The sequence below is a fragment of the Anopheles stephensi genome, chromosome 2, assembly GCF_013141755.1.
Source record: "Anopheles stephensi strain Indian chromosome 2, UCI_ANSTEP_V1.0, whole genome shotgun sequence".
Lineage (NCBI taxonomy): Eukaryota > Metazoa > Arthropoda > Insecta > Diptera > Culicidae > Anopheles > Anopheles stephensi.
Genome location: NC_050202.1, coordinates 24,797,152 through 24,868,703, shown reverse-complemented (window position 1 = coordinate 24,868,703; position 71,552 = coordinate 24,797,152). Strand labels below are relative to the sequence as shown.

Here is a 71,552-nt window from a genome sequence, read left to right as displayed (position 1 = left end):
ACAAAAAACACAGCATGGAACAATTAGCATGATGTTACCGTTTTTTACAACCTGCCCGGGCGTACGTAACCCTGGCCTTGGACCCGTCCGATCGATATGGTGAAAGTTTTGTGCGAAAATTTGCAAACTTGGGAAACCGGTATCGTAAAAAAAGGAAAAGATTCGTCGCTACGCCCTTACGTAAAGTGAGCAAAAGTCAGCGAGACAATGGGTAACCCACCTAGCACGGCATGCATGATCCTTCCGGATCACCTTGGACGTGTGTAGCGTGGAATCTGTGCTCTGATTGTTTTATGATGCAGCAGCTTTGGGATGATCGCCAAACGCCCGATACTGCTGCCGATGGACGTTCGCTCTGTAACATAATTTATGTAGAATTGTCGAGCTTGTTCAGCCCGAACGGGAGTGTAGTAAAAAAATATACAATTTCTCATGCAGTTTTATGGAATAAATCGTCCCAGACTTGGGCTTGAGCATAGACAGCCTGTGAAGCAAATTGATTTTTTATGACGTGTCAACCTGAAGCAGGCTGGCTGTGTCTGGTTTCGGTGGAACGTGCTGGAGGATGCTGGAACTGTTGGACATATTCTAATAATTTCGAGTAACGCATGTGAAGATTAGGTTTAGCTTGATAAAAACATTTGTAATTGCTTTGCTAAGACGATATAAATAGGAATATTTTAGTAGAACGTGAGAGCTAGGTGCGATTTGTGTCTGAGAGCTTACTGTTGTCGCCTTTAAGGCATTTCCTGACAATTGACGGCCAACATCAATGACTGAGCCCTTAGATTCGAGCAAAAATTCATCACAATATCTCACAAACAACTGGTGCTAGTAATAAACATAGAAGTCTCAGTCTATTATATTTACTAGAACAAGGACATTCTCGAAAGACTCGAAAGGAACTGACCGATTGTTATGGACTTAAATAAAGTAAATATGATTCTTCCTTTAAAATGTTTCTTTCCAGGCAAAGGATAAGGACCCGGGATAAGGTGCTATTTCACGGTTTGGAGAGGAAAATGTCTCCCATAAATATGGAAATATGGAAGGCATCATCGTTCCAGCCAACTTTTGAGCTGTTTACATGACACATTAACACATTAGTTGCATACCAATAGTAGACAAATATTTGCACTTCATTTTGAATTGTCAGCGCATTGATATTTATTATTTAATGAGCGACAATGAGATAAATTTCTTGAAGTTCAATAGAAAACCTTCAAATATTCCTGTTAAATTGATAACAAAATTAAATTACAAACCTCTTAGGGCAAGTCGGCCATCTAATGGCTTGCTAGACTTATTAATACCACGTAGTTGGATAGCCAGTCCAGGGGCTGGCGTCGTGTAAAGACCAGCGCCTCTGTCGTCTCCAACACAGGTTCCATCCTTGGTGGATTAAGGCCAGTAAGATACCAATACCTGCAAGATAACAGTGGTATCCTTTAACTACTTATTATTAACTCGAGATCGATTTTGTTTGTCTTGATCCAGCAACTCGAGAAGGTTTGAGCGTCTTATGAAAGCGTCGTGTACTGCATAGGTTAACGACGTTAGTCTTCTGGAACGATTCCCCATAGTATGAGGACTGGCTATCCAACTATGCGGTATCAATAAGTCTAGTAATCCAGAAATGACAGGTATGACCAAAGAGGCCTTTTGGCCAAGAAAGAAGAAGAAGAAGATTTAATCTTTACAAGTTGAAGACTGTTGTTACTCATATAGCTCTAACTTCAATACTACGATGAATAAGGCCTGAACTGATGTTTATTTAACGAGGATAAATGAATCTTAAAAATGTAACTCAAATTCTATGTTCCTGGTATCCGTTTGCATACCTATCCACGCAGCTTAAATATTCCCAACTATCCCTTGATCATTTCACAAACATTTCTCATCCACCAATTGTTTTTCCAACCATCACAAAACATGTCAAACACGTCATGCGTTACAATAATGATTCCCCTGTTATTGTGCTCGCTAAACACTTCACATTTTCTTCCATTTAGCAAAACCATTTATTGCAACCCTTTTGCTGGGTCCATTTAACCCCTGCCCACTTAACACCATCCACTCGTAACGCTTATAAGGGTTCCCCGTTCGCACGCCACTTCAAATCTAACGAGTAATTTGTTCTCAATCGAAGGCCTCGACAATCACTCCAATAACCCCTCTTGAAAACGAGGCACAAACGCATACACACACCTTTGAGTCATGGTTGTGGGTGCTCCGGTTTGTGGTTTTGTGGCGTGGAAGGATTGTGTGTCGAACTAGGGGTCTCTGCCGGAAAACAACTGACAAACAACAAACATGAAACCTGTACGCGACCAGGTCCGTGTCGCTCCCTTACCAGCTGGAAGAGAAGGGTTTCTGCTGGTCGAGCGTATCTGCGGGAAGAGTTAGAAAAGTACTTAACGCCGTCCGGAAAGCAAGCGACCGAATCCATCAACTGTCAAACAGCACGTCCCACGTCGGCCGGGACACATCCGCGGACCAAAACAAGGGGTCCTTCTCCCGAGAGGTCATCTGGCACTCGTCTTTGCACACGACCCGGGTCCGAACGGGGTACAGTGACAACGGAGTGCCTGATGTTCCTGATGTTGTTTCGCATCTCATTTTCTTCTGTTTTTCCTCCCGGGACAAAATCAAACGCACATCAGAAAGAAAGCAAACAGCCTGCCAATTAGTGGCGCCCGAGTATGAAATCGATCTCGACCGTTCGTCGTCGTCGTCGTACCGAATCGATTAATCATTCCGATTCCAGAGTCGATCGGTGGTTGAAAGCTTCCGGCATTCGGTGGACCGCATCGTACGTCAGGTTCGGCGGTGGGCTCATTAGACGATGTCAAAAAGCCTCCGCTGCAGATGGATGATGGGCATATGAGTGCGGCTTAATCGTATTTGCATAAGGCCACATGTGGTTGTGTGCTCTGGCCGTTATGACAGTTATGGCGCATAATCTAACGAGCTTCTCTCGAGCGGATGCCATGGAGTGACATCGGATTGGGTAGTAATTTGATGATAATAATGCCATCCTAGTTTGCTGGCTTTGAGGAAGACCCGGTGCCCGGTGTTTTGGTGGTGGTATGATAAATATTTGTACTTCCTGGACTTCTTGGAACCAAAGACGGCCGGACATTCGATTAGCAGATCTCCCATTTACTTCCCTCAACCACCGCTTCGCCTTCATCATTTTTATCCTAGTCGTTGTTTCGTGTTAAATGCGGAAATGTTTCTTCCACTATTCAAAAAACAAGACACCAGCAACAAATCGTTACTACTCTTCCTGTTCGGTAAGCCTATATTTAGTTTGTATCTCCTCACCAAACTCCTTCCTAACTAACAGTTTTTTGTTGTTGTTGTCCCCTTTGCTCTTTTACAACGCAAACCGCATTCCCGCAAGCCCCGGTTCGAGATTAGTTTTTCGAGGTTATAAATCATGGGACCATGCGTCTTTTCGGGAGGATGCTTTTTTATCATCCATCCGTGGCAGAATGATCGCCGAGCGGCACAGGACACGATGATGATGACGGCGGCGAGGATGCTTGAGCTGTGCGTATTGCGTGGTCGGTGTGTGATCTTGCAGATGAGATGAGAACGAGGGAAACATTTATCTTGTCGTGCTCTCGAGAAGGGGTCCTTGCGAAGGATGCGGCATCCTTTTCGGTACCAGGGAGTTTACCATCGAAGTTGTCAAATTAACTCACTTCCTTGAGGGGTTTTCGTTCGTTTTGCTCAGTTTTGTATGGTATGGGATTATCAGTTGAGGAAGTTGCGTTTTTTTGTCTGTTTTAACACCTAGAAGGGATTGTAACACATCTGGTTTTCATGTTTAAATTTATTCTCAATTTTTTGGCTTAGTTCTTTAATAGTATTTGATAACTAACCCCACAAACCCGATGCAAAGTGATATACACAAACTCTCAAACCAAATTTCTCTTGTCATTTATCCCTTACTCCAAGCAATGCTCTGAAGATTGTCGAAAAAAAAATGGAAAACCCATTTTCCGGTGGCCTTCGTCCGCTCATCCCCAACATTAGCGTTAAAAAATCGCACTAGCGACACATCCAATCTAAACGACTTCATCATCATCTTGTGGTCCGTTAGTAGTCCCTGACACCTTGGAACCGTTTCGCCCAGGATCACTATCGATTTCCTACCAAAGTCAGTGAAAGTGACAACACTTTAGCACAACCCTCTGGTTGGACGATTCGATTGGATCGGAATACAGCGAGACACCACAAAAAAACCCATCAACAGACACCAGCATTAAAAACAACGACGTTCTTCACACTTTTTTTGCCCTGAGCCTCTGGTAACTCTAATGCCGTCCGAAGCGTTTGATAAATGGCTCACTCTTGACGGAATGTTTCTGCCAAAAAATATGAGGCAGGAAAAAGTGGAACGTATTCGCATGTGTGTGTGTGTTGTTAGAGGGTGACTTCTCACGTTGGTCAGAGAATTGGATAAACAAAAAAGGTGGTTTTTGTCTACCTAAAACAACAACAGTAGAGGTATAAAAACCGATCCCAACCTAAAAAATGGCTAGCGTCCGATTTACTCTACCGACTCTAACCAATGGTGTTGGTGTGGCACCATACTGGTCCGATGTGCACTAAATCGTTGTCGTTAGCGATGGATTGGGGACTCGATTACGTACAGCATTAACTGACGCGCAGACTAGCTCGCCTATCTGGCTGGCATGGAAGGTGTCCGAGTCGGGTACTCTTTTTTACCCTGTCCTTACTACCCTTGAGTGTCCGAACGAAGAAATCCGGAGGGTCGTTTTTTTTATGAAACAAAACACCCGCACAGTTACGCAGGAAACCCTTGGAAGAAAATCCTTTTTAGTGGAAAGAAGACAAGTACATGTGACCTGTCCAAGGGTGGCTTTGTTCTAAACGATAGCTTTCACACGCTGCTGGGTGGCTTGAAACCCCAGCAATGGTTGGGCTGGCTGACTCACTCCTCCCACCAGAGCGCTAATCGAGTGAAAGTGTCAACGCCACGAGAACCACTCGCGCGCGCAGTACATCGTGCCCATTCGCAGTACCAAGACACTAGACTAGAAGGTTTCACCGTCGGCTTAATCCTTTTTTCCTATGGGTTTTAATCGTACCAACGGGTCCGGGAAGCTCGAAGAGTTTCTGTGGCTTCTAAACCTTTCGGCCAAGGTAACCGACACACACACACACACACACCGACACCTAATCGGCTTTGGCTGCGTTGCATTCGGCGAGCGAAAAACAAAGAAAAACTCCCAAACCGCGCTAACTAACCGCCTTTAGTCTTCGAAACCCTTCAACCGTGGTTCGGTTCAAAATCCGATTCTCAAGACCTACCGGCAGACAGAGGCCGTGTCTTACCGTCTCCTCTATTATAGAACCACGGTAGCACGTTTGCCGCAGGGCAAAAGGATTATGCACACACCCGCGTGCCTTATGGCTTTGTCGGGCAGCGGCGTATAGCTCGTAGATGGTTTAGAGGTTCTGTCGATCGTTCCCGAAGCAATCGAAACCATAAGCCCCGAGACCCCGAGAGCCCCAGAAGACACAAGCACAAATCGAAGGGAAAAAATCGGCGGATCCTCTGATGGTAAGCAGATCTATTTGTTTTGGAAATTGCAAGGAAAACAGTTCACTTTTCACGGGTCTCTGGATGCTCCCGGGGGCAGCAGCTAAGCGCAGCTTATCCGGACCGTCGTCTCTCGAGGATCCGCTTCGTGAGGTGCCGCTTTTCGCACCGACAGACATCCTTGTGGCATGGAGTCTGTCCAGGGATAGGTGTGAGATATCACACCAAGCAAAACAATTTCGCCGACACCTGACCTGCCAAATTCTCTCTCTCTCTCTCTCGGTCCACGTGGTGGACTTAAGATATTGATCTCAGGCTGGTTTGCTTTCCTTTGCCCTGGACACGGCACGAGGTTTCTAGTCGGCTGGATTTGTCTTTCATGTGCAACCGACCGCACGGAGCGTGTTTTGAGTTTTGCATAAGCTCGAACCGTCCGACTTCCACGAACATGAATATTCGGCCATCCGTGTCATCCATGCGCAACGGTTTCCAGTGTCGCCGAGATTTGGGCGAGTTCTTTCAGGTTCCTTTTTTTTTTGTTGTTGTTGTGCGTCTAAAGGCAACCAATCTTGGGAAGGGATCTAGGAAGGGCAAAGAAACAAAAAAGTGGGCTTCTTTCACCCCCATACCGAATAATTGTCCTCTTAAGCTAAGGACTCGCTCCGAGCCCAACCGAAACCGCGCTATGCCTCGCGGTAAAGGATATCTCCAAACGTTCCACGGTTCAGAGGTCAAACAAAAAAATCGGTCGCGACGTAACAGGAGAAGGCTTCCGCTCCGATAATGGCGACAGCACCCGACAAAAAGCCGCGCGACACAAGCGAATGTGACTAATCTTCTGCCACTCGAGGGCGGATGTTGTAGCTCCGGGTGGCGTTGGCAGCATTCCGCGCCATATCGCGCCTGAGGAATCGAGGGACACTTCTTGAAGACGGAAGATTGTTTTAGTGTCGGTTTGGTCGGGTTCGATATCCTTTTTTGTTTTGGCTTTCGGTGCCCATATTCTTGCCCCTACCATTGCTTGACACTTTTGGCTGTTTCCGGCGTGGCGGCGTGCCTCCGGGGACCAATTTAGAGCTGATTATGATGCCCTCTTCCGGCAGGTTGCAGTGGAGTTAAGAGGATGTGCGCGCAGTTTTTTTTCCATTTCTCGCTTGTAAAACGGTTGTTTTGTCGCCTTCTGTGAGTGTTTGTTCACGCTTTACAACGAACCGGGTGCTTCATTTGTACAAGCCTTGTACAAGAAACGACAACAAAATGATGTTTTGTACTGAGCGTTCGCTCGCTTGTAGTATCAAGATGTTTAACAACTCCCATTAAAAAACCTGCCTAAATGAGATGCATTCTTCAATATGGGCTTGGACCGTTCATGTAGCAGCCGCATGATTGATTACTTCACTTCCCGAGACTTCATTTCCGTTCATTGCACCAGCAATCGTCGTGACACCACAGATGGTGATGTTGGAGATCGCCAAGAAACGGAAATTCCATAGCGCCGGCTGATCATTCCCGTTGCACCGATCTGCATCGATGGAAATTGTTTCCGCTTTCCGTGGCAAACAATCCATTAGATGAAGTTCAAATGTACTGTTTTACTGATATCTAATTAAATCTCTAACAAGAACCACTTTCACCAACAAGAATGTCCGGAGTCCTTGTCCGCTAGGTTCTCTGGATCTTTTTAAAAGGTTCGCCCAAAACAACCACATACGATCACTTGTCACCCAGATGTTGCTCCTGCATCTGCTTGCTCCGAAAAAAAAGTGATTAAACAGTTAATTAAAACGAAATAAGTCTTTCCCACTTTTTTTCCTTTTGTAACCGCTTGACGGCTTTTTAGAAGCCCACGACGGAAGCACTGGCAAAGCCGCCCGAGATGGGGTTTTCTTTCGCTCTCGCACTTGTGGAAACGGTATCGATCTAATATTTTCTCTGCCGGCTGGGTTTCCCATGGACACTGGGCGTATCATAACAGTTTTCGGATAGATGCAAAAGGCCAAAGCGAAGGAAAAGTACATTACACGCTCCGATAGTCGGCTGACAAACACGTCCCTAGTCGGGCAACGTGTTGAATGGCCCGCGGGGTAAGCTGACGGTCGACGACGAACTCGGTTGGGTTATTTTCGAACAGTCCAACAGCGTTGGAAATGGGTGCGCGTGTGTGCTCCAGGACTCTTGCCTGTTGCAAGATTCCCACGCCAAAACCCCGTTACCATGGCTGCTCGGTTACTGCCCAGCAATTGCCGACGGCGTGAAGTGACATCTTCTGCGAGGATGCTGTCTTGGACGAAAATGAGACGAACAAAAAAGGGATACGATGGCAGATTTTGGATGAGCCTGGTGTGGGGGAGGCGAAACCAAATGGCCGGGTCTCTCTTTGCTGATCTTACAAGATCTTCGACGCTGTTCGTCATTCATCACGCGTTTCGATCTAGCCGGCTTTCCCCCACAATCCCTGGTCACGACGATTTCAAATTCAATTATCTGCACCGTTGAGAAGGATTCGAGCTGATGGTGAGTAATGTCTCCGATAAATGGATCTAATTGACGACCTTTCAGCGGGCCCGTAGCTGCGCACCGGTTATGGGGTGGGCTGATGGGTAGTGGGGCGAACGTTTCCACATCCGCTTTGGTGCGAAAGGTGAAGGTGATTTCTTTCACGGGCGTCGGGATCGGTATTGGGTAGTTCCACATGTGTGTTTTGTTGGTTTCCTGGAAAACGAACGGGAATAGGAAATGTAAATGTGTAAATAAATTTACAACGGTATTCCCGTTGAAAGACAACTTCCGGAGAGCATTGAAAGAGCTTGGAAATTAGCGTACTCGAGATGGATGTATTGTTCAATTATACCAATTATCCTTATGAAAAATGCTTAAATTCAGGGTCAATTGGAAGAATAAGTGGATAACTTTTTTGGCATAAATTATTTAAAAAAAAAATAAGACTCTCAATCGCGACAGTTAGTTTTCAAAAACCGACGTGAAATAATAACTTGACAAAATCTACCATACTAGCATCAAATTTTAGAAGGTTTTCTCAACGGTTTTTGGGGTTAAAACCCCATAATAAATTATAATAAAATAATTATAAGTATTAAGTCAAGCTTCTAGTTCAAAAAGAAAGCTGCTATGAAGCTGCTGTTGATTGTAGAAGCTTATTCAAAATGATTCCACAAGAGTGAACATAGGAATCTAACCCGATCCCACCAGATCCAGTCGACGAATACATACTGTTCATACTGTCCTGTAAACCACCAAACCAAACCGAGCAATGACACATACATAAGTTAACTCCAGGAATGGGATTCAAATCTCATCCAGACCAACTTCCCGTCTGGCAGGACTGATCATTCCAGTACGGCTAAAACCAAGCCTCAGAAGGCCAGAAATGACAGATTGTTGAGCCAAAAAACAGGAATCAGAATATCCTCTATTCTATGATGACCTTTAGTTAAGTAATACAATAAGGAGAATATCTTCCATTTACCGTAGAATATAAAAGCATTGAATCAACTAGCTAAATCTATCAGAAAAAAATACTGTAGCTCTACATGGATACTTGAACATTTTCCATTTCTTAGTAAATTTTTGAAAATTCTAGACTAACACTTTTAAAAAAGGGTTTAGTTTCATTAGTGATCTGGAAAGTTCCGGAAAAAAGGAAGGGAACGGAATTGGGCTCTTCTGTAAAAGGAACGGAACGGAACTGGCAAGTTTAATTTGCTTTAAAAGGTTCGTTCCTTTAGTCAGGTTCGTTCCTTTTCCCTGGACCTACCAGGTTCAAAATTTCGAACCTAGTACCGATCGTTTCTTTTGAGGATCGGAACCTGCCTGATTAATTCCGAGGTGCGCATCACTAGTCCTCACACGGCAGAACCTGGGATCGAATCCCATCCGCCTCTCCGTATGAAGGACTGTCTATCTAGCTGACAGGCCAAGACCTTTAGAGGATGTAGAGCCAAAAATTATTCAGATTCTCAATTTGGCTATTCCAAATCCAAATAATTGATTGCTTGCACTATTCTGTAAGATTATGCTCTCAAGATGAAGTGTAATCCTGTTACGTGCTAAACCATCTTAACCCTGAAGATGAATTTGTGTGCACCATTCCTTCTTCAAAAACTTCATTCGTCACGGTTTCAAGTTCGATTCCATTCTGAAGCATCACCCATTCCGGGTGACATCCAACACCGGGTAGCTCATCGTGCGTTCCTTCCAAATGAAAGGGAAAACCATGACAAGCCAACGGAAGAGAGAAAAAAAAATGAACAATCAACCACTTTTATCGCAACCTTTAGCAACCTTCACACAAAGCCAAAATCAATAAAAGTGATCATCAATATTTCGTGCTCGATCGAACGAAAGCGACGGAAAAGGATGAGTGTTATCCTTTCACACATTTTCTTTCGCCACTGCCAACGCAACGAAAATAGGGAAAAAAACATCTGCCCAACGTTCGAGGCGCTAGATCGCATGACTCTTCCTTTTGTCCCGGTTGCGTCTTGCATCCTTTCCATTACCCTTCAGGCCAGACAGTGGGAAGTCAGTCTTTCGGTGGTGCCCTTCGCCGTACGCAATAAATCATTAACTCTTCCAAGAAACCCGATCGCGATCCTCCGCTTTTGCTCTTCCTTCGGTTCCGTCTCTTGAGGGTGAGCAATGTTTCGGAAAAGTGCGATTCGGCCAGTTTCTTGGTGCGATCGAACGATCGATCTGGTTTGAGGTCTGATAATTAATTATCTCGCCGCTGAGACCTTACTTCAACGAGCAGGACCCGTTTGGAGGACGTACGGAGCGCGTCAAACGAACCAGATGAAACTCATCATTACGTGGCTAATTTTTTATTGCTTTCCGTAAGGCCTCCTGCAAGAGTTCAAGTGTTACATTTCTAGGCTGTGTTTTTTTTAACTTACCCAAAAGCGCACACAAATGTGTCCTTTTGCTCTTTTTCAAGATATTGTGTGGAAGTCAACGGCGTTCGTCAGGAAAAGTACGGCTGACGGTTTACCGTAAGGAAATGATAATTTATGATGCAAAAAAGAGGAGAAAGGAAGCCCGCATCCATCTGTGATTTTTAAATTAACTTGTTCTTAACCGTTTCGCTCCAGTTCTCGTTAGGCGTCTCCAAGCGCTAACGAGTTTTAAGTTAAAGTTACAGCGCAAGGTCCTGTACCATGCCGAATTCGTCCATAAAAACTGGTTGCGTATGGTTACCAGACGTCTGGAATGTCTGGTTCTTCTACCTCCCTCACCCGATCAGTATCACGATCAGCGGGAACCCTTATCCTTTCGGCTTTGTTCTGTCAAAACGAGTTCCGGACCTAAGAAAATCAGCATGCCGCTGGAATGTTCCTTGAAAATGGGCACTGTACCACAGTACAGCGCTCGCCCAGACTGTGCCGATTCGGGATCGATAATCGGTAATAATGTCCGCATTCTTTACGCAGGTTCGCATTATGCTTGCCGTGCCCATTGTGCAATATGGCCGACGAACGGTGACCGGCTGCAGTGTCCTGCTGTTACGCATCCCCGGATGGACCGTTTTGTGTGTTGATGTCCCTTTTTGGAATCGAAAAAAAAAACTCATGGAAACTTTACGGAAGGGTTTACCGAAGGGTCAATTCGAACCTTCTGGCCCAGCTTGCGTAACTCATTCCGGGTGGACAACGCAACCCTTACCCCGTAGCGGAGGGCTAACAAAGCAGGAGCGGTAAAAACTGTCCGCACAATCAATGGGGTTAGTATAGGAGCAAGAGACATAAAGATCCCTTTTTTTCCTCTCGCTTCGATTCAGCTAGGACGGCTGTGCAACTGGTCAGTGTAGAGTGGACCTACGAATTGGACTCCTGTTTTTTTGTGACTGTTATTTCACCCCAAACGCAACCTTTTTTTTAAGGGATGCCGGACACCCCACGGTGGACGTTCAAGGACACCGGACGGTCATTAGGCATGGGACCGAGCGTCGCACAATGACCGGGGCTAGCAACAATGCGCAAGAGTTGCACATTTTCTGGTCGGATTGAAGGGATTTGTTTGCTTTGCTGAATGTGTTCCCAATAAAGGGAAAACAGAAACGGGTGGAACGGTTTTTGAATGTTGGCCCTGATTTATGGGACAAAATGGTCGCATGCATGTGGCTCACTTTTTGGAAGGTATTCGAAAAACGCTACTTTGAAGCAATGTTTTGTTGGTCCGAAGGATGCTTTATTGCTTATGAATATCCATATCGCTCATGCAGGGCTGCTCGGCCACACCAGCATCGACGAAATCCTGGTAGGGAATCAAATCTTCGTACGGTTCCACATCCACCATACTGTCCCGGACCTGCTCCACTTCCCGGAAAACCCTCAGTAAGTTTTCACCCGCCAGCTTTCGAAGCTCCTCACGTGACCAGGGCGTAAAAGTGGTGCCGTTCTTGTACGTTCCGTCGGCAAGCAAATCGAACAGGTCGGGATACTTGGACACATCGTCCAGAAACTCGGGCACATCGGAAACTCCATCAAAGTCTCCACCGAGTCCGATGTGATCTGGGCCGGTAACACTCTTGATGTAGTTCAGATGTTCTGCAATGTATACCAATATGGATTGGGAGACTTGGAATGATGGTTGAAGTGATCTTGAAACCAATCCTTACCGATCACATTATCGATCGATCGTCCTCCAATAAATCCTGTGTAGAAGTTCACCATGACGATACCATTGTTCTCGACCAACTGTTTCAGCACATCATCCTGCACGTTACGATGATGCCGGAACACAGCGTACGACGACGAGTGGCTAAAGATGACCGGTGACTTCGTTTGCTCCAAAACTTCCACCATCACGCCGTGACTGACATGCGATATGTCGATCAGCATACCAAGCCGATTCATCTCCCACAGCACATTCCTTCCCCAGTCGGTAACGTTGCGCAGTGTCGCTTCCGGCTGATCATCGATCGGTGAAGCATCGGCCCACGGTGTATTGCACGAATGGGTCAACGTCATGTAGCGTACGCCGAGCTCGTAAAACATGCGCAACACTGCCAACCGGGAATCCATCGAATGGCCACCCTCGACGGCGATCAGTGAACCGATCTTACGCTCCTGGAACGCCTCCATTATACCTTCCGTCGATGTGACGTACTTCATGTGGTCGGAGTACTTTCGCACCATCCGCTTGATCACGTCAATCTGTTCGAGCGTACGCTCGACCGCATCCTTGTACTGGTTGTCGCAACCTACGTATGCGACCCAGAACTGTGCACCGACTTTGCCTGCCTTCAGGCGCGGAATGTCCGTGTGGCTGTTGGTGGCTGGTCCCCAGACGGGATGCTCCTTCAGGTTGGTGTTCAGCTCGAACCTGTTGATCTGATTGCGCTCGTAGTTGTACAGATTCCATGGCAAATCGTTATGCCTGTGTTAGACGTGCGACATTGATAGTTTTAAATATGGAATTCAATCTTTTGCCCTAAAAATAAGACTACTAACCCATCAATCAAAGGGACTTCGTCCAGTACTGTCCTTCCGAACAGTTGATTGACTTGCGGCACAACACTGTTATCGGAGTCACTGTTGGTAGCGATCGGAACCGCTATAGCCACCGCTACGACACCCAACAGTATCAGCACACCCATTGTTAAGGTTTTCTTGTGCGCCATCACTGAAAAGATGTGAATGAGATTACTACTACCTTCAGCCCATGTAACACGCGTAGTATGCTAATTCTACTCTCATCCTTCGTGAGCTTAGTAGAATTAGCCGTCGCCTTAGTACGTCATTTAGCATCAATTTTACACCATGACACAGCAACTTCAAGACACAATCCCAATCCACGTGAAGCTCTTCTGGATGCGAATTTTCTACAGTCAAACGGATTGATTCCAATCTCCTCTGCCAAACAAACAATTTTCTTATCGACTATGATCCAATATAATCCAACGCCTCACAAGACACTGACACGATGCAATCAAGCACAGTCGGTAATTTGTCGCCTACACGCTAATTACCTTTTGCAAGACAAGACATCGTCTCCTACAGAAACATACAAACACACACACACAGACACAGAAACACACCACTCACCAGTGCGCCAGCTAGTATCGATTCACGCAACGGTCCGGTCACTACTAAACCGTGCTTAGTAGTGTGCCGCATTGTTTAAGCCCGCGATCGGGTTGTCGTACACGGTGCTGTCGCTGTAGCAGCTGTTCCCATTCCTTCCACTCTGTCAACCGTGCTGTATGATATGATAATGGTCGTAAAGTAATTAACCTGCCCGGTATCGCTCTATCATCATTCATCTCGTGCCAGAGGAGGCGCTCGGCCTCTGCCGTCATATCTTGCCGATTAAGACGATCGAGTTGTAAAGCGTGATTGTGATGACAATTGGCATGACGATTGTTGTCAGTGTGAGATATATTGAATAGGCGTTAAAGTACTCTCTTATCATGGTGACGCCGATGATAGCGCGTGGGTTTTCTTCGCATTTATTTACATGCACAGACACAGAAGGGTTTAAGCGGATCAGTACGAATGTCCCAGATTTAACCGGGGCTTAACTCTTGTGCATATCAATATCGGACAAGCACGGTTGGTCGGTCACATTTGCCCGCACGAACTCTTCGTAGGGAATCAAATCTTCGAAGGGTTCCTCATCGATTAAGCTGTCCCGAACGCGTTCTACTTCGCGGAACACTCGCAGCAGGTTTAATCCGGCTAATTTCTGAAGATCTTCTCTCGTCCACGGCTCAAAGGACTCTCCAGTACGTAGGGCACCGCTTGCGAGCATGTCGAACAGATCGGGATATTTGGAGACATCTTCCAGACCTTCCGGTGTAACAGCGACTCCATTATAATCACCTCCAAGTCCGATGTGATCAACCCCGGTAATAGTCCTGATGTGGTTCAGATGCTCTAGGTGGGCGAAAAAGAAGACGCTCTTTAGAACCGCACCGCGTGCAACTTCCACCATCCTTCCGACACTCACTGATAACATCATCGATTGTGTTTCCTCCCACGAACAGCGGATAGAAGTTAACCATCACAATCCCCCTCTTCTTGCCCAGCTCCCACAAAATGTCATCCTGCACATTGCGATGATGCTCGAACACGGCATGCGCCGACGAGTGGCTAAAAATGACCGGCGCACGACTGTGCTGAAGCACGTCCCGCATCACACCATAGCTGACATGCGATATGTCGATCATCATACCGAGACGATTCATCTCCCATATCACATGCCGTCCCCAGGCGGACAAGTTAGTCAGTTGCGACGGGGCTGGCGCAGGGCTAACATCGTCCATCGGAGATGCATCAGCCCACGGGGTATTGCAGGAGTGGGTCAGCGTTAGGTACCGCACGCCAAGCTCGTAAAACAGCCTCAGTACCGCCAACCGGGAATCGATCGAATGGCCCCCTTCAACCGCAATCAACGAGGCCAGCTTCTTCTCCCGGAACGCTTCCATAATGCCGTCCGCTGAGTCAGCGTACTTGAAATCGTTCGGGTACTTCCTGATGATGCGCTTGGTGACGTCAATCTGCTCCAACGTGCGGGCGACTGCATCCTTGTACTGTGTGTCCGCACACCGAATGTACGCCACCCAGAACTGAGCGCCCAGCTTACCCTGCCGTAGGCGGGGAAGGTCCGTGTGGCTGGTGTTCACGGTAGCCCACACGGGATGCGCCTTCAGATTGGAGTCAAGGTTAAAGTGATTGATCAAGTTCCGCTCCACCTGATATATGCTGAACGGAAGATCATTATGTCTGTGAAGGGAAGCGTCGCCGTTAATACGCAATCTCCACACTCAATGTCTTTCTAGCAACCGTACCCATCTATAAGTGGCACCTCATCGAGTACCTCTCGACCGGTGAACTTGGTCGGCATGGGTAAAGCCTCATCGTACGAGTTGACGACAGCGATCGGTACCACAATGGCGCAGATCGTTATCACCACCGCAATCACACACGCGGTGAGCAGTTTTTTGTTGCTTAAAACTGTTGTAGCCAGAGGATTGTTAGACAGCTGTAGGGGAAAACTCGATTCACGCACGATACTTACTCGTTTGGAGAAACATCCTTACGATGGATCCTAACCTGACCACCGTGACCGATCTACTGAAGCATGTACAAGTCGGTGAGTATTGTGTGTACGGCTTACTCCACCATCACGATAGAATGATATGGATTAGATAGCAGCCAGCTGAACGGTGACACTGACAATCGTTTTATTGCCAACCCAAAGGTGATAAGACGGCCAGTTCTCTGGTTGTAAACAAATCGTACCCGATGTCCGAAAAGGGAAAGTGGACCAACTAGCTTTATTTTAATCCAACATATCTTCCAAACCGTCATCTTCGAGAGGTTGCTCACCGGAGAGTTCCTGCTTCACCTGCTCGACTTCGTGAAACACACGCAGGAAGTTAAGTCCCGCTAGCTTCCTCAGCTCGTCCTTTGTCCACGGAGGGAATTTCTCGCCATCGGTGTACTTTCCTTTGGCAAGTGCGGCGAATAGGTTGGGAAACTTGGAGACATCCTCTAGGCCTTCGATTGCACTATCGAATCCATCAAACCCGCTACCGATGCCGATGTGGTCTGGTCCGATGACTTCTCGCAGGTAATTCAGATGTTCTGTTGGGCATTTAGTGGGTTAGTCCACACTCTATGAATTTTTCACTTCTCCAATACTCACCCAGTACATTGTCTATGGTGTATCCTCCCAGCAGCTTGGGATCGAAGCTAACCATAAGCAGTCCTCCTTGGGTTGCTAATGGTATCAGTACGTCCTCTCGCACATTAAGATGATGCCGGTTGATGGTGTATGCACCCGCATTGCTAAAGATTACTGGCGCTCTGCTGTGGCGCAACACATCCAGTGCCGCTCCGTAACTCGCATAGGCTAGATCTACAATCATACCTAGCCGATTCATTTCCCACACGACCATTCGACCCCAGAGGGATAGATCATGGCGCATATCGGCCGTGCCAATGTCCCGCATATCCACAATCGCCGAATCAACCCATCTGCAGCAGTTGCGTTCCGACGCTAGTGACATGCACCTGACGCCCAGTGCATAGAGTGATCTTAGCAGTCCCAGCTTCGAGTTGATCGAATGTCCACCCTTGACAGCGAGCAGTGAGGCGATCTTCCCTTGCAGGATCGCTGTATGCAGCTCCGATACGGATGTCACTAGTGAAAGATCCTGTCGAAGTGTTTCAAACATCCGTCTCATGATGTCGATTTGCTCGAACACCGTTTGAACGTCCTCTAAGGCTGAATCGGTGCAGTTCAGCCCAACGTACCACAGCTGCCCATTGACGTGGCCTGCTCGGAGACGAATCAGATCCGTGCGCGAGGTATTGATCTTGCTCCAAACTGTGTGACGCCGCAGATCCCAATGTAGGTCGAACTCGCGCAGACTGTTGTTCTCTATCTTTGCTACATTCGTAGCTAGTTGGTTGTGCCTTTGAAAGTGAAAAGAATAGGATATTCAAATGGTTTTCGTTCAAGGTATATCGAGCACTCTCTTACCCAACAATAAGTATCTGCTCCTCTTCATGGAGATCGGTTTCCCAGCTGGTACTGCCCGCACTTATGAGCTCGTCGTCAATTTTTCCGACATGATAACCTTTCCCGATGAGCACCAGGAACGAAACAACAGCAATGATAAGTCCTATCCATAGCGCAACTGATGTGGAAGTTGCTACAACGATTGAAAAAGAAAAAATGGGTAATTAACGGTTATTTTGAAATAGTGGCGCGAAAAGTTTCATAAAGTTTCACATTTGAAATATGTTGTGAAATATTTCACTCCACGTTCCGCATAGTGGTTCATTGATCTGAATGAGATAAAAAGTTAATCAAAATGCTATGTTTACAATTCAAAATAACAACTGAATTTCATTTAAATGCTCATTTCCTCATGTTTTGATTAAGTTTTGGTTAAAAAAGAAATAAAGCAAATAATTAAACATTTATCACTTTCGAAAAACTTGTCGACAACTTCTTCCGACAACGGACGTCAGGTTCGAATGTCAAAAGGTAAACAAAGAGCCAGTTTGTTTACGTTTTGTGCCGGTTTCACCGTACTGAAGCAACACGTTGTATTTGTTTCACTTAAAATGACCGATTCAGTTAGTTTATCGCTTCAATTCAACCCAAAGCTAGAACCAGCTTTCACCTCACCTCAGTCGTGTTATTTGTGGCCGAAGGAACTCGAACGCAGCACATGGCCACTGTTTCCTGGCGTGCCGGCCATTTGTCGCTTGCAGAACGGACGCCGCTTTCTGTGGCGCGTATATGCCCATTTGGATCGAAATTCGACGCACAGAGAAGCATACTTTGGCCATCAGACGGTGGAACTTGTAGAAGAAGCTCGCTATCGTGGCTTTATAGATGATGATACTACCTTGGTAGAGATTAGGCCTCTCCAATCGCCGGTGGAAGATTTCAAAGAAGTGACGCTTGACCTCTGGTTGGATAGTTCCCGTTTAAAAGTGGATCTGCTGCTAACGAAAGATTGCCTGATCGATACGCTGCGTGCCTTTCTTGGCGGGACATTCTTCTGCAAAGGTTCGCGACTCGATTTCCGATGCCTTCGCGAGAAAAGCATGGGAATCTGTGCCGGGTACGTGAACGACACGCAAGGAGACTCCTTTTACGGTGAAATCGAAACGACCACTCGGATAAAAATCAACCAATTATTCTTCCATTCGGACACCCTTGTGCCAAAGCAGCTGGGAGGAATCACCACAGCGCGAGATCAATTGCAGGCGGCACTAACCGAGCGTCACTCGCTGCTCATTAATGGTCCGAGTGGGACGGGAAAGTACAGCCTGGTAAAAGCGCTGGCCAGAGAGCAAAATTTCCCACTGTTTGAAATACGTGGCACACACTTTCTTCGATCGCTGCCCGGCGAAACGGAAGCGGAACTACGCAAAACCTTTCTTCGGTTGCAACTTTTCGAGGAGTTGATCGAACAGGAAAAACCCGTCATATTGCTGGTGAAAGACATCGATACGATCTGTCCAAAGGTCGGTACGAAACGGGGCGAAGAACTCGCCAACGTTGCCCGCATAGCGTCCCAGTTTGTATCGCTGGTGGATCAGTACAAGCAATCGTCGGAGAGTGTTATCATCATCGGTACAACGTCGAGCATAGAAAGTATGGACCCGCGCCTTCGTCGCCCAGGACGGTTAGATAAAGAGATTGCACTGGGCGTCCCGTCGAAAGAGCAGCGGATTGATATATTACGATGCTTCAACGCGGTCACGCGACTAACACTTCCCGAAGAACAGCTCCAAAGGATTGCGAAACGAACGGCGGGCTACGTTGGAGCGGAACTGGAACTTCTGTACTACAATCTCGTGCGTGAGATCGAGAAAAAGCGTCTCTCGTTTGATGAGGCTCTGGCCGAGGTGCAGAGAAAACACCGCCCGAGCAGCCTGCGCAGCGCGACAGGACTGGTCGGAGGTGACGGTTCGCTAACGCTTGATTCATTCGGAGGCCTGGATGACCTGAAAGCCCTTCTCCGACTGTGCATAGTGGAGCAGCTTGCCAATCCGGACCGTTTCCGACGCCTCGGCATTCACCCGCTCCGTGGCATCCTGCTGTACGGACCACCGGGTTGCGCGAAAACAACACTCGCCAAATGTTTGGCCGCCGAAACGGGCATGACCTTCCTGGCGCTTACGGCGGCGGAAGTTTACTCACCGTACGTTGGCGACGCGGAAAAGCTTATCACACGCGTATTCAACGAGGCACGCACGAATGCACCGGCGGTAGTGTTTTTAGATGAAATCGACTCACTCGTCGGTAATCGTGGTACGAGCGGTATGAAAGGTGGCTCGGGAGCGGTCAACATGGGTGTCCTATCGACGCTGCTCCTGGAAATGGACGGTATCGGACAGGCGGAACAGCTCGCCAGTGCTTTGAGCGAGGACGCCAAGCGGGTCGTCGTGATAGCGGCCACCAACCGGCCGGATATGGTCGATGATGCTTTGCTGCGTCCGGGAAGGCTAACAAAATTGATCCACATCCCGGCACCGGACGAAGGCGGGCGTTTGGCTATATTGAAAAAGCTGGCCAGCCGAATTCCGTTTGCGGAAGACGTTCACCTGGGTGCGATCGCGGAACGGACCGATCGCTTCTCGGGTGCTGATCTACAGAACCTTTGCACACAGGTAAGATGTGTTACGGTGTTCGATTTAAAGTGAAATAAATTGGTGCCTTTTTGTTGGTATATTTCAGGCAGCACTCAATGCAGCAACGGAAGACTTAAATGCAACAACCGTTTCCATGGATCATGTGCTGTGCGCACTGCAAGACGTTCGACCATCGCTGACGAAGGAACAGATCGAATGGTACCACAGCTATGAAGGAAACCGACAACGGTAGCTTCAAAACCGTTTCGATTTGAGAGGTTAGTTTTAATTCAAAGTTGTATCTAATGTAAGCGATAAAAGTTTGTAAAGGTGTGTCGTCTTTACACATCGAGAGTTAAATAATCTTCCTTCCCTGTACGAAAGATAGCAGATAGGGTAGAGATTTTCAACCCGCACCGGTCGAGCTGAGTCACGGTTTACATTCTACACCATTTTGCACCGGTACGATTAGAGGTCACGAATCACACCCATCAAACAAATGTTCCGAAACCGCTGTCGCTGCAAATCGATGCAAATCGATACGGAAACAGTAGGGAAAGATGCGCCACCCGATAAGATGCGCTATCGGCGAGCCCCAACGAGCCGGCCAGCCAGCCATAGTTACCATTGTCTTCCGCCCGTTGTTCGACAGCCTGCCGGATCGCCATCTGCTACTGGCACGAGAAGACCGGGGTACGGTTGAAATAAAGCAATAGAGTGCTGAATCTCAACGCCGAACGATCTGGCGCCGATACGATGGCTGCCAGTTGTACCGATAGAACACAGGAAACACCGTTTTATCGTGCTGGCGGGATCGAAACCCACCTCCGGACACACACACCAACTGGAATGCTAAAGGTCTGGCCAGATGGTTGACACTGACTGTTTGTGTGCGTGTGTACCGTGTACACCACTAGCACAGGAACGGGTTCGATAAGAGCTTCCGATCGATTATCGTGCTCTTTGCTGTTCATCGTGAAGACTGATGATAAGACTGGTGTGGAAAGAAGGCTTAGCTGCCCTTCTACACGTCCAAACACTCGCGCAAAGGGTGTGAGTTACCTTGGCTCACCTTTGGCGTGGTTTCCCTGAAGGGATGTTGCGACGCTCACTTTAAAGTCTTTACGCAAAGGTTCGACCAACCAAAAAAATCGACTTCACTTCCGTTCGGTAACGTTCGGGAACTAACGGCGGCCTGTCGATATCTTATCTAATCTTGTGCGCGGGAGCATATGCGCCCGTTATGGTACGCAGCCTTATCGCAGGTAATATGCCGGCCATTCGGCGTTAAAGTATCGGCACTGAATAGGGTCTTTCGCGTTGCGAGATTTCGATAAAAATTTGCTCACGATGAGGTGGCGCACAACCCAACCATCGGTGGACCCGGTTCGGGCGACAGTCAGTCGAGGTTCGCGACCACGTTAAGACGCACATCTTTTTCCGTACCACGTCCGTCTCGAGTGTCGACGTAGCCAAACTAGCTGCTGTGGTGTGAGCTGTGTAAAGCAATCCGTTTTTGGGGCGATTATTTCAGCGTAGAAAAAGAAGCGAGCAGTGATTTAGTTACGTGCTGTTGCGATAGTTCGCCTGTGTATTCATATAAATCCTAATCGATAAGCGAGCGGCATTGTGAAGCAAACCGACCACCACCTGGAGGGTTTCTATTGAATTGTTACAACTGTCCGATAACGTGTCCCGATGAATGATGGATTAATTGGAGGAAATTTTATTTGCTATTGACGAGCTGCAAGCAAACTCACCCGCGACCCGTCAGCGCATCGAAGACCACCACCCGACTTGAACGTTCGGCGCCTTAGATTGCGAAAAGACGCAACAAACAAGAGGGCGACAAATCTCAGCTATTATTCGTTGTAGATCCGTACGATACGGAAGGTGTGATGTCAGTTGGTGTTGTGTCCGTCTGGGTCTTGATGATAGGAGGACGAGTGTGACCAGTGTACAACATCGCTCGTTCGGAATGTTTCGGTGGCCGCGAGAGTGATAACGTACGTGCATCCGGAGCAAGCAATAAGCGTTTAGTGCTCGATTGGTTTTTGTTCGGAGCATCAGGGGCCACTGAAGTAGTTATTGCCTTTGTCAGTCTTGGCTGCAGCGCAGAGAGGCTTAGTCGTAAGGATTTGTGTAGGATAAGCAGTGTGTAAGTTTATTTTCATTTTTTTCCACATCTCCGTAGCCTATAAGCTGCCCCACGTTTGACTGGATTGAGTGGATATGAACTGTAAATACTGTGCCGAATGTCGACGCCGAATGACTAAGATCCATGTAGACATTCACTAAGCCGCGCGAACCTATAAGCTTTGTGCCCGTGAAACTGAACAGTGATGAGACATAGTAGTAATGCTGAAGTTGATTGTGCTGTCTCTCGCATTAGTGCTCCTCGGTAATGGACGCGTGTCGGCGCAAGAACCGAAACTGCTCACCGTCCAGGACACCGATTCCTTCAATAGTGTAGAAAGTGACTTGCCGGAAGATGCTTCCCATGCGAGCTGTCGTTTAAAGCCGTTAACTATTACCGTCTCACGATCGTTCGTAAACGTTAAAGAATGGCGCACGGAGAACGATGCGGGCGTGTCCTACGCGTTGGTTGTGTATTGGATGGAGCGAAACAGAACCATGTCCAAAGCGCGTTTAAATGTGAGCCAATTTAGGGACGTTACACTCCCGGAGCAAGATCTGTGCACCGTGCGCCAGGTAAACGTTTATCGAACCGATTCACGCACGTCCGACTGTGTGTTTGGTGTGTGGACACAACCTCCAAGGTTGGAAGTAACCCGGCTGCAGGTGTTGGAAGTTGCTAGTCAGCCGCAGCCATCGTACGCTCTCACTTGGGACGTGGAACGGGCGGAGTGTGTCGCACAGTACGAGATATTGGCGGAAGGGAACCGTCCCGTACTTACGCAGATTGCTTCCGTTCGACTGGTAAACTTCATGTACAGCAAACCTCGCCTTCAAATCAATGTGAGCTACCGGAATGGAGCTGTTGTGCAAAGGGTGGTGGAGTTGTTAACCACTCTGCCAGCCAGCTTTACTGCGCCGTGCGCCATTCAAGTTGCGATACAGATGCGAGAGGCAGCGAAGAGTGAAGCGAATGGGCAGCTGGATAATTCAACCGCCGTCTGGGTTCGCCCCGTTACGGCCGGTACTGTTTCGAAAGGAACTGTTTGTGCACAGCTGAAAGCTGAGTCAGCACTTCCCAGCATAGCAGCAGCAAACTCCCTTGCCAAAGTCGCCATCGCTATTCCACCGAACTGTGCTGTCCGATCGGTATCGAACGCGGGTGATCTTACCATCAAACCCGGCCCAGTCGGTCCGGTACGCAATCTTCGCGCAAACACCGCTTTCGACCGTAGTGTGTTGCTGACGTGGGAGCCTCCAATCGATGGAGCACCGTGCGTCAAGGAGTATCTCATCACGTGGTCCTCCGAAAGCCGCATCATCGAGGCACAGAAAAAGCTGTTCAACGTAACGAACCTGGAGCCGTGCATGTCGTACGAGTTTACCGTGCAAGCTATCGACCAGGCCAACGATAAGGGTGTGCCGGCGAGCATAACGGCAACGGTGCGCGAAATTCAGCAGCTGTCGGAGGTGACCGAGCTGGAGTTGAACGAGGTGGAACCACGATTGCTGTCGGTGAAATGGAAGCAACCGCTAAACGGGACGTACTGTGTGGAATCGTACCGTGTGTCCGCTTGGTACACGGTACCGGAAACTGGTGTGGACGAGGAAGTGTTCTCCAACACCACCACCGACCAGCACGTAACGTTCGGCGAGGTGATCGCGTGCATGACGTACATTGTGCAGGTGATACCGATCTCCATCAGCAAAAACGACGGTCTAAACCGGATCGATGAGCTAAGGACGAAGGAGCGCATCATCCTGTCGTACCACATAAAGCCGGTCACGGCGAATGCAATATATGCGCGAAGCCTCGACCTTACGACGTCCCTGCACAGCGAAAACAATAACAACTGTCCGTTGTTCAGTGTGCAGTTTAACTGTACGCTGGTGAAGGACAATGAACCGGATCCGGAAACACAGGTAGGGGGATAGTCTTGCTTTGCTAAAAAAAAAAAAAAAACGGTCCGAATGCTGTGTCGGATTACACGTTTCGTTTCCATTTGCAGATTGTCAGGGAATTTGTCATTCCGAACGCGACGATCAGCTTTAATGGCACGGTGGAACCGTTGATACCGTACTCGATGTACGCGTGCGATGCCCAGGTTCGGAACAGTGCGGGCTGGAGCGATCCAACGGCACCGACCACCATCCAAACACTGGAAGATGGTAATGAAAGCCCTCGGCATAGATTTTCGCTACCTTGTTGAGCAGCGTCAGGATCGATATCCGTGCTAACGTTGCTCTGTCTATCGTTTTTTTTTCTTTCTTCCTCCCAGTGCCCGAAAGTCCGAGTGTGGTGGAACTGGTGGGCGATAATCGTGCGATGAACATAACCTGGAACGCACCGACGGTAAAGAATGGGGTGGTTGTGCGCTACCGGATACACGTCCGCATGGTTGCGCCCGAGTATCCGATACCGACGTTTTGCGCACCGCTGGAAGAGTACAACGAAACGGTCGATCTGCGGGACGAGGTGAATCCGGACGAGTCGCGCAGCTGGGATGGGTTCGAGTTTAGGCACAAGGTCGAGAAGCTGAACCCGTACACACGGTACGTTGTGCAGATAGCGGCAGCTACCGGTGCCGGTTTGGGTCCGTACTCGGAACCGGCCGAAACTGTCACCCTGCCCGACGTGTCGAACAAAACGGAGAGCTTTCGGATCGATAAGGTGGAAGGGCCCGAGCTTGATCAACCGTACAAGTCTTCGGTGTGGTTTGCGTGGAGCCTGCCGTGCGGCTTGCACGGAAGGCTGACGCGGTTCTATGGCCTTATGCACGGTGTGCGGGAGCAGGATCCGAACGTTCCGCATATCATCGAGTGGGATGTAAGCGTTGGCGATGGCGAGCCAATAAACGACACGTACAGCTACGTCGAGAGTCGTCTGAAGCCCGAATACAACTATACCGTTTCGCTGAGCGTGGAGGTAGCGAATGTGTCCGAGCCGAGTCCCGCTGTGCAGCTACAGTTTCAATCACCGGCAGGCAGTAGGTGTTCAAGAGCCCTTCCGCACACACATACGGTTGATCTGTAATGCTACCCCATTTTTCGTTTTCCACAGTTCCGACGATCGATCACACGGAGGAATGGTTCAATGTGGACGTGTTTGAGGCGCCCAACCCTACCAACACGGCCCGCATAGTGTTGGGCAATATGACGCTCACGTCGGACTTTGGGAGTATACGCTACATGGCACTGCTCATATCGGAGCGGCTCTGCCAGGAGGATCCGCTGCCCCGTACCGATTTCATTAATGACACCGAAAAGCCCCAGTGGCCCGAAATTCCGAACTGGTATCGGGCAAGCAATATGCGCTGCGTGGAACAGTACCAGACGACACCGGAGTTTTGGAATCCGATGGCACGCATGAGCCGCGACGAGGACGGTCCTGGACCGATCGAGTACGTCGTGGGCAAGGATGACTGTGGAAATGGGAAGGGGTACTGCAATGGGCCGCTCAAACCCGGCACGGAGTACGCACTCATCGTGCGCATCTTTTCGCGCAGTGGGTTTACCGACTCCGAGATGCAGGTGTTCCGTACGGATTCGCTGATAAAGATCGGATTGATTGTGAGTGCCGTCATCGGCTGTTTGCTGCTGGCGTTCATTGCCGGCTTTGTGATTGTGTGGCGCAAGCAGCGGCTGCTCCTGCCAGCTCAGCAGACGGGCCGCACCCCAACCGAGGAACCGTCCGACATACCGGTGAAAAATTTCCCCGCCCAGTACGACGAGCTGTTTCAGGCGAACCGGGAAAAGGTGTCGAAAGAGTTCCAGGCCATCAACTACTTCTCGGACTTTTCGCTCCAGGAGACGGTTAGCTTTCAGAGTGCGCGCGAGAACGAGCGCAAGAACCGGTACATCAACATCTTGCCGTTCGATTCGAATCGGGTGCTGCTGGACAGTAATGACGATGACGAGGATGGTCGGGAGGGCGAATGCGGCTGTAACGACTACATCAATGCGTCGTTTGTCGAGGGCTACAAGTACCAGCGGGAGTACATTGCGACGCAGGGTCCGAAGCAGGAAACGTGCTACGACTTTTGGCGCATGGTGCTGCAGTACGAGATCGAATCGATCGTGATGCTAACGCAACCGATCGATCACGATAAGAACAAGTGCTGTCAGTACTTTCCGCGCTTCGATCAGTACAGTGACTTTGGCGATATACGGGTAAAGTGCACACAGGAGCTGAACCTGTCCCTGTACTACAAGCGTCTGTTTCTAGTTTCGAAGGTGAGAGTGCTGCGAAGAGCTTTCGGTGTGCGGGCTTGTGCGGGCTTTTAGTGGTGCAAAATGAATTCGTTTTTCATTTCTAACTCAACAGGGAAACCTAACGAAAGCAGTATACCACTATCACTTTCTGGACTGGCCCGACCACAGCTGTCCCGCCAGCACGGCGGATCTGATCAAGTTCTCCAAAATCGTGCGTGCCGAGCGGAAAAGCTACGCCATACCGCTCGTAGTGCACTGCAGTGCGGGAGTCGGCCGGACCGGCACGTTCATCGCGCTCGACATCATACTGCAGCGGATGCACCAGGAAAAGAAGATCAACGTGTACGATACGGTGAAGCGTTTGCGGCGCCAGCGGGTGAAGATGGTGCAAACGCTCGACCAGTACACCTTCCTGTACCAGTGCTGCCTGGAATGTGTGTCCAAGAGCAATCGAAAAAGTACGACAATTTTGGGTACTCTTTAGTTTTTATAATTTGAGGGAGCATTTTTATCGGTAGTTGCGTTGGATAATCATCAGAACATCAAGCCAAGAGCCCCCAGCTTGCATTCCTGTCAAGGACATCATTCCTTTATGCGTTGAGGATAGAATTGGCTGGCATTTCTTTCTCTCTTGACCTGCTCCTATTGAGCACGTCTAAGACATGGTCTGGTGTCCAATCCGTTCTCAGGAAACACGGTCCGTGGCAGTACTTCTCTATCCTCATGGTAGGGCATGAGTCCGGCATCCTCATCACGTGCTCCAACTAGCTTATCCTTCCGGTTTTGACAACCGTCAGGCTGTCTGCGTCACCAGGTAACAGGTCAGCTAACTCTTGGTTCATTCTTCTTCTCCACAAGTCCTGCTCGTACACTCCGCTCGAAAATGGCGAGTGCATTGGTGTCCTCCGCCAGCTCACATGGTATGGCACATTTCGTACGTTGTAGGAGTCTTCTGGTTCTCAGGCTCTTAGTGGAGCCCGTAGTAGGCACGATTCCCCTAAACAATAATGTGCCGGATTTCGCTGCTTACGTCGTTGTCCGAAGTTACGATCGTGCCAAGATAGCAAACCAATACTCTGCTTCCGAGTCGTGCTCTATCACGGTCAGATCAAACAGGTACTTTGACTTTGTCGTATTGATCCTCAATCCAATCCTATCGGCCTCGCGCTTTAGCCGGGTGAACGCCACGCACGCTGATGTCGGCCCGATGATGTCGATGTCATCCACGAAGCCAAGGAATTGTAGAGACCGGATGAAAATCATGCCCCTGATTTCGAAGCTCGCGCTTCGCATGATACCTTCCAGAGCGATGTTGAACATGACATTTATTCCATCTATCTTTTATGCCAGCATATCAAACTAATCAAACTTAACCCCGAGAGAGGTCTTAGTCACCAATTAGGACGACTCTGAAGTATATAAAAAGACTAGAATCCTCTCCTTGTACGGTCTACATACTTGCCTTGTGAAGTAACGTCTTTATGTAGATAGCTAGACGATTGGTTCGACTATCACTTTGTTTAGGTCATCTTGCTCCAGGTCCTCTTTCAGAAGTCTTTTCAGAAATTCTGTCTATAACTCGATATAAATTCCGGTCCTACATTCTGAGGAAGAGAATCGCTGGCAAAATGATCAATGTTGTTCACCCTTTCTCATTGCTTTACAGAACCAAAGACAAGCAACGTAGAGGTGATCCGGCGTGACGATCGAGACAAACAGTATCCGGACGTGATCCTGGACGTGGAGCAGCAGCAAGTCGCCGTGGGTAATGGGGGGAAGCCATTGTTTAACATCAAGTTTCCAAAGTCCGTCAGTGTAAACGTAAACAGCTTTGCTCCGACCGAAATTGAAAATGATAAATGAACGTAGGAGGTATGCTAGGCTCGCCAGCAAAGGTTCTTGAGCAAACAGCAGGGAACTGTTTTGATTTTGATATTGTTTTATTTTCCTTACTAGAAATACCGATCTGTGTGTGTGTGTGTTAGTGGAAGGTTTATTTATTATGTCCCGGAGCAGAGCGAGGTGCGTAGTATATGCGACTGCTTTTTTGAGATGAAAACCCCGCATGATGAGGTGAGAGCATTTGATTCGGTAACGCCACGAACAACACTGTTGTGTGATTAATGTTGCTATAAAAAAACATATGTTATCTATGTAGCTACATATTACTTACACGTTGGAATTGGAGTCTTTGTCTGTATGTACATGTTCGTTATTGTAATCCAATCGACTAACGTATCGCTTGACTAAGTCATCCATCAGTCCACAACATAAGAAAGAGTATAGGGAGCTTACCGGTTTCCAACTATAGACCAAATGTTCCAAAAGTTTACACTGATATGATAGAATAATTGTTCTGTTTTTTTTTATTAAACTGCATAAATGCTTACAACAAAAACTCGGTGTCAGGACGCGCGCGCGTGCTTATTCTGCATCAAACAGAACAAACTGAAGGAAATGGGATAGATCGACGAATCTACAGCGTAATGTATTATATGTACAGATAGAAATGGGTTCTTAAAATCAGGTTACAGCAAGCTGCCTATTGCCGTCAACAAGCAGCAGATTGTTTTTTGTTTCGTTCGATTTGCTTTTCTGTTGCTTCTCTTAATCGGAAGCAGTTCGAAACACACCATAAATAATGTGCAACGGCCTTGTTGCGAGTAGTCCAGGACGCGATGTCGCTCTTATCACAATCGAATCGCAAACATTCACCTGAACCCAGTGCAAGTGCGGGTGCGGGATGTGGCCGTAGCAGAATTTGAGTATGAACCATCGCGCCTCCGCCGATGGACGAACCTCGTCCACGGATTCGCTCACAGCTTTTCGCCACTCATATTGAGCATATTATAGTAGTTGTGATCGGGAAACCGCTCCAGCTCGATGTAATCCGTCTCGGTTTGCAGCAACCGGTCGAGCATGTCGACCACCTCCGGGAATCCGGGCCGCTCGTTTGGATCGTGCGCCCAGCAGTAGAACATGATGTTGTACAGCTCCCGGCGGCAGTGTTCCGGCTTCTCGAGCCGATAGCCATCACGAACCTTGCGCATCACGTCCGCGGCCGCGATGCCCGGATAGGGCGTCGAGCCTAACGTGACGATCTCCCACATCAGTATGCCGAAGCTCCAGATGTCTGACTTGACGGTGAAGATATTGTCGTACAGCGATTCGGTAGCCATCCAGCGAATCGGTAACCGTCCTTCACTCTTCCGCTCGTACACCTTCGACGTGACGATGTCCCGCGCAAAGCCAAAGTCTGCCACCTTGCACGTATGGTCTTCCGTAATGAGAATGTTGCGGGCGGCGAGATCGCGGTGAATAATCTACCGGGGAAGACGAGGAGAAAGAAATGGGGTTAGCGAAGCTGGATGGAGTGCAACCGACCGCTGGCCCTTACTCCACGCGAGGTGAGAAAATCCATGCCACGTGCGACCTGGTACATGAAGGACGTGAGATCTCCGGATGTGAGAATCTTCGACTTTCCGTGAGTATTTCCATAATGCCTGCAAACAAAAAAAAAAAAAGAGTGTCCAACGTTATGGGTTAAGCTCCTGCAACAACAACTCTACACGCAGCCACATACTTCTCTACGCGCGAGTTCCTCAGGAACGTCTGCAGCTTGCCCATGTTGACGTACTCCAGTATGACGAAGATTGGGTCCTTCTCCGTGCAGCAACCCAGCAACCGTACCACGTTGATGTGCGGTTCCAGCGATTTCAGCACCTGCAGCTCCGACAGCAAATCGTTCCGTTCCGCCTCACTAGCGTTCTCCTTCAGGGTTTTCACCGCCGTCACCGAAACACCCTCGTGCCCATCAATGTCGGTCGCTTCGCAGCGCCAAACCTGCCCGAATGCACCTTCCCCGAGTATGTTGAACACCTTCAACCGGTGGCGCGGAAACTCCCACCGATCCTTCACGATCGAACCGTTCGACTCTTCCGACAGCTGGGAGGTGGCCTGCAGATGCCCACCGGCCGACGAGTCCCGCTCCCAGGGCGATGTGTACCGATTGCTGAACGCCATCGGTCCCGTCCAGTGGCTTAGCCCGATCGAGTTACGGCTATCCTCAGCGGTGGAGGTGATGTTGCTACTGGCGTTGCTTTGGTTTGACTTTTTGGCTTTATCGATTTTGTTCTTCTTTTTCAGCGTTTTGCTGAGCGCGCACAGGTACTTGCGGAAGAAGCAGACCGCGATCAGGCCCGCCGTGACGAAGATGATCGCGACGGAAATGATGACGGGGAGCAATATCTTCACGGTGGTTGTTTCCTCGTGCGGGTGCGCGTGTACCGGCACCGTCGAGCCGGTGACTATCGGCTTGGCGGTGGTACTTCCTGCAGGTACGGTGTTTGTTGGATGGGTAGCAGCGATAGTGCTGTTGGCTCGTGGAATAGGAGACAACTTTGTTTCACCGGGTGCTCTTGAGCTGGTGCCAGCTGTGTGCGGTGGCGGAACGAACTCTGTCGCCGTTGTTCCATTTCCACCATCGATCGGTCGATCTGGATAGGTTTTGGTCTGTTTGGTGGATGGCGGCGAAGGTGTAGTAGGGCCGGCCACATCATCACTAACAGTCGGAGGTTTTCTGGTGAACTGTGGCGGCAGTGGTGGTAGGGGCAGTGGCTGAGGCCTCGAGCTTATGCCCGGCAGATTGATGCCGGGTGGCAAAATCTGCCGTATGTTGTCGATGCTGGGCGTAAACTGAGACCCGCGCGTTCGGTACACACCGGTTGCATTCTTGCTCAGGATGTTTACGTAAATCTCGTTCTTGGACGTAACGCTTCCGTCGCTGACCGTGACGTAGACAAAAAAGTTCTGCCCGGCCCGATCTTCGACACTGCGGTTGAGATACACGAACCCGGTGTGCGGATCGATCTCGAACGGTTGCTCCTGGCCGGCGACCAGTGCGTCCAGCCCAAACTCTAGCTTATCGTCCTCGTTGTCTTCCGCCTTGACGCGCGTTATAAGCGTGCCGACGGTCGTATTTTCCGGTATCCGCCAGTGACGATCCACCACGATTACGGGCGGTGTGTTGAGATCTTGGCAATCTGTAAAAGGGGGGAGAGAATGGCAAAATGAGTATCACTGCGAACTGCAACATCTTAAGCGGTGTAGCCATCTGATGATGAAGCGCTACGATATCTATCATGCAGGTTTCATTACCTGCCCGGGGAATAAATCTCCATCAAGGTCTTCTTGACGGGTTGAAGGTCTGCCTTTAGAGAGTAATTAACGGCAGGGAATAAGCTGGCAGAGCGAGCCAGCGCTGCTGAATAATTTTCAAATTTACCTCCTATCACTCAACTTACTTCCCAAGGACCTGTTGTACTCGTCCCTCCCGCCAGCCAACAATAACTACCGGGTGGGGGAAGGTATCCACTGCGGCACCGCACACGAGCCTCAACAATAATCGGCAAGTGTCAGGGTCGCTGAGTGAGCTAAAATTATAGCTTCCGAGCTAGGTATCCCTCGCCGTATCAAAACCGCTCATTCCAGTACTGCCTACTGCGAGGATGATCGGAACCGCGCACACACCCGAGAGGTGGTGGTTAATGAACATGAAGGCCTCCACGAGCTGCGTACCACTAGCAGCCAGGTCTAAGTTGACTGACAGGACCGTGCTCCAAACCGCGAGTTGAAGGACTCGGACATAAACAAAATATTTTGTTGTCTTGACCATCGGGCGTCGGGGAACGGGTCCGATGTCTGATCGTATTCAGACGGAGATGGCGCGAAACCGGTTGGACCGCTTTCAGTGTGTGCGCGCGCGCTTGTCTCGGTGTTTGTGAAGTTGTGATTGCACACCTGGGGAGACCACTTTCATTTTAGCTGAACCGCGTGTACAATCGCTTTCTATCTCGATTGGACGATGTACGGTCTCAATTGTGTGATTGCGATCGTCTTACGGGGCGCGAGAGCTTCAATCTCCAGCGATCGATCGGTTTTGCTTATTACACTGCTGATGCGCAAACATGATCTTACCTGCACCGGGATACTGCAGCACGATCGTCATCCATGCAAACGCCAACAGGCAGTGGCGCACGTAGATCAGACCGGCTGACGTCATGCGCTCGGGCCGTTTTGACGCCATCGCTCCGAAGTTAATGGTTGCTCCTGGCAGGAACACCTTGTCCCTGGATGCTTCCCTGGGTTTCGTTGCCAGTCACGCCGTCATTTAGTCCCCACCCGTTGTACGATCCGCAAAAAACAGTTTCGAGTTCGGATTCAAATCGTTGGCTTTCTTTCTTATCCCTCTGTTGGCTTGACGTTTCCGTTCACTTCACTGACACTTTCTTTCTCGCCCTCTACTTCCGCACCGTGCGGAAGTGGCAGGAGGCGCGTGTGTGTGCGCCAGGGTTTTTCGAAGTTCCTTGCCAGTCTTCGTTTCTGGGCGATCTGTGGTGCGCCTGTCACGCTTTACGTAACTATCTCAAAACTTGTCACAGCGACGATTATCTTGTGCCGTCCGGTTTCACTTTCGGTTACATAGTCGTTGGCCGGGCTCGGCGACATTTTCGTACAAACGCAGAGTTTTGGCGGCCGTTTTGGGGAGAGATAGGGAGCTCCCAGCGAAACACTCGTCTCTACGTTTCAAGATCGGTTTGAGCACTATTCACTAACAGCACTTAGATTCGATGTTGATAGCGTCACATTTTGTCACCACTGTTATGGAGTCGATTTGATGGCAGGTCACTGGTGTACTGGTTGAGTTTACTCTAGAGGAAACACATGATGAGGAGATACTTTGTTAGCTCATTTGAAGATTTATCTGACGTATTTGCTTGGAATGGGTGACGTGTGATCGTATGAGTTCCTCTGAATACATTTTCCTTGGTACTTCATCTACAGCTTTAGCTGGCTAAAACTCAATTATACAACCTATGTCTCTTAAAACAAAACGATTGTTGTCACAAGAATATGAAGAAGTAGAGCTGTATGTACGGTTTATCCGCTTTGACATCGTTTGGCGTAATTGAACAGTTCAGCTCAAGAACTCACTGCAGTGGCGGACTTTGACACATAGAGGCTCAAAACGGGCGGTTCGGTGGCCGAGGCGACAACGGCACCGGTCTTCACACGGCAGGACCGGGGTTCAAATCCCATTTAGACCCGCCTCCCCGTAGGCAGGGCCTACTACTTTGCTGCGGGTAAAATTAAGTCACAGAAAACCAGAAATGGCAGACCGAGACCTCTCGAGGTTGTAGTGCTAAGGAAGAAGCAGAAGAGGCTCAAAGCTGAATGGGGGCCCATATAAGTATTCTGTCGATCGCGATTTCCCCTTGCGAATTCCAGTACTCCCAGACTGCTTAGTCCGTATACCGTTAAACCCGGATTACTGGATTATAGACTTGATCTTCATACTGTAAATTGTTGGGCAAGGATTTGATAGCATTGCTCTAAGTTTCAAGAAACCCTAGTGATCAACTATGACACTGTGTATACACTCAGATCTCCAGGGCGATCAAATAGTGTTGGCGATGGGTTTGCTCTTGGATGGATGGCCTTGGACCGACTTGTTGGAGCATCGGTATCTTCTATTGGAGTAGATCTTCCTATATGTTCCTAATTGGTCCATCAAGAAGTTTTTAGAAGCCTTGTCTTCAATAAAAGATTCTACAAGATTCTGCTTCATTCGACAGCATGTTTAGCACTACAGCCTCAGTAAGTCTGTCATCACTTATATACTCCCAGCCGGATGATCAGTCCTGTATTCACAGATTCTGAGTTCACAGCCAAGAACATGGAGTAGAACTCCTCGGTAACGGTAACGGAGAACAATAATTTCCTGCTGGATGTATTTCGATTACTTTGCGTCGGCAGTTTCACAGTACAAAGGGACCTGAACCGTGTCGAATGGCTGACTTGGTTTTGGAATTATTATTTTTGATCTGCATTAATTGAGGGGTATCGACGAAGCTCTTCTTCACAATGTAGAGTGCATTCAACTCTTCGAGCTCCAGTGAGCTTCTGATGCTATGGGTATGACACGGCAGTAGGAAATGCCCTAGTATCACCCTTCGAGGAAATGAGATCGTTCCAACAGGCATAGGGTCAAATCAATAATGGATACCATTCTGTCCTTCTTCATCCGATTGACACACGGTGTGGTGATGAAATTTATAGAAGTATTAACCCGACTCAACTAATTAAAAGAAGGCCTGTTTCCTAAATCTGATGCAAAAAAAAGGCCCCGAAAAAGAAGCTTTCCTTTGGCCACTGTTTAGCACCATGTCCGGTAAACATTTTCTTTCGCCCATTTTTGCGAAAGTAAATCAAATGATAGCCCCACATCGAGTAAGACGATTATGTTCCGAACGGGGGTTTACCAATCATCACCACCAATTGTGGTGGTCCATTGTTTTTTAAATCTTCTTTTTTTTCGATTCCGGCACTTTGGCACACCGTTAACAGTTGGGCCTTCTCGTTGTTTGCTTTCACGGACACTCACTCCGTTGTGCACTGATTCCGCTTTTCACTTAGTTTTTTTTTCCTCTGAGCTTCGTTTCTTTTTTTTTGTAATTGAAAATCTATATTTTTCTTCTCTGGCCTGGCCAGAGACACAACACACCAGAAGCACATTGATGAAAAGCGGGCCAAACAGAGAGAGTGAGAGAGGATGCAGAAAACACTAAATGCACTACTAATTCCGGTGAGTGAAAGACAAAAACGTTGAACGGAAAACAATCGAATTGGAGAGATAGAGTTGATAGAGTGCAGTGCTTTCCCTGGGACCGAAGAAGAAGAAGAAGAAATAAACAACCAAAGAGCATCCACAAAATGGCGACAAGCACACACTCACTCAGACACTGTCCAAATGGAGTTTTCTCTTTCACTGACCCTGAGGCGATCCTGTGCTGATCCTGGTGATGCATATCTCACCACATCTTTCCATCGATCCTCCCATGTCTGCATGTTTTCATTACCCCCCACTTTTTTCCATTCCGCCCCCCCTTTTGGAAAAGGAAAACCTCGGCTGGAGGACGAATACAACGAAGAACGCACAATGGAAGACCTCGTGGTGAAAGACTTGGACTGTCTGCAAAATTTGCTTTTGCCACTTGCGGCTTGTTGCAGAAAGAAAGGTGCATCACCCCACTGACGGAGGGTGAAAAAAAGGGGGTTGCTGGAGGTGGCGGTTGGAAGACGCAGTGTTGCACATTCCTCTCTCCCTTCCTTTCTTGCTGTGTGTGTGTTTTTTTTATGTTCACGACTTGGTTCCGTCACCAACCATTTCACCGTTACCGATTTCTCTTTTTTCCTTCTTTTACTCGACCGCACTCTGTGTTGTTTTCGTCTTCTTTCATTTCCTTTCTTTACTATATGTTTTTTCTCTTTTTTCGGCTTTTCTCTCTCTCTCTCTCTTCCCAAAAGGGGGTGGCAGTTGGGTGTTGCACACACAGTCTCTACTACTGCCTCCTGTGCTTGTTTTCTCCCCGGCTTATACGATCTTTTGCGCTCACACGATCACACACGATCACTCGCGACTTTCCTATTTCCGCGGAAAGAAGAAGTTTTTTTTTCTTCGCAATATTTTTTCTTTTTTTGCTTTGCGCAGAGAGAATCTGTTTGCGTGTGTTGTTTTCATAAAATCACTCGCTGACCATGACGTCGATCGAGCTACGATGCACGGGTGGAATGGGTCGGTTTTCACAGGCGAATTTTCTTTTTTCGCACCACAACACTATCACTATCACCCCTGAAAACATTCTTTGCATGGGAAATTTTCAGCTCACTTCACACCATCCCAATTAGCACAAAATCACTATAGGAGCCATCCATGGCCATCGATTACTATTGCTCTCACTATTGTTTTGCGCAGCAAGCAGCCTGCCACACGATACGATCAACACACACACACACACGCACACAATTCTTTCCACTCACGTTCTTAAACACCAGATCCAGCAACAACTCCCACCCATCTTTTGCACGTGCCCAAAACGAGTTGCCTGTGATGGGAAATATAGCAATATAAATATGAACCTTTTTTAACAGCAAACGCACCACCTAAACGATCGATGGTGTGTGGTTGCGGTGGTTTGATGAATATTGGTGAGCTTAACAAACAGTCACGAACCGGGTACGTAATGAAGCGCGTCGAAACGGCGGCCCGTCACGGGAAGCTGCCAACTTGGAAATGAAACCCGGCCGAGCAGTTGCGCACGTCCGCGAACACGAGAAGCGATCGCGAAGTCGGCGTCACGGTGGTGTGTGTGAAAGTAACCCCTTTTTTTACCGTGGAGCTACTCGGGCGCTCTCTCGCAGACTCTCTGGCTGAGTTGGGGGGGTTGAGAAATCGAGTAGAGTTTAGGGTTGTTTTCACTTCAAACTTATTCTACTAAATAATTGTTTCCTTCTGGATACTGTTTTTTGTACTAAAAACCAATTAAATTTCTAGGTAAAAATTAAGTAAGTAAGGGGTTAATGTAACAATGCTCTCTACTGATCTCTACCAAGCGAGCGGCAATCGGATGTAAACACAGCGCTTACGCACACGACACTTTGAACGTAAAAGTATGTGGGGAGGTTCCAACGCATACTCGCACACCAGAGCATCCCCATCGGCAGGCAGCTCACTAACATCACGAGTGGACTGTTTCTGTCCCAGACAAATCGAAAGTTGAAAGGCCCACGAGAGCACGCTATGTGCTGCTCTCGGGCAGCAGCCTGCACATACTTTCCTATCCTTCATCCCGGCATGATCCCCGGGAACCACAGCTGGTCCCGTCCCGTGGGCGGCAGGGAAGGTGTCCGCAGACCAGCAGCAAGGGTCAGCTGCTTTTGCTTTCGTTTTATTTTCCCCGACGACGGTGACGACCGTCGTAAAATTTGTCGATAATATGAACCGAACTCTGCCGATTGGGCAACACACACACCGATTGGGACAGTTGGGAGGATATTCAAATGGAGGGACTTTCATAATAGCAATATCGGTGTGGTTTTTTTTGGCTGGAATGATTCATAACATTTTTTTGGCTTCGCATTTTGCATTGGATGATGAAATTGGGTTTGTTTATGTGTTTTCAGACTTTTGAGAAGGAGCTTGCTTGGAGTTTTTTAGGAGCTCTGTTACATCTTTTGACTGATATTTATCGGAGTATTTATTACTTTACATTAGCTTATTGCCCTGTTTTTAAAGCTTTTAATTTAAAATAAGGATATTACTTGGATTTATCGAGTGTTGGTGCTAACATAAGGAAATACTTTGAGACAAAACACATCTCAAATTGTATGTATAAAGCCGTCAACGTAAAAAAAAATCCAATTTCAACCCTACCCCGTGTTTGGTAAACCAACCAGATTGGAATATTAATTAGTTCTACCAACCGGATCCCCCAAAACCTAAAGCCGCATCGATGTCTCACCCCAAAAATATCCGACTCAGGTTCGTCGCCTGTACGGTCGTTGCTGTTTCTTGTTTCAGACCCGGTTTGGTCGGGGTTTTGTTGCTGCTGCTGCTGCTGAACCCCCAAACGCTTGTCGGTCGATCGCGCAGGTAACGAGCTCCGAACCGAGTGTTACCAATCATATCTCAAGGTCGTTCCGGGATGAGGTCTTTTCGGGGTAAACGGTTTTCAAATCTGATCGTGTTGGAGCACGATCCGTACTAAGCTGTAGCTGGTGTGGATAGCTGCTATGTGTTAGTGCATGATCATACATCCGGTAATGGGTGTCTCTATGCGTGTATGCGTGCAAAGAGCAGAAAACAACAATGAAAACATAATACCAGTTAACTAAAACGGGAGCCTCGGTGCTGCGTGGGATTTCCAAAACTCCATTGAAGCTGGTTTGGCTCATTGCTGTGCATGCATCACTGTACGCACGCACTCCAACATGGGCCATCATCATTGTGTTGGCTGCGATGTGTGACAAGGCAAGCGAACCACACGCCTCACGTACACTCGACTCAGTTTCCACGGGTTTTGCCGCGTACCGTGACCTCTGCCACGGGGGGGCTGTACGGCTACACGGCAAAGGTAGGGCAGTAAAGTAGTGGTAATAATGGGTGGGTTTTGCTTAAAATTCAATAAAAGCTTCTACCGTTACAGTGTGCTGAAGATGAGGTTTTCCACTCGGGCCGGTAAGTGTGTATCATGGTTTGATAGTCGTTCGTTTCTTGTTTTGAGACGGAAAAGATAGAAAAATTAACACTCCGCAAGGGTGAATGTTACCGTTCTTTAAGCGGGTTCGTAACGGTTCATTCTATTTTTGGCCCCCAGTCACTCGCTAAAGATCAATGTCTCGGTTCCGGTGGGTTGGTTTGTTAGTGTACACCATCACAACAATTTGCTTGGTGCAATACTTGGAAGCGTTAATTCAACATTCGGATGGATGGATGGACGGAAGTCTGGTTTGAAGTAAATATGTTCTTATTCTATTTGCACGTCGATAACGATAATAATTGGGGCTTTGGATAGAGGGAGAGAAAGAGAGAAAGGCGCAAGAAAAGAAATAGAATAAAGTCGATAAAAAAATTAAATCAACTAGTGTTAGATGGATTGAAGGGGTTAAAACTCTTTTTAATCGTGGACAGACAGTCATTGCACTGGGTAAATTGTAATTTATTTATTTTCGCTTTCTGTTTTTGTTACTATTTTTACTTTTGAAATATATTCTTCAACTTATTTCCACCTTATTTTTCAACTTACTTGCTTACTTACTTACTTACTTACTTACTCACTTGCATTTCTTCCTTTCTTTGCTTTGTTTTCTTTCTTACTTTTTCATTTTATTTATTTAATTACATTTTTCTTCTTCACTTTGCTTTGTTTCTTTTTGCTTTGATTTTCTTTTATTTCATCCCTATCCACTCCTATGCTATTTCATTTTCTATTTTTTTGATTTATGTGAGTAGTTCAAACGCCTGAAAGTATGCAATTATCAAAGTCATCTGATGTCGACGATATCAAACACCCTGAAATCACGAGGCTAATGCAGCTGCCAAGCATTAGCAACTCTGCATCAAACTGCGAACTTTTGTTCCAAGGTGTCGATTGCAGGACAAAACAAACATGATGAGGACGGCACGCCGTTCATGCTGTACAACAGCGCTCCATGTTTAATTTTCCCGTTGGCCAGGAGGTATAGCGTGCTGCGCTGAAGGGACATCATGTTGGAGCAGTGAATATGACGCCATATTCTTCGCCAGTTTACTGACGGAGTCTCCAAGACTTCCTTTGGCTCAGGTAATCTCTCCGTCAGTGTCTGGCGAATCAGGCGCGTCGTGAGGTTCGATGCCGTTTCAACATATCCTAGTTGCTGGATAACAATGCGCAGGCAGGGGTATGTAGACGGAATAGTGGCAATGTTCGGAGGGTTTCCAGCACATGCTATATGCTGGGCTCCGACTCGTAGACACTCTTGTTCCGTTAGAAGCGCCTTGGTTTTGATGGCTGAGAAGTGGACGTTGAGTCCACCGCGGTTGCGGAGCAATGCCAGCTGCTGAAGAGGCACTCGTATGCCCCCGGAGCCATCCCAGAGGAACGAGCCTATAGTGCTGGTCACCTTCGCTATGTCCATTGCGCGAGCGACACAGACCGACGCCGCGAACCATAGTTTGGGCAACAGAAAAATGTTGAGCAGAACAACCTTCTGCACCAAATTCCCCACACCAAATGGCGAAAACTTTTACCAATTTAGATAATATTTAGAGAATCATGGTTTCTCGGATATTGTTGGAGAGCAAAATTCCTAGAATTCGAAGCCTCTCTTCCGTCCGAAGCCATGGGACTTGTATGCTTGTGGTTAGTGTTGTGTATCCAACATCAATCGCGATGCTTTTCGCGACGTTTAGTCGGGCTCCTGAAAAGTCTCCAAACGCCTCGAAAGCTTCTCGCACCCGTTCGATTTTTAGGGACGAGTTGGTAATCATGGAGATGTCGTCAGCATACGCATTGACCAAGTCATCCCGGTCGCAACATATGTCTTATATTCTCGTGATAAGGGGGTGAAGGTAAAGGATAAACAGGTGCATGGATAGTGGATCCCCCTGACGAACGGATCGCCGGGTGGGAAAAGAGGGTGATACGGATCTATTGATTAGGATGCGGGATGAGGACTGTTCACCAAATCGCATTTATTTTATTATATTTTTCTTCTTCACTTTGCTTTGTTTCCTTTTCTTTTTTTCATTCCGTACTTTTCATCTTTTCCCTTTTATTCTCTTTTTTCTCTTACAACGAATCAAGTTATTATATTCATATAGTTATGCTTACTAACAACTAACAAAGAATTATTGCCATTATATTTACTTATTTTATTTTTTCTTTTGGATGTTTTCTGTTGTTATAACTTTATAAACTTATTTTTTTTTAGTTTACCAAATCGTGTTGTGGCTTTATCGTATTTAAAAAAAATTGTTTTACTCAGTTGAGTCATTTTTCAAAAGTTTTATTTTGCTTTGAATTTTTCTTTTGTTTCATCTTTATCCACTCTTATGCTATTTCATTTTCTATTGTTTTGATTTATGTGAGTAGTTAAAACGCCTGAAAGCATGCAATTATCAAAGTCATCATTCATCGTTCATTCTTTTGCCATAGAAGGCACAACTTTCGAATTTCATAAAACTTTCCCGACGCATATAAATTCATTTATCATCATTAAAAATAACTTATTACTTTAAAATTTTCGAAATTCAAAATATAAATTTAGAAACTTGTGCTGTTTCGATTGTTGAGTCTGGTTACAAGATATTCATTTAATTTTAGTAGGTCTCCGCGCATTTTACCGCTGTCTTTATCCGATACCTTCCTACAAACGTCTTCGCAGGAAGTAGCTCATTGTTTCACGTACGCGTCTGCGACTTCCCTTTTCCGGTGTTGTGTGCCTGTTTTTTTACTATCAAGAAAGTAGGTAGTCCACCATCGTTTATTTTAAACTAAGGCAGAGAGGACAGTGCTTCAGCACAATGCAGTTGCGTACGGTTCACTTAAGCGGTTGCTTCAACCATCCAAAATTGGTTCGATTGACACTCATCAACTTCCACTGCTCGATAAAATGCATGTACTCTCGCTGAGCTGGAAATTAATCGATGCTTTCACTTTCGTTCCATGAAACAAAACTCCTGTCACATTTCGTCAATTCTTCCCTGCGAGAAGATAAGCGAAAAGGAATTTCGTCATTATGCAACACAAACCGGTCGAGAGGTGAAGAAGGAAGAGTGGTCCGATGTCAGCATTAATGTGGCAAATTTTTATGCAAAAAAGTCCCAATTTCTCGCCGTCGTGTCAGCTCACAATGACGTCAGCACGATGGATTACGGTGCGGCCACAGTGCTTAACCACAGTGCATGCCCGTGTGTGTATATATGTGTGTGTGTGTGGGGGGGACGGTTTGGCTCAGATTTTAAACCCGAGCGCTACATTCGATTACATAAAGCTGCAAGAGAGCCCTACCGTACTGCTTGCAGCCGATGTGCGAGGAGGATGTTTTAATGGCGTGAACTTTAGTTACGGCCAAGGTGGCCGGCCGAGTAGATCCGGGTAGATCGGGTTTGCGTTGGTGCGCTGCGGTGGGTTTTATTTTAAGACGACGTCGCTCTCCTTTACCATTGCAAAAGCGCAGCGCAAAGCGGGAACGATTTCATAATGTGCTCGAAGCATAACGGAACTGGCGGTTTGTATTTGTAGCACGCGAGCAATGTTTGGCGGATGTTGTTGGGAAGGTTTTAACCGTTGTGAGGGCGATTGGAACGGATCTAATAGATGAACATGATGCAAATTATTAAGGTGTGATTTTGCTCATTGATTCCGGGAAGATGATGGTTTAATTAAATGAGTAACTGAGTTATGTGACAGACGATTATTCAACATTTGCACAATTTAATGATTAATGTGGCGATTAAATGGAACATATTTTATAACTGAAACATGTTAGAGAGTCTGTCCGTAATTATCAATAAATAAAATAAATGTATGTGATTGACATTAAACAATACGTTCTTAACTTCATCATTACTTTTCCGGCTCATTTATTTTACACTATGTATTTCAATATTCATGCAATTTTGAAAATATATTAAACTGGTGTAAAATTAATAAATTAGCAAAGCGTTTTTTAAGTAAATTTTACTATCTTTCGAAAGCTATCTTTGACCTCTAGAGAAGTTCATGTTGAGTAAAACTGGGTGAAAATGTTTATTCATTTTCAGTTTTAGTTTTACTCAACATGAATTCCATTTATTGTAACATTTAATTTATTTATTTTAGGAATTACTCTGAACAATACAACGAAGATTGCAGTTTTCTATCAAACAGTATATATCAAACAGTAATTTAGTCTGTGGATGATTTTATATCTGGCTGAGAACATATCCTAAAAAAGGTTAGTGTAAAAAAGCTATTAAATAATAATTTGTTTCATTAGACTAAAACACTTGCAATTATTGAAACCGGATCATGCTGAAGAATTATTGATATGGCTCTGTTCCCTCGGATGCACACATGTTTCAGACCAAACCAGAGCAAAGCGCTTAGAGAAAGAGATAAAAATTTGGGGAAAAAAGTGGGGCGGTCCAGTGTTGTATGTGACAGCGAGCCCGGTCGTCATACGACAGGACCGGGGTTTAATTCCCATCTGGGACGTTTCTCTATAGTGCGGATTGACTATGCAATTATGCGGTATCAATGCGGCAGGCATGACCTAAGAGGTCGTTAAGCTAAGGAGAGAGAGAAATTTGAGATTGAAAAAAGAACAGAAAACATTCTCCATTAGTTTGCTATTAATACTCGAGAAAAACTCTGAAGTGGTTATGCTAAAAAAGTTTTAATTTTCATAATTTGAACATTTAAAATCCTTTTTTAATCCAAAATCGCTTCTAACACGCACCCTGTGTCAGCAAAATTGAATACGCCTAAATGTATGCAATGCGTGTGCATCAGAACATCGTTCCAAATAATTCACCACGCTTCCTTATTCACCACACCATAGCATAGCACCGTGGCGTTACTTCACCCATTATTTCCACCTCATTTCCAAAACGGCGTGAAAATTCCTTCACGCTTAACCACCCGATGGCCACCCATTTTCTATTCGCATTTCCACTCCGGCGTTTGGTTTTTTTTTTTGTTGCCTTTCCTTTAAATCTTTCCTGCTCACCAGTTTTCACCATCACAGTAGGGCAGCGGTGTTTGGGCTGCAACATAACCGTAATTCGAAACCGAAACACACACACACATTTGCATGCGTTTTGCCTCTCCAGCCAGCTCCAGCGGGGGCTGTCGATCAGGCATGGGGCTGGGTTGGGCTGTCGATCGGACCAAAGAGATGCTTCCGCGTGTGCAACGTTACGATTCATCCCTAATCGGTTCGATACGGATACAAGGCTTACGTACGAGTGTGTGTGGTAGTACGGTTTGCACACATGCCAGGCCATGAAATCGAGCGCGTTGATTTGGATTCGTTTCGGGGCGCGAGTTTGCACGTGGATGGTTTGGGCTGTGTTTGGGTGGGGATTTTTTTTTGCTCACTCACTTAATGCTTTAAGTTATACGCTCAAGCAGCATTGCACAATACACCCCATTGCAGCAGGAGGTTTTTTTTTGTATTGTTGTGCGTTTGACCGATTTTGTCTGTGCAATTACGCAAACGTGCGACGCATGGTTTGTTCTGGGGATTCGATATTTTTCATATCATTTCCATGAAGGAAATGCGATGTGACTTAATGTTTGGGTATGCAGCAGTTATATGACAGGAGCTTTGAATGAACAAGCAATGGTCTAAACAGCAGAAAACTCTCTTCCTGAAACACTTACTCTACCACTATGTTTCTATGTTTCTGTTGTTCCATTGAGGGATTTTCCCTCCAATTACTCTATCTGTCCCTCTCAATTCTATCTAAAAAATTCTCTAGATGACGCCGGAAGATTGGCCACGTCTTTGGGGTAAAATCCTCAGGTATCGGCTACCTTGAGTGTTCTATAGGATTTTAGAATCGTCTCTGTATTGCACGGTGGAATACAGATTTGTGCTTTGCCATATGTCCAAGTCGAAAAATTTAACTGTCTGAAGTTGTGGATATGCTTTGAAGACTAGAAAGGCTCATGATCCTGTTGAAGGATAACTTTTTGACCTTCACAGTTGTTGACTCCAATGCAGCCTTCCTCATCCTGATATCTTATTTACTCAGACATTGTATGACACGTGAAAGTTTTCTAATTAAATTTTTCTAACAAACTTGATTCATAGGTACGCTTTCTGAAGAAATGTATGAGAAAAGGTAAGCTTCTGATTGACATACGCATGGCCCTCGGTTCCTGTTGGCTTCGGTGGCTTAAGACCACTTACTTACTTACTTACTTATCAGGCGCTATAACCGCTTTGCGGTCTTGGCCTGCTGCAACAATCCTCGATACCGCTCACGGTTTCTGCGGTCTGCCAATCTGCCAATCTGTTATCCCGGCCGTTTTGGCGGACGCATCAACGCCACTACTCCAGCTCAATCTGAGCCTACCATGTCTTCTTTGTCCTTGTAAACGACCTAAAATGACTTTGAGGGCTGGGTCGTCCGGTGTAATTCTCATGACGTGACGCTCACCGGAGCCCGGCGAGTCTTATTCACTGCACGATGGTGAAATCATCGTACAGCTCGTAGAGCTCGTCTTTGTAGCGGCTCCTTCATTGTCCTTCCACACATACGGGGCCAAAAATCCTTCTGAGCATCTTTCTCTCGGCCATGTATATAAATCCATGAATCAGAGGCGTATGTGAGTACAGAGACTATAAATGTTCTTTATAGTGCCGCAAATTCGATTCTTTGATAAGCTTCTGCTACATAGGAGAGCCTGAAACCTATGATGTCCATGTCATCAACGTATGCCAGGATCTGGATTGATTTACAGAAGATGTTCTCCGAAGTTTCCACCTCTGAGTCGCGGATGGCTCTTTCTAGCGCTAGGTTGAAGAGGAGACAGGCAAGCCCATCACCCTAGCGCTGGCCCTTGGTGGTAGCAAATGGCCCTGAGAGTTTTCCATCCACCTTCACTTGGCATTTGTTGTTGGCCATTCTTACAAGCCTGGTAAGCTTGGCCGGGATTCCAAAAGAGCTCATTGCGTCGTACAGTTTTACCCTGGCTATGCTGTCATAGGCGGCTTTAAAATCAATGGTAGAGATGGTAGGAGTGGAGCTGCTGCTCCGCCATCTTCTCCAAGATTTGCTGCATCGTGAAGATCTGGTCAGTGGTTGATTTTCCGTTTCGGAATCCTCTCTGATAGCTTTCGACTATCTCTGGAACGAATGGTACAAGTCGATCTTGTAAGATTAGGGAGAAGGTTTTGTAGGCCGTATTCAACACCGTAATACCCCTTTAATTGCTACACTCTAGCCTATCTCCGTATGCAGGGCTGACTACTTTGCTACGGGTAAAATCAAGACACAGAAAGCCAGAAATGGCAGGCCAAGACCTTTCGAGGTTGTAGTGCCATGGAAGAAGAAGAAGAAGCCTATCTTCCTCCTTGTATATGGGATGGATGATACCAAGATTCCAATCACAAGGCATCGATTCGCTATCCCATACCTCAGTATTAATTTGATGAATTTCCTGTTCGAGTACTGCACCACCGCTTTTAATCAGTTCGGCTACTATTCCGTCAGTGCCTGGTGCCTTATTGTTCTTGAGCCGACGGATGGCCATTCGTGTTTCATCAATGCTAGGTTGGCAGTAGCATAATATCAGCTGCTAGTGGAGCCTCTAGCTGTTCGTTGAACGGATCATTTAGCAGTTCATCAATGTACTGAGCCCATCGCGAGAGGATCGCTGGCTGGTAACTGACCAGATCCCCATCCTTATTCCGGCTTAATACCACTGGATAGAGTTTTTTTTTTTATTCATAAAGAACGGCCTGGCCGTATTGCTTAAAGCTAAATTACAAATATAAGTACAATTCACGATGGTTTGGAAACATTGGATAGAGTTATTTTGATGCAATAAATGATACTAATCTGATTACAGTTCAAACTGTAGTGTTTTGATGATCCTCAATTTACACACAACTTTTTAAAAATGCGATCAAAGTACACCAAGATCCAGGTAGGTATAATGTTTAATAAATAAAGAACAGAGTGTGTATTTATTTTAAAACAGAACAATGTTGTATTTCGTCCGTCCAAACTACTCTAAATTTCTATAAAATTTTAAAGGCTAGTCATTTATATTATTTTTATATGGACGTTTTCAACAAGCTTCTCTGGGTGCTATATAATAGCAATATGGTAGTAATATGATAGAGCGATAGAGATAGAGCGATATTTCACAGGGATAAGCTCTAGAAGGTCATCTCGTTTCTATGATGCATTGGGCCGCTCCCCACAACATTATATCATTATATCAGAAGCACAACATTATATCATTTAATTTCTTATTTAGATATCCTCTAAAATTTTAAGACTCTACAATACAGGATTCTTCTGCCCAAACAAAAACCAAAATCACATGGGAAGGGGTTCGTCGCTTTGAAATGCGCAGTGCAGTCTTTTGTTTTTAATTGAACAATTAATTTAATGCAGCATCAATACCAAAAAAACAACCAAAAAGCAATTGTCGTACACATTTTCGTACAAGTTTTGTTAAAGATCGTATCACGTTTCACCGCGAACGTACAGTTTTTTACCCCTCCGAAATATATAAACTAACCCCCAAGACATTCTATCCTGAAGATGCAATCACCGTGGGTTAAGAACGTTGCTCCCGTTGAAGCGAAGCAAGATTACCGATAACACGGTCCAAGCTTGACCGATCAGGTCGTGTGTGGAAGGATCCCAAGCTCCTTTCTCGAGGATCGAGGTGAGTGCTTGTGTGTGTGTGTGATGGAAATTTAATTAAATATAATTGAATCTCCCCGTGTGTTTGCTTCACCAGCGAGCACCACCCGATGCTAATGATCGATGCCACCGAAGAATCGCACAAACTAACATCACAGAGCGAGAGAGAGGGAGAGAGAGAGAGAGCGAGCGGAGGGAAACAAAATGCAAATGCACACATTTCTGGATACGTGTCTCAGCGTATTTTTTCGAGCCAGAAGTAAAAAATCCGTCACGAACACCCGGGAGGTCGACACGGATCGAGAGTGCAACGCTTGCAGTAAAACTCGATCATCACCACCGTTTTGCATACTCCTCCCATCGATCGTGAGTAATCACTTTCGAACGCAATTTATTATTGTTATTATCGAAACTGTTAACATGCTGTTTATCGCATTTTCACCGAAACAGCACCCCGGGAAAGACCGGTTTAGAGGGCGCGTTCCGTCGCGTTTTCGGTCCTTCCTTTGGTTGGCCGGTTGACAAAGATTTTATTTTCCTCCCGGTTTTCTTGCGCGGAGGTCTCTGACCCCTGGCAGACTTCCAAAATTCCTCTTCCTTTGAAAAAAAAGGCAACAGGAGTACGTTTGCTCACACCCACCGCCGATCGGACTCGCCCACCACCACCAGCCCCCATCATGATGTCTTTATTTTTGGACTTGGGGGCCACGGGAAAATTACATAAATACTCCCGGACGGTAAACGGTTGTGCGTGCGGGAATGCAGGCACAGGGTTCGAACGCGAAACAAGAGCGAAACCAATACGGCAGCTTCTGGTTTGGCTGGGGTGTCCTGCTGCTGGTGCAACGTTCTGGAATCGCTTTTTAAATGCTTGTAACGATCGCAGCGTGAACATAATGCGCACCCGTAGTGTCGGGTAGTAGGTAGCGTTTATTGTCTCGGGTCATTTGACTTTGGGAGTGCACAACCTACTGGGGTAAGCCATAAATCATTCCAGCGTCTGCCGTGGGGGGGATGTTTTCCTTTTTGCATTTGAAGATGGTTGGGTAGTGAAACCGTTTACCATCGGTACTGATTATTTTGAAATCAAGCGTAATTGTTTGTGAGTGTGCGTGCGTGTAATTACGCGCAATTGTGATGGGCCGTTTAAAATGTTGATATGAAAAAGAAGAAGCTCACGGTGCGATAATAGAATGCAGTTAACCATGCCAGTTTGCAATTAAACTATTAAATTCCTATTGTTTTAATGAAACTCTTCGTTTGAGACGTTGATACAATGTTAATGCATAGTTTGGGTGTTTCAGAATAATCAACTAGATAACAGTTGTCGCTCCTAGTCGAGTTTGATGTATCCATTTGACAAGTTTGATTTTTTCTTAGTTTATTTAGTTTAATTTGTAGTGAAAGGTCTTTTTCCTTTAAAATAATTTGAAAAATAGAATAAAAAAATTGAGTTTTACCAATAAGTTATGTCATGGACATTACGCTTTTATTTAATAAGGGAAGGCAATTTTTGCGCTTTTATGTCAATGAGGACATTTCTTCTAGCTATAAACAGTTGGTTGGTACTTGATTTTTAAAGAAAGTATGTATAAATATACAGCTAGAAACATAGTAAGCGACAGTAAAAAAAGAAGAGGAAACGGGTGGCCAAATATTATACCACCAAGCATCCGCCTGGCAAGGACAAAGAAGAGAGGAGATAGCGCAGAACAATGTGCACGACATACATTTGCAGCAGAACAGGAATCCGGAGCGCAGAATCGAAAACGATTCCAGAACTGGTCGGAATCATTCTTTCGGATCGGATCGAACTCATTTATATGCTGGATCGGATCGGAATCGTGATTCCGAACCGGAGCGCCCATCCCTACACAATATGCATAAAACTCGCTAGAAAAGGTTCGTTGCTTTACGGCGCATTGCAGTCATTTGTTCATAGTTTTACAATTAAGCCACTGTAGAAGCGGAGTGGTTCGACGGCAGACATGGTAGTGGCGTCGGTCTCCAAGGACGCCTAAAATGGCTGACTGAGAACGCTCCAGTACAAAGAAGTAGCCAAAGAAGAAGAAGAAGTGTTCAACCACTATTAAAAAAATGTATTCACCGTTGAAAAAGATTGTCTGCTGCAATAATCTAAAACAATTAGTTAGATGAAAAATAGTTTAGAATTATGTATTGATTGAAATGTTTTAGTTTTTTGAAAAATATTTTCGGTCTGAAGTATAAAGCCCCAGTCAGTCAAATGAAAGTTCATGGTTAACATATGTTGAATATGAAACTTAGAACTTAAAAATTTCAGGTAAAACAGGCATAAAACCTTATTTTTTAACAAATAAAATTCATGCAAAACTCGCACTGATAGATGATATGTGTCTACCGCTAGGGCGGCCTGAAGGCACCGGTCTTGACACGACAGGAACGGGGTTAAAACCCCATCTCCAATAGCGAGGTTTAAGTATCGGTCGTCACTCCGTCTTGAATGAGGTCCTTCTATAAAGTTCTACCCAACAGGCTCTGGTGACTACTGTTGAGCTAAGTTTGCAGCCGTTGATAGCTCATTCTAAGTGCTTTAAGAGTTATTTTCTCATATGAATTTGGCATAATAATTTCCAATTGTTACAGGGAATTCTACAATGTTTAGACGGAATTTCAGTCCTCTAATACAATGAAAACATCGTTGGGTTATTTTGATTTTCAAGCAGTAAGAAGATGCTCTTGAAATAGATATGATTACACCTTCTTGAATCTTCAAACAGGTGTAATCGAACTATTTCAACTTCCTTGCTCAGGGATCAAATTCACAGCGCATAATAACCTTCTATTGCACTTCCTCTACATTCTCAATCATTCATTCATCATCCCATTGGCACTACAACCTCGAGAGGTCTCAGCCTGCCATTTCTGGCTTTATATGACTTAATTTTACCCGTAGTAAAGTAGTCAGCCGCACGCACGGGGAGGCGGTCTTGGATGTGAGTTGAATCGTTTCGGAAGACCGGCGCCGTTGTCACCTGGGCCACCGGACCGCCCTAACTTTTTCTCAATCATAGCTATTCCAAATCAATTGATAACACTGTATTGGGTTGGGTTGTCAGAAGATAATACATTCTTGAGTAGTTTTCAAAGACTCAGAACAAATTTTAAAGAAGTTACGATCAAAAAGAATGTATTACAATTATTATTTTTATCATTTTAACATATTATTTTTATTTAGCTCTAACTTTAAATACCCTTGAAAAAATGATCTTCACTCATCTTTTACGCCCATCCACTATACCTTCGACACATTAATTTGTCATCGTTTACCCTTCCTATCGCTTAAAAGGCTTTTCCCTCGCCCTAGGAAATCATTTCCCACCAAGCAATTAGTCACCGATCAGCACGTAATTAGTCAAACCGTTTTTTTGCCCACGATAAAGCAGACGAACACCGCGTTATCCAAGCCAATTTCTTCTCTATTCAAGATCCACCCTCGTTTTGCACGTCCAATTTGCCTATCCCGACCGGAGCAGCTGGTCGTTCAGACTTTTGCCTGAAGACGACAAAAAGCTACACATTCCAGACGGGGCTGAGCTGCAGGGCTCATTGGAATCACAAATCAGGAACCAGCCAGCCCGTTCGTACGGTGAGAGCGAAAGGAGTGCTTAACGTTCTGGAAGGAGAAGGCCGACAGAACACATCTGCAGACCGGCGCAAGATGATGCAGCCAAACGAGGGTTTGGTCGATCGAGTGTAAGAATCATCGCAAATGCTCACACACACACACTCGATAGAGTAGAAACGACGACGACATCGAGACGCGTTGTCGATTGCGTGGGACTCGGTACATAATTATAAATTTATCTCTAATTGTAGTCTGGCAGCAGTGTAGTGTAGTGAGCGTGTCTGCAAGCGTCTGGGATCGTTTTCCTTGCACAAACCGACAAAAAAAAAACCGGAAAGAAGAGACAAAAGTGCATCGATTGCCATCCCATGATGGAGTTGCATTTTTTCCAGCTTTTAGCGCCATTTCGGTGAGGATTTTATTTTTTGTTCTTACAGAAGAGAATTCATAAAAAACTTCCACCAGTGATGAGGGCGCAGGTTTGGGATGGAAGGTGAAGGTGAAGGTGGAAAACGATAAAACACTCACATTGCTCCTCTTATTAAACGAGTGATAAATGAAGCTGCCAGCTGCTAAGAGGAGCAAACAGGGAGAAGATGAAGGAAAGCGTTGATTTTTTTTTGTGAGTGGCTGTTTTTTCCCACTTCTTGCACGACAAAAATGCGACACTGTGGTGAAGGAAGATGTTTTATGCGCTCGTTAATGGGTGGATAAAAACAAATAAATTGAACCTTATAATTCATCTGGTGGGACATAGAGGTGATGGGTGCATTCGGGTGCAGGAGCTTCACCGCGAACTGTTTAGCTTTCCTTCTTACGTTACTCTTACTTTCCGTTCTGGTGCCTTTCTGTATATGCGCAATTTTGTTGTAAGTGACGATAAAAATGATTTAGTTTCACTAAGCTGTAAGTTATGTGATCTTTTTAGTATTAAAAACCATTATTTAAACACTACTTAATCATTAAACACATTAAACTTTAAACTTTTATGTACTTATTTGAATTTACTTTAGAAATATATAATGCGTTAAAAAAACAACAATGAGAAAAAAATAATGAAAACCCCAAAATAATATATAATAAATGAGTGACAAATGACCAAAAGAAGGTTAAATGAGCTTTAAATGTAAATAGAATTAAAAAACACTTTTTTTCTCAATTCATAGTAAAGGTGAAAGTAGACGGCAAGAAGCTGTAATCCTCAAAACATTGTTAAAATATTAAAAGATAAATTAATGACCATAACAAAATATTGAATCAGAATAATCATAAAATTACATAAAATCATAGCTAAACGAGAAACAAAAAATCAACAATATTTTTTCTTACGCCTTACTGATGTATTTAAGAAGAAATTACAAATCAGTTGATAATGTAAAAATATCGACCTTTTTTGTAGGCTTCTAAGATGAAATAGTAAACAAAGCTAATTGAAGTGGGAACGGTTTCAGATGACAGGCGATTGTGAAGTTACCCGATGATACTGTAATCGAAGCCGATGATTTTGTACACTCATCAGTGATTATCAAACAACTGGTACCATACGTGAAGTTACAATTCGTACACCACCGATTTTCTGCAAGGCATTTACAGCTCAGGCTGGTGTCATTGCTCGGTCGCAGTCGCACAGGATTTCTATTAAGATTTGATCTGTTAAATCCCATACAAATCCTGTGCGACTAGTCGCATGTGACCGAGCAATAACCACAGCCTCAATCTCACACTCTGCGTTTATACCTGTAAGTTTCGCCCGCTAACCCGAACGCTGGCAGGCTTTGTACACTATCATCGGCTACAATTACAATATCAACAGTTAACTTCTGAATAAGAAGTATTTGATTCCTCTATCATCTGCAGGTGCTCTCATGTTAACTAGTTCCATATAAGAGAATTTCATACAAAGAGCTTAGAAAAAGTATCGATGTTTTCACATTATCAACTAAAAAACCCATCATGCAAATCATACAAAATGAAGAATATAATAAAATAAATTAAAGAAGAATATCTATTTTAAATAAAAAACACCTCGAAAATTTATTAACGTTCAAATATAAAATATCCAAATAGATACCATATCGAGAAGAAATCATAAAAAAAATGGAAAAATGCAATTAACAATATTTGTTATGCGACTTACTCATATATTCAGGTAGAAATAATTAACATCAACTGATGTAAACAATATAGGAATCTTTCACAAATTTTAGTTTATATTTGTGTAAATCTAAAACTTAGTCCTTGAATTAAAGAAAAGATATTATAATAAATTAGGAAAATTTTAAAACAGATAAAAGCACAATAAGGGTATTGTAAAAACTTTCAAGTTTTTTTTTATATTTTCGTAAAAAAACGAAGAAAACAAAAAAAATATTCGTATGATCATTTTGCACAGCATTTGATAAATTTGTTTCGTTTTTTATTAGTTTTTAGTTAAGTGAAAAAATCAAAATTACTTTTTAAGCTCTTCTACATGTTATCCTCCTTTTCAGTGATGGTTTTCCCTTCGAGCGTGCATAAATAATTAGCCATTGTGGCTGGATTGAATAATGTCATAAATATTCATTCTAAACCTCCTCCTCTCCACCATCCCCCCTTCCACGCACCTCTCTTCCCACTCGATGTGTTGTATATTCTTTCTATATTATTTTAATTCGAATTTGCCTCTCGTAAACGCTTTGGAAAATCACGGTCAAACTCGTGATATCACACGACCCAAGCAGAGCAAAGACTACCGGGACCCGTGCAAGCCGACCTGTAATTAGATTTCAATTTTATTTATCTCCCCTTCCTCGATGCACCAGCATCACCGCTTACCGATCATAAATTGAATTTTCCTGCCAACAAAACAACCTTCTTTGCCCCTTTGCTCGGTATGAAAATGTAATCTACGGGCGATAAATCATCTCGTCGCTCTCGGACCACAATTCGGGATACGGAGCTACGCTGGGTAAGGGAAGCCGCGGAAGAAACGGTGGCCTGCCGCTCGAAGATCCTGCGGATCCTTATCCGATCGGGCATCGGGATCGCTTCTGTGAAACCGGACGTACACATGTTTTGTCTGTTGTGTTCTGGTTTGTCGGTGCTTAGAACATAAATTAGAAGCACGATCGGGCCAACCGTGCTCGTCAGTCGGCAGCACAAGAAGATAAACCGACACGCGGCAGAGGGAGGGAAGAAAACAGCAACATAAAATCTCCATTTCGCGATGCGCGCAAAGATTTGTGATAGAATCTTAATGAATTCCTTCGGGGTGGATTTTTTTGTTGTTCTCTATTAAGCCCCATCGTGGTACTTTGAAGTAGCTGCTCGTATTCACGCCCCGGCCTAGTCACAGGCTACCGATCGTGTCGATAAAAACCGTTTTGCTAGTCACCAGCTTGGCATCGGCAGAATACGATAGGATCGTAACCATTCCTCCGCACGGCAGGATGTTGCCAGGCACCGCGAATGGACACATCTATCTGCACGACGGCAACACCTTCCTTCCTATCGGGCATCGGTTTCGGTTCTATCTGGGATGGGTGATCAAATTATTTTTCAAGCTGGCCGCTTAAGTGATTTTAAATTTGTTCGACCGGTACGTTTGTTTTATGTTAATTTTGCGCACGTTCCATTTGACGGTTATTGATTGTAAGTATGCAGAATAGGGGCAGAAGAACAAGATCATTTGTGGTAGATAGAGGGAAGGATGGCTTGATAAAAGCGGATGATCTGCGGTGGGAATCAATCAGCTGGGTACATTAAGATTTATTTGCATTGATTTTTGATGTGGGGTTTCAAACAAATTTAGTGCTTGAAGGATTATGTAGATGAGTAGATAAGTACCACTATGAGAGGATAATTTATAAGAGCAGAGGTAGGACGATTTAGAACTATTTTAAAAGCAAAGTAGAAGATGCCGAAACTATGGTTAAATCATCTAGTACATTAGTGTATGATGATCATCATCGTTTTTTTTAGATAGACTTATGCTTGAAGCGATCTTATGCTCTTTTTGTTGCCTTTTTCTCTTTTGGCTCTACAACCAGTGGCGGATCAAGATCTTTAGAATGCGGAATGGCAGGTGAGGCCATATAATTGTGACTCGTTTGTGAGTAAGAGCAACTAGCATTTCTCGTTGACGGGGCCCCCCTAACCGACGACGCCCTGAGCGGTCGCTCCTTCCGATCTTCGGATTTCATTCGGATCTTCGGTAGATCCGCCACTGACTACAACTTCGAAAGGTCTAGGCTTGCCTGTACTGACTTCCTTTGACTGTAATTTACTCGGAGCAGGATTGTTGGTCCTGCGAATATGTTACGTTTCTTAAATCTAGGCTGCATGATGCGAGATGCCAAAAATATTTTGATAAAAAGGGGAGGGGGGGGGGGGGGGGGGGGGGGGTTATAAAAAATCTATCCGTCAAAAAGATTTCGCCTCCTCGAGCTGAAATCTCGGAAAGATTTCGCTTCTCTCTAGCCCTCTCTGTCACTTTCCATGCGTTGCCATGGTAGTTTTCGGTTGAAGAGAGAGATAGCATGAAGTCTTCTAAACAACACGGGTAGATGAACCGAGATGATTTTGTCGGAAAAAATATCGTAAATCGCCCCCCCCCCCCTTTTACCGAAATCTTTTTGGCATCTCGGTTTTAAAAAAATGCCTTTTATTTCCGACGTACGACATTCCAGATGGGTGGGTCCTTGTTGAATTTATAACTGATGAAATAGAGCTCGAGAGCGTATAACTCTGGCTCAGACAAAGATGCGTGGAGTTTGAAACCGCAAGACCCTCCTTGTTGAGCATCGAGTCGAGAGCATCGGCAGACGACCGCGTGTAGAAATGAGAAAAGTGTTGGCGACTAGAGATCTCGCATACATGAGGCTCATCTTCCGATTCGCCAGACACAACGGTCTTGTCCTTTGATTCTGCATCCTCATTACCCTTTTTAATCCTTAAACTTTCTCCTTCATTCCTTTTTTGTAATTCGTTGGGATATTTTTGTCTTAAATGTTTTTTGTAGTGCCACAGGTGATCCGATGACGGAGCAACAGTATCCGGGGTCAAAGTCGACACTGTCGTAAGAAGGGAGGCAACATTTTCTGTAACAGTGTTCTTCATCTCTGGTTAGCCTTGATGGGGCTAGTTCGGCCTTGCTGGCGTTGGGTTCGGAGGTGATCGGCGGGTCCAATCTCGTGATTAGCAGAGACCCTGCTGTTACGGGATGGAACTCGTTGACAGTTTCTGAGTTCGGTGCTGGCCTGGTTGAGCACGGGCTATCACTGCTGGGCAGTTTGAGGAACACTGTACAGAGGAAAATGATTATGCTGTCCGAGTTGCTTTTTGTGTTGCTTGTGTTCTTACAGATTAAAGAAAGAACGAAGTCAAATTTCCAAAACCATGACGTCAATTGCTAAATTTTTGTATTTTTGTGAAGTGTTATCGTCAGCACGGTGTTGACAATACGGCGTCAAGCCGTCCTAATCATACTTAAATAAAGGAAAGGAAGGAATAAAGAAGAATACTTGAAGAGTCCTTTAGATCTGGGATAAAACGAAGACACTAGCGATTGACGTTCTATTATTAGAGTTGAATTAATATAGGTAAAGACGAGCACTCTTCGTGTGAGTTGTTGAGATGATTGCCATGACGATTTCTCGTTGAATGTTGAGCCCCATAGTTTGCATTAATAGGTAGGACTTGCCACTAAGACTGTTACCATACTAGCAGATGTTGCAGATGAAGATGACGTGAACATTAGATCTTCATGATTTCTACTAACTCAAAACAATCCAATATGCTGGATATGGATGGATTTTTGGTTCATAACCAAGGATTATGCATGCTGAATACTTAAACGAAAGAGTTTAAGAGAAGTATAATAAAATTTCACTTTTAATATATGGTCTATAAGCAATAAGCAATTTCAGTATTAATAATCCTTACTTTCATTAATGAAACAACTAAATTGTACATTATTATAGCTTCACAAGCCACCTGGACAGCGACATCGAGTTGCTATAAATACCTTTCCAACATTCCGACCTGTCATTTACAACAATAATACTCCCATGCTCTATATCGTTCTCAAAACCCATTCGGCCACATGTCTTTTGCCGCACGGGAATAAATCTTTCCTCGCTAATGGTTGATAAGCAGCAGCATGGAGAGGACACGGGTTTGATTTATACCTCACAATGGCATGGAACTATCCTGCTCGCAACCGCTGGATCATTGTCCCCAGGGTGGAGCTCGGCACCCCGTCACCAGGCACAGCATATTTGTCATCGACGAGTAATTCTCGACCATGGTCGCCCGTTCAGCACTTCTCGCGAATCTCGCATTGTCCTAAAGCAGCACCCCACCGCCCATAACCCGGCACGATGCATAAGGGCTAACATAAATAAGACGAGTGCCACCACCCGGTGGAACCCTCACGTGCGCAACATCCCGTCGTCCTGTTTTCCCTTTTTTTCTTTCCGTTTTCACTTCACCTAAGCAAAGCGGGGGACACAAATCAAATGTGATAGAGAATAAATTCTACATTCTCTGGTGGTTCGTTGTACAGGCCCTTCTCCCTGTTCCCCGATTGGTTGTACCACCCGTCTCCAACAATTCTTCGTTTCGCTAGAAAACCTCAGATACACGCCGTCCACCAAGATGATGATGGTCATGAAGTACACACACACACGCTGCGACAATTGATCATAGGAGTGGAAAGTCGAGGTGGTCATGCTTACATCACGGCGGACCTGATACTCCAAAGATGATGAAGGGCCTCACAGTGCCACATGAGTGTGTGTGTGTGTCTCAAGGGCAGGATTGCCTTGTGCGAAGTCTGCAGGATCGCTAATCGATCGTTGAATAGCCATCCCGTCCGAACGTGGAGATGTCTTATTTGAGCGAGCCGACAAATTAACCAATCCACCTAATCCGAGAACAGAAAAAATAATGGAGGAAAAAGGATGCACCCGGGGGCGCGGCGTAAACAGGCACACCGGCACTCATTCATTAATGATGATTTATCGGTTTCTAATACTGGTGGCTGCCGGTTGGGGCTGCACGGTCCCGAACGTGCCAATAATTCATGGAATGCAGCACACGTTCTGCAGAACTCACAATGAAGTCTTTGTACATGATTTGCTCTAATTATATCTGCGCTCCGTGTGGCGTGTGTACGGTGTGGATTTTCTTTTATGCTGTCCGTTCGTGGCACTAGCAGAGGGCCGGATAAGTTCTGCGCCCGTCCTCAAGAATCAAGCGATCGATCGATCGCAAATCCGTATAAATCGCCAATGCTGTTGATTTACGATGCAATTAGCTAATTTGATCTGACGCTTGCCGCCAGCAGCGATCCCCATCGTACCGGACCGAGCATGCCGTTAATTAATTAATGAAGAGAATACGTTCTGTCAGTCCCGCAGCGTAGTATACGATCTGTCAAAAGAACCTTACAAAGTCTCAATTTCAAGGAACCCTACACCGTGGGGGCACCCCTTCTATTTTTAAGCCTCATGGATACGGATACGTCATCTCGATCTGCCTACGATTAGCGATTGTTTTTCACGATTCTTCGTTTCGCCTTGTTTTTCTTGCATTGCACAATGGTTTATTTTCCCTTCGATGCAGAGCAGCAAGGGAATGAAATAATTAAAGCGCTCCTTTTCATTTCGATTATAGCTTGTGCGGCACCGTACGCCTACTTCGATTAAGACTTATGTGTATCTGCCCCAACGCCAACTTCGATCGCACTGCCCTACGTTTGACGTTTGTAGTGCATGTCAGATGTGTGTGCTGTTCTTTTTGTTGTTGTTGCTGCTTTGTTTCACTGCGCTTCACTGGGACTCCTTCGACCAGACCAGACGCGTAGTTCCACTTTATAAATCATTCACTGCGTGTCTGTGCGCGCGTGGAAATTATGAATATTCATGCGCGCCTTGTCTGCACGCTGTCGAAGGACATGAAGTGCTGGTGCTGGCGGTAGGAGAATCGGCGAGGGACACAGAAGGGACTTGAGCAAATAAAACTAATGCACAGCCAAGAATGTTGTCTTACGGGGCGGCGAATCATCGGACAACACATATTGCGCAAGAGAGAGAGCGTCAGTGTCTATTAGCCGACGGGTTAATTTGCATCGCGTCGCAAAATGGGTGCGTACGGTGAAGAGCTTTTTTCGTCGAGCAAGCCTATTTGTTGGGTAATGGTGAGGATTTTATGTTAAAAGCGTATAAAAAAGATGTTTTACAGTGCAAGTTTCTTGGGGTTTTTGCATCGTCTCAGGTGTGGGTCATGTGAAGGGTTGGAACATGTGAAGTGACAAACTCACGAGATATTTACTCGATTTAACTTTCTAATTCGATCTCAAGGATTATTGAGGTCGTTTGGTGACAAAAATGTGTAAGCCACGTAAGACTGAATGGCAATTTAATATTTAGAAAAGAAATATTCACGGCCCGTCTTTACACGTCAGGACCGAGGATCGAATCCCACCTGCACCCAGTGAGGGCTGACTGATTAATAAGTCTAATAAGCCAGAAATAACAGGCATGAACTAAGAGGTCGTTAGGCCTAGAAAACGAATATGACAGGTAATGTCCTTCAGATCAACGAGATCTAAGAGTGATTTGATATTTTTTTACGATTTTTGGCTGCTGATAATTGTGATATATCTAGTCTATTTGATTTTGAGGATATCAAAATCGAGACAATCAATATCGAAATATGTTACCCAAGCAGCCTTTAATCGGGAAACATTAAATAAAATCTATCTGTGTCTTACTAGTTTCTATTTGAATTGCCTATTTTATTCTATTTAAAGTCTTTGAGGCAGGTTCGTTTCTGTTACCGATATACTGATTTCTCAACACCTTACGTCGTTCTTAAATGTGTTCTCATGATTATATACCAGCTGATATACCTTGTTTGATTTGATAAAATTGCACTCGATGAAAGGCGTCGAAGCTCTTCTCAGATTTAAGGACATAATTCATCGAAGACATTATTTAAACTTGAAACCCTTCTAACAAAGTCTAAAAAATGATAAATTTAAAAGAAACACTCTGTACCCCTTTCTGTAAGTCGTTCTGCTTGTGACATCTTTGAGAATGCTAGAACAATTATGAAGCAGTCCACATCCCTATCAGAACATCCCCGAACAATTGGAAAGCAAACGATGGATGGCGTTTCTGAAATTGTTGAAACATCACTTCAAACCAACACAACTGACTCCGATGTTCAATACCTAGGGGGGGAAGAACCGAACCTGGAAGAAAATAGCTCTCGCTCGTACTGTCTCCCTATACGGTGGGATCGCTCAACGTCCGCAACGCACCATCACGATTGACGATGGCGATTTGTTCGCCTTTTGAATTTTACTGCATTCTGCTGCTGTCGAATGCAAATTGATGGCTGGAGTGCGGCGGTTCTTCTCCGCACCGAAAGATGGATCATTTGCGATCGGGAACAGAACATGCCTTTCCTTTGCAAGAATAGAACAAATCCAGGCAATCCTGCAATAAAAATGGTCCCGAGGAGGATCACATCTTGGGGTGGCAGTTTCGTTCTCCTCCCGTCCTGCCAAAGAGTGCTTTGTGTGCATAGAGAGAAGGCTGCAAATTGCTGACAGGTACAGCGAAGGAAGGCTATGTGACAGGGTAGCAAAAAGGGAAGTTCAACTACTTCTAACGGATCTGCCCCCCCAGCTCCAAGTTGGACATTGGACAGATGGGCCGCGAGGTCGGTGTTTTATTGTTCTCCCGTTCGTTCTGATTGCATTTTAAATTGTTCGATCCTTCCCAGACTTTGGCACCAGCAAAGGGGTTGGCCGAGTAATTGATTCATTTCCACCGGTCAAGACACTTGGAGCCGAGTGACTGTGCCATCGAGAGTCCAATTAAACGAGCTTTATTAGCACGTCCATGCACCGTATTGATGCATATATGCATAAAAGATTTATTGCAACACACACACACAGGGGTGAGAAGAAAGAGCACACATACAAACAGCGTATTTATTCAACCACTTCGACCAGGTGGGAAAACGGGGCCCATTTTTATCGTCTTTTGCCACTAAAATGTATTCCCCCACGTACGGGGGGAAAAACCGGGGAGGCCTCAGGAAGGTGAAGGCCAAGTACCCGTGGCCGGAGGGTAATTCTTGTTAGGCAGCTGCAATGGAACACTATGCGTCCATAAATATCTCTCTGTTCCTGGCGCGTCCATTCGCTCGGTTCGGCCGGTCCAGTCAGTGTTGGGATGAGGGAAGGCTTTATGTCGCCTGCGGTTGTAAAACTTCAGACACAAGTCAGCCAGACCGGAGCTGGGGCAAGATGGATCGTTTCGTCAGTTTTCAGGTTCATTGGATCGCGCTCACCGTTGGACCGAACCCTTTTTTCCCCCCACCGGATGACGATCCCATAACCACTTTACACGCACCGTTGGACAATACCGAATATTCGAAAATAAGGGTGTCCAGTGCATTCGCTCCCTACCCCAAAAAAAAAAAACAAACAAACTCTACCACACATGAATGATCAGCAATAATAGAACCAACAAGCAAGAGCCCAACATCTCTAAAGCCCATTTCTCTGCAAACTGCAGGTAACTCGTTAAAATGCATCTGACAGACAAGGTCTAGGTCTCCCGACGGCGACCATAAATTCCCATGTCCTACAGGGTTCTGTATGTTTCGCCCCACCACCCCAGCAACTCCTCCCATCCGCACTCCTGTTACGTGTTCGCACTTCCCGTGGACGCAACCCGCCAGGCATCAAATGTCAGCACGGTGCAACATCATCAACCCTTGGCCTTTTTCTGCGGTGCGTGACATGCGGGACCGATGCTTCTAAGGCGTATCTCGGCTGTGGTGCTGCGTGGCGTAGTTAGTCTACCCGCGCCATGATCGATCCCGTTTTCCCCGACGTCTCACAAACACGATCGATCAGTCGATCGATTGCATGGATGGTCGGTCGTTCCGGGGCATCCAATTTGCAAACGATCGTTGCTGATGTTTTGGGGTGAAGAAGAACGTACGGATGAGGTGAGGACATCTCAAGGCGACATGTTTATGATCGCTGTGTATGTGTGTGTGTGTGTGCGGGTGTGGGTTTGTTTTTGAGAGCATGGGAATTGGGTCGAAGTACAGAGGGATACGGATTATGGCTGTATGATTTCATTGGCTGCATGGTGCATAAAAATAGCCACAACTCCGTATTGATAGATGCCAAGAGTTCTGCAGCTTTTAAATTCTTCCGTCAGATCACTGTAAAATAATTGAGGGTTTTATCGTGAAATTGTTGAGTCTATATGAGATGCTTTTCTTTTATCATGTCCATCACACATCCGACACAAAACATACTGTCGATTAGTTCTACTGTGTCTTTAGATCTGCTAGAACAAACGAGATTGAAATTAGGTAAATGAATTAGGTGTATTTAAGCATTTTACTATAGCGCCCCAGATTCTTACTATTGTGTTAGGATACCAAGGATCATAACAATGAATTAAAGTCTAATGCTTCGACGACCCTGGTAAGTAAGATAGTCCTAGAAAAAGCTACGTTAAATGCACCAGCTGGCATCAGGAAATTTAAAATAATCATCCATAAAAGCCGGTCTAGACGAAGCGCATCTCCATGCGATACTGTAAGTTTTGTATGGAAATATGTCAAAAACCGACAGCTTTAGCCTGAGAATAAGTTTGTGCTGCAGTTTGCGCTTCATAGACCGGCTTTCAGGCGTTTAATGGACATCACAAATTTAGAGGGACCGATAGCGTGTTTGTGTTGAGCAGACCTACACAATGGAAAGAACATTGCTAAACCTCCAATAATATTTGATGGATTTTGGTGAACAAAACAGCATTAAGGCACCTAAAATATCTATTATTAGAAGCAGTAAAGTAAGGTTATAGGAAGGATTTCGGTAAACCCCGCAGGATAAAGGCCGCCAAGAGATCTTCGCCTAGATCGTTTCCAGCGCTACATAAGTTCGTGTAAAATCCTTCCATTTTCGTGAGATATTCGTCTATTGCCTGTGGCGAGTGTTTGGAAAACGCCATCCACGCTTCCTTGGCCATTTTCGTCACTCGAACTATACCGAACTGGTTGTCTTCATTTAGCAGTAAAATCGTAGCTCCTGCCTTTCCGCTTCGACAACAATTTTCAGTGATGCACGTGGACATCAAGACGGCCTATCTATACGGTACACTACCAGAGACCGTATACATGCGCCAACCTAGAGGATACGAGACGGATGCATCCGACGAAGTGTGTTCTCTGAGGAAGAGCCTCTATGGTTTGAAACAATCAGGACGGAGCTGCAACCAGACAATCGCAAAGGCCCTGGAGACACTTGGATTCAACCAATCATCTGCTGATGCATGCTTGTATGTGTATGTGCGTACCTAAGGTGATACTGAGACATTCATCCTTCTGTAAGTGGATGATATGCTTGTCATTTGCAAATCAGAAGACGAATATGAAACCATCCTGAAATCATTATCAGAGAAATTACAGATGACCCCTCTCGGCTAAGAATACAAGTGGATCGAGCTAAAAACGAACGGATTTCACTCAATCAACAGTGCTACATCCCGCGTTTTGGATTAGACAAAGCGAAGCCATCGCTCATTCCGATGAACCCCAGCTATCTTCAGTCTTCAGGAGGAGACTAACAACAACAGTCAACACGAGTAGTAACCACCTGGTGTAGCCGCAGTAGAAGTAGTAGTAGTAGTATTTGACGGCTACAAGAAACTTTCGTTTGAATTTGGTGATCTCAAGGCTTTCGAAGATGCAGATTAGGCAGGTGATCATCGGAATCGAAAGTCCAATAGTGGTTTCATCATCATATTTGGAGGAGGAGCAAGCAGCTGGGTAGGAAGGAAGCAAATTTGCGTCGCATTATCGTAGATTATGCCTTGAACCAGTGGAAAAGATCTTATTGCACGAGGATAACCAAGGTGCACTTCGACAACTAGTCGACAGCACTAAGTTTCATTTTATTAAGGACATTTTCAGTAAGGTGTAAAAGGATTAGTTTACTGTCCCTCGGAGCACATGTTAGCGGACATGCTAACGAAACCGTTGAGTAAAGCTAAACTAACGAAGCATCGTACAATGGCTTGAGTACACCTTGGATGTTTCGATGAGGAGTGTTGAGGAATGGAAACAATCAAAGTACACATAGAAAAAGATGAAATATATTACAGGGTTATAATATATTATAGATATTGCACGCACTTACCCGAGCACTAAAAGGACGTGTAAAATATCAATGGCTACTTTGACAATATCATCAGAGGACATCACAATAAAAGGTATTTGATTTCCCTGTCATCTGAAGCCGTTTCCATAACAACTAGCTTTGTTTGCCATTTCATTTAAGAAGCCTGCCATAAAAATGGAAGCTAACGCCTTATTAACTGAAATACCCTGTATTCTGTTATTTAAAGCTGTAAAGTAAGGTTGTATGTTTTAACTCTGCTAATAAAATAATGGCGAGTTATACTCCTTAATTAGCACTGCGATATCAGCCTAGAAGGCAGACGTAAGTACGTAAGAAGTATGGAAGAAGTCTGTCTCTCTTTGTCTCTTGTAGATTAAACGACGTCTCAGGATATTTCTGCTATTACTATTATTGCCCTTAAGAACCATGATTACGTTGCTATAAAACAAGCTCTAGACTCTAGCTCTAGACCAAGGTTTGGCATTGGGCATTGAAGGCCCAGCTATTCGAATAATCCGGATTAAATCGGATGATAGTCTTAAACATACACTGTATTTTAATAAGAAATTTTCAAATCTATACTGTACTGTCATACTAGTACCAACTTGATTTACGCTGCTATAAATTATGGCCGAGATTATCGAGATTATTTTCCGCAAGCTAAAAAGACGTGAATTACATTTTACTTACCATTCCAATTTTACATCCAGCATCGCCACAAAGGACTCCCATTCATGCCATTCATGATTGATTTCTACTTTCAATTCCACACCCCACACATCTAGAATGCAAATTTATTCCTCTCCCAGCACTAGCGATGAAGCCGGCCGAGACGAAAGTAATAAACTTTTAATTAAAAACACATTTACGACAGCAGTCAGTGCTAGCGAGCCCGACTGTAAAATTCATCCTCAGGAGGAAGCTTTCAGCCAGTAAACGCCATCGCCATAAAAAGCTGCCCCGTGCGGCTGCCAGGATTGTACAGAACGTGGTGAATAGAAAGAATCTTTTCGCGGCACAGCCGTGACAATTCGAAAATCTGCTCGCCTCAACGGTCAACTGTAGCAAATTGTCATTAAATCATCGCGGCCTTTCCAACATCCGCAGCACCGCTAATGCACGTCTGACCGGAACGCTATGAACTGGTGAAATGGGGGGTTTTGCCAATATTTCTCTCCATTAGGTGCACTGACTTATTGGACATTTATTCTAGCCGATGCTGAATGACTTTTATTCTGTTGCTTCCTTTGCGCATAATGTTGCTCCGGGCTGGGTTAAAGCCAACAGTGTGTGTGTGTGTGTGTACCTGCCGTTCGATCTCGTCCGAAGCCGGTTGTGAATATTCATCAATTTTACGACGATGACACAGCTAATTGTGCGCAAACGGGTGCCTCGGCCGTGCCACGTTCGGTGCGTTGCACTCGTTGCACCCGCCAGCCACAACAATGGCTGCGGCAGCAGTATTGTTATTATTGTTATTATCACTATATACGCATACAATGTGGTCTATTTGTTGAGAACTCGCCGGGTTTTGCAGGTCTCCCGAGCTCTGGAGAGTCCATTGGCTTTGCGCACCGGGTCTTAAGTCATCGCCACCCTCGAGGCCCGCCCGAGGTTGCACGAGGTCCGGATGGTACGATTGTACATAAATTATCAAGCCGCTTGTGCATTGTGCAGTTTGCGGTTGGGGTTTTTTTTTTCTTCTATGTTGCTATTACTGAAGATATTATCCCTCACGGGAAGGTGCGAATACGGTGTGCATCTGTACATCCCTCCAATGCATCAGTGCGCGTTGGCAAGCTTTCTGGGAAGCATCGCTCATCTTCCCTTTGCGATCTTCCCCCCAAAAAAAATCCCCATGTGCTGAAACTTTCAATTTCGTTCGGTAATATTTATACATGTAAATTACCGAGCCCATCACTCAACGTCACCATGCCCCGTATGGCCTTGGGATGAATGTGGCCAGACGGTGGAGGTCATAAAATTACTGGCTCTCACGCGCGAACGGCCAGCCAGAGAAAAAAGAAAAACAGATGCTGCTTGATGAAGCATCAAATTCGTTGCGTAGTGTCCCAGCAGCACAGTAAACGGGTTTTCTCTTCATTCAAAAAGGGCCTCAAAAATGTTGTCGAAAAGTGATCGCGATCGACGCGGTTCCTAATGATCGGTTGCGCGTCCTCGACAAGGCCACACGAGCCGTCAGTGCAACTGCAACGTCGGTAAGGGGGACGTTTCATCAGGCAGAAAAGAATTACTACATTGAGACAAATTCTTATGTGGGCATGGTGTCATCAAGGTTAGTAGCGATAGCAGCTTAATATTTTAAAATTGTTATGGTTCAAAAATATTATCAATAGATACTTTTTTCCTTAGTAACATCATCAGGATGTCACATCAAGGAAAGTGCTCAATATTCCATAAGAAACAAATAAGTTCTGCGTGATGATGCTTACTTTCTTACTTACTTAGCGGCTACTACAACCGCCTGGCGATCCTGACCCTCCGCTACAATCCTCGATGCCGCTCATGGTCCAGCGTGGTCGACTCCCAAGCTATTATCTTGGCCGTTCTGGCGGACGCATCAACGCCATCACTGCATCCAAATTGGCCTCTTCTGTCTGTGAGGATGGCTTAAAAACACTTTACGGGTTGGGTCGTCCGGCGTCATTCTCATGACGTGACCAGCCTACCGGTGCATGGCGAGTCTAATTCGCTGCACGATGGTGAGATTATCGTACAGCTCGTACAGCTTGCCATTGTAGAGGGACCTCCATTGTCCTTCCACACATACGAGGCCAAAAGTCCTTCAAAGCATCTTCCACTCGAGCGCGTCTAAGAGGGTTTCGTCAGTTTTGGACAGTTGGAGAAGTTTCGTCAGGCTGTAGTATGATCAATGTTGTAGTCGGTGCTGTCTTTTGACTCCAATCGGGTGATGTTTTGGACGATGTTTCGTCGGGTTCTTCCTTCTCTCAAACTCTATCTAACTAGAGATATTAGTGTATTTGGAAAATTGGAAAAGAATGTGTCAAATAAAAGAGGCTGTCGAAGAACAGCTGATTTTGATTATATATACGATTTATATCCTTGATTCCCAGCGGTTATTATAATCACACACATCCTCCAGATGTTTTCTTCTCGTTTCTTGGCATTAAATCCTCGAAAGGTCTCGTCATTTCTGTAATTCCGTAGCTTGATTTTACCCATAGTTATCCCTATAGCGGCGGTCTTGACACGGCAGGGCCCAGGTTCAAATCCCATCCAGACTGCCTCCCCGTACACAGGACTGACTATCCATCTGCGGGTAAAATCAAAACACAGAAAGCAAGAAATTCACAGGCCGAGACCTCTCGAAGTTGTCGTACTAAAGCGGAAGAAGGATAGTCATCACTACGAACGAGGAGAGTCTACATGGGACCAACATCCTGCCGCGTGAAGATCAGCGCCGCTATCGCCTCGGTTACCGGACCGCCTTCTAAGTTGTTTTAGCGTAAGATTTTATTCGATTTATGTAATTTAAATTGACTCTTCAGGTTCTCGCAATATTTGACCTCTAGCTCATACTTCCATCGAAGTTGTCAGATTTGAGATTTTTGAGGAAAAAATTTTACTTTAACTTTTTCCAAGATTTACCAAAACAGTTTAAGGGAATCGCTTACTCTTAGTGTCGAATCAATTTTATGATTTGGTGTCGATAGGAGATAGTTGAAATTTCTTTGACCAGTATTCTCATATTTAATGATTAAACTTCGTACTGTTAATAAATCTACTCAATCTTCAATTGATTCCTAAGCTATTGAAAAGTTCTCCATCGGAATTTTTGATGAACACTTCGTTTGGTTGTTCATGAAAACTTAGCTTTTTTGGAGTCTTTGCAGCATAAGACTTAAAACATATTTATTTCTTGAGTTCTGTTTTAAGTTCGAGCAACTGAAAGTGCGCCGGTTGGAATTTTGCTCACTGTATTGAGGTAAGTGAAACCGCTTCTTACATACAGTTGCCCCAAGTCTCTCTCAGGACCTCATAAAAAGTCCTAAAAATCCCATCATACCAAAAAAAAATCTAGCTCGAAAACGATCGATAATTGTTATAAATCAATAAGCATTACCAACTCATCATCATACAAAAACGTTAAAGTATAATGCCCATCCAGCTAACCAGCTAAACGATACAGGTAGCTGCTCTCACTGATTGATGTTGCGTGTTTGCCAGAGCGGGGGCTGAACAAAAACACCATAGCAAAAACACCAGAAACTGGCATCTCTAACCACCCGGTAACTGCTTATTTTCCCAAAACAAATCACCAGGCAAGCAGAGCCGATGAAGAGTTGCACCAGTTTTCGTGCCGAAATCGTTTAATCAAATTAACGTAGCCCACGATTAGATGGTTCCCCGTTTTTCTTCGCTGCCCAAATTATCTGCTAACTTCCAGCTTCCAGCGCGCCTTAGAGAATCCTGGGTCCTGAGCCTGCCCAGAACAGGAGGCCCTTTGCTGTTGTCATGTTTTTCAAGGTTCACAAGAATGTACAAATTGGATGGGCTTGAAAATGTTAATGGTGATTGCATGGTGGAGACGTATCGGGTTGCTTCTTCTTGCTGCTTCTTGATTTCTGCAACCAAGGCGTTTGACCTTGCGCTGGTGGATGGATTTTACGCGTACCATGATTTACATTCCTCTTCAAACGGCACAATGTTCGATGAGAGTTGTTCAAACACCAGCCAGCCATTTATGAGTGACGAAATGATTTATGGAAGGTGCACTCGGGCCGGGAACAAACTGCATCACAGTTGCATGGCACAAAAAAGAAGCGAAGCAACCCACTGCAAGGAATCGAAGGAGTCATCAAATTGGACTGGCCAGCCTGGAGAGTACACGATAAATTGTTCAACTTCTCACACGGAGGAAAATAGACGCGCTCACCCGCTGGGTGACTAATGGGAATGATGCTGCCACGTACTTTCTTCGTTTGGAGCGCGGGAGTTGAGAGGTTGAAGTTTTTACGCAGAGAAAGAGTTAAACGCAAACGGAATGGCTAGGATTGGAACCTGTCAGAAGTATTGACGATTGTTACGTCAATATGGGAATATCGAAACGAACCCTGGCATGCATGCGTACCGATCATTTGTTTTGCTGCGTCTAGTCGTTATGTAAGGCGTGTTCTTGGTGCTATTTTTTGTTGCGGTCTTGTTTGCAATTTGCACGAGGAGACATAAAAGGATAACGATGTAGATGATGGAGTGGAAAAAGTGTTCAGTCATGCGGGTTGCATTTTTTTTTGCTACATTTTTCTTATGTATGTTTCTTCTGTTTTTAAATACATTTAATTCCTTTTATCCTTTAAATGACGTGCTACGTATTTTTCATATTTTAATTTTTCTTTTATGTAAATTGATTCTGTTTTTTACTATTAGCTTTTGTAACAGTTTTCTTATATATTCTTCTTCTGTCTTTAATTTTTTTTAATGTTTAATAAGTGTTTTTAAAATTACGTTTTATTTTTTAATCGAAATTGATTTTGTTTGTTTAATAGCTTTTGCTCCGTTTTGTTTGTATATTCTTGTTCTGTTGTTTTTTTAAATATTTTATATAGTTGTTATCATTTAAATATTTTATCTATTTTCAAATTTAAATGATTTTTTATGTGCGGTGATTCTCTTTGTTTATCAACTTTTTCTAATATTTTTATATTTTGCTTCTATACGGTTCTTCTTTTTTTAAATTGCTTTATAGTTTTATATCTTTTTAATAACTGTTTTACGTATATTCTAAATTAAATTTAATTTTATCATATTTTAGCTCTCATGTAAAATTAGTTTCATTTTCTTTTATTCATGAAGAACGGCCTGGCCGTATTGCTAATTTCATTTTTCATGTGTAATGATTCTGTTTGTTTATTAGCTTTAGTTACATTTTTATGTTTGCTTTTTCTATGTTCTTCATAATTTTATACTGTTTTTGTCATTTTAAGGACTTTTTCTGTACATTTTTTTTAAATTTTAAATGGATTTTTATGATTTTCTTAAATTTTGTATAATAACTTTGAATTTTCTCAGGATGTGTCATGTTAACATCAGCTCACTTTAATGTAATCAGCTTTTTAATGTCTTATCTACTTTAATTTGCTCTTGTTAAACTACACATTGCATACCTTTGGGCTGAGACAGTTTTCCTTTCATACTTTCCTCAGTTTGTTTACCCACTGCCATGTAAGCGGTGGTGAATGTTCCGTAGAAAGTGTGTCAAATTGGTCAAACACACATCGCTCGCACAGTGGGCAGGTTTTCCTACCCATACACGCACCTGCCATGCATCGATCGGCCGATGAAAAGCGAAACAAAAGAATGCACCCGAATGGCCATGAAAACCGAAAGCGAGAGAAATTGAACTGTTTTCTGTATTGAAATGCACCCAACCGAACCGATCGGCTTGGCGATCTAGCGATGCTTCTCCCCCACTGCTGTTTGTAGGTGTTGTGCGCCACTGGAAGACGAACTCACCAAACTGCATCTCCCGTCGATTTTCCTTTTATCGGGGGAGGGGTAGGGGTTTGTTTTTCCTTCAGTTTTCCAGGCGTGTCATGCATTTTTTTCTATACGAAGCACTGTTGTGGATCAATTCCAGCGTTATTGTTTTTTTTGTTCAATTACAATAATGTGCCCTAGAAAAGGGTCACATTTGATAGAAAATGCATTTTAACGGGGTAATGGAAAACATAATTTAATTAGATAAACGAATGTAGTACAGAAGGGACCGAACAGTTTTCGTCGTGCAACGGTGAACCGGTAGGGGTGTCGCTCTCTCAATGTAAAAGGGAAATTTTCTGCTCTCTTGAGTAGGAATGAATGTGGTGGGAAAATGAAAAAGAAAAACAACTCAAGGGTGAAAATGTCCAAGAAGAAACAAAGAGGAAAACCAAACCGTAAGAGCGTACATCTTGAGAGTCGATAATGCTTCTTTCTTAAAGATTAAATGATTGAATGAGTTGTCGTTGATATTGCACACACTTACCCGAGCGCTGAAAGGACGTTTGTAATATCAACGGCTACTATGACCATATCATCTGAGGACATCAGAATAAAAGGTATTTGATTTACCTGACATCTGAAGCCTTTTCCATGTCAACTAGCTTTGTTTGCCATTTCATCGAAGGAGCGTACAATAAAAATGGATGCTATGCCTTATCAACTGCAAATCCCTGTATTGAAAAAACGAAATGGAATGGTAAAAGTTTGAAACATATTTATAAAACTTTAATTAATCATCTGAAAAAGAAATAAAACTATGAAAAAACATATCTTCACAACATCACTCAAGCTGTAAATCTAGGGCAATGGACTAAGATGTGCTTATTGAAGGTTTCATTCAAAAAGAAAATTATTTAGTTAAACTCAGTTTAGTGTAAAATTAATTGTCTGCTCCTGTTATAAGCAGGAAGTATTCAAATGTAACTCGGACCACTCCGTCCAATTGAGAAGCACCAACTGCACCGATTTATTCTCCCCGTTTAGCAAAGATGCCAATTCGTAAGGCACCTAATCCATCCAAACCAAACCACTGGACACCACGAAGCACGATCGTAGCACCATCGCGTCAAGAATGGAAGCGTCTCGGAAAAGTGCACCGCTCGAACCATAAATCCCATAAATACCGTCAATTACACCCGGCCGGGCGCACAATTGCAAGCTTCCCAGCCAACCACCCCGGTTTTGAATTTATTGACCGCTGTTAGCTGGCAACAGGAAGCGCTGTAAACGCATGCGCCAACCACAGCGATCTTGAACTTGATCGAACCTTCGCCAAAAGGGGTGCCCAAAGGTCGGTGCCAAATCAAACACTCCAGCCTGCACGAAACTAACAAATTAAAGAACAATAATAAACACACATATTTCACCCCGTGCGAGGTGGATGGGCGCTTGCAACGGCATCGGGATGCAACTTCTGCCTCTAA

General features: G+C 45.2%; 3 protein-coding genes and 1 pseudogene across 11 annotated transcripts; 1 reads left to right on the top strand and 3 right to left on the bottom strand.

The window, feature by feature from the left end:
• Nucleotides 1–11,680: 11,680 nt before the first annotated feature.
• Nucleotides 11,681–15,761, bottom strand: LOC118505885 (annotated as a pseudogene).
• Nucleotides 15,762–15,837: 76 nt separating this feature from the next.
• Nucleotides 15,838–20,628, bottom strand: LOC118505884 (dipeptidase 1-like). Its single transcript, XM_036042329.1, has 4 exons — nt 20,324–20,628; nt 17,087–17,258; nt 16,247–17,019; nt 15,838–16,185 (listed from the first exon to the last, which is right to left on the bottom strand). Exons 1-4 carry the CDS (start codon nt 20,364–20,366, stop codon nt 15,881–15,883), a joined length of 1,293 nt encoding a protein of 430 aa, XP_035898222.1. The 5' UTR covers nt 20,367–20,628; the 3' UTR covers nt 15,838–15,880.
• A 360-nt stretch (nt 20,629–20,988) lies between these two features.
• Nucleotides 20,989–28,444, top strand: LOC118505881 (tyrosine-protein phosphatase 10D). 5 transcript variants are annotated; one of them, XM_036042323.1, is made up of 7 exons: nt 20,989–21,106; nt 21,893–23,757; nt 23,844–24,003; nt 24,114–24,821; nt 24,896–26,067; nt 26,159–26,504; nt 27,713–28,444. In XM_036042323.1, exons 2-7 carry the CDS (start codon nt 22,057–22,059, stop codon nt 27,907–27,909), a joined length of 4,284 nt encoding a protein of 1,427 aa, XP_035898216.1. In that variant the 5' UTR covers nt 20,989–21,106; nt 21,893–22,056; the 3' UTR covers nt 27,910–28,444. The 5 variants fall into 5 exon arrangements, with proteins under 5 accessions (XP_035898216.1, XP_035898215.1, XP_035898213.1 ...); XM_036042322.1 differs by having other exon boundaries at nt 20,996–21,187; XM_036042320.1 differs by having other exon boundaries at nt 20,996–21,198.
• Nucleotides 28,406–36,238, bottom strand: LOC118505882 (tyrosine kinase receptor Cad96Ca). 5 transcript variants are annotated; one of them, XM_036042327.1, is made up of 6 exons: nt 36,119–36,236; nt 35,926–35,990; nt 32,023–32,756; nt 29,630–31,088; nt 29,444–29,549; nt 28,406–29,369 (listed from the first exon to the last, which is right to left on the bottom strand). In XM_036042327.1, the coding sequence occupies exons 3-6, from the start codon at nt 32,129–32,131 to the stop codon at nt 28,863–28,865; spliced, it is 2,181 nt and encodes a 726-aa protein (XP_035898220.1). In that variant the 5' UTR covers nt 32,132–32,756; nt 35,926–35,990; nt 36,119–36,236; the 3' UTR covers nt 28,406–28,862. The 5 variants fall into 5 exon arrangements, with proteins under 5 accessions (XP_035898220.1, XP_035898218.1, XP_035898219.1 ...); XM_036042325.1 differs by having other exon boundaries at nt 35,643–36,238; XM_036042326.1 differs by having other exon boundaries at nt 35,926–36,238.
• Between the last annotated feature and the right edge of the window lie 35,314 nt (nt 36,239–71,552).

Coding starts and splice junctions, on each gene's coding strand:
- LOC118505884 (XM_036042329.1), bottom strand. CDS start 20,366: ATGGCGATCCGGCAGGCTGTCGAACAACGGGCGGAAGACAATG. Junction 17,020..17,086: donor GAGCAGATACTTATTGTTGG/GTAAGAGAGTGC, acceptor TCACTTTCAAAG/GCACAACCAACTAGCTACGA. Junction 16,186..16,246: donor CACCATAGACAATGTACTGG/GTGAGTATTGGA, acceptor AATGCCCAACAG/AACATCTGAATTACCTGCGA.
- LOC118505881 (XM_036042323.1), top strand. CDS start 22,057: ATGCTGAAGTTGATTGTGCTGTCTCTCGCATTAGTGCTCCTCGGTAAT. Junction 23,758..23,843: donor AACCGGATCCGGAAACACAG/GTAGGGGGATAG, acceptor TTCCATTTGCAG/ATTGTCAGGGAATTTGTCAT. Junction 24,004..24,113: donor CATCCAAACACTGGAAGATG/GTAATGAAAGCC, acceptor TCTTCCTCCCAG/TGCCCGAAAGTCCGAGTGTG.
- LOC118505882 (XM_036042325.1), bottom strand. CDS start 32,131: ATGGCGTCAAAACGGCCCGAGCGCATGACGTCAGCCGGTCTGATCTAC. Junction 31,089..32,022: donor GCTGCAGTATCCCGGTGCAG/GTAAGATCATGT, acceptor CCCCTTTTACAG/ATTGCCAAGATCTCAACACA. Junction 29,550..29,629: donor AGGAACTCGCGCGTAGAGAA/GTATGTGGCTGC, acceptor TTTTGTTTGCAG/GCATTATGGAAATACTCACG.